The 68309-nt window shown below is 56.3% G+C and overlaps 3 protein-coding genes across 5 annotated transcripts; 2 read left to right on the top strand and 1 right to left on the bottom strand.

Annotated features, from left to right (window-relative positions):
• The first annotated feature begins 14966 nt into the window (after positions 1–14966).
• Positions 14967–36311, top strand: ZSWIM9 (zinc finger SWIM-type containing 9). The gene is made up of 5 exons (XM_077840778.1): positions 14967–15038; positions 15910–16200; positions 16847–18202; positions 31400–31666; positions 33371–36311. Exons 2-5 carry the CDS (start codon positions 15953–15955, stop codon positions 34722–34724), a joined length of 3225 nt encoding a protein of 1074 aa, XP_077696904.1. The 5' UTR covers positions 14967–15038; positions 15910–15952; the 3' UTR covers positions 34725–36311.
• LIG1 (DNA ligase 1) lies at positions 27993–55660 on the top strand. 2 transcript variants are annotated; one of them, XM_077840119.1, is made up of 27 exons: positions 27993–28018; positions 37929–38076; positions 38855–38932; positions 39039–39231; positions 39776–39911; positions 41252–41350; positions 42155–42367; positions 43059–43182; positions 43706–43804; positions 44515–44571; positions 44662–44834; positions 45642–45808; positions 46374–46450; positions 46949–47040; positions 47128–47227; positions 49399–49484; positions 50090–50205; positions 50295–50390; positions 50576–50686; positions 50858–50929; positions 51055–51199; positions 51330–51412; positions 52595–52747; positions 53513–53566; positions 54017–54160; positions 54461–54553; positions 55334–55660. In XM_077840119.1, exons 2-27 carry the CDS (start codon positions 38057–38059, stop codon positions 55412–55414), a joined length of 2862 nt encoding a protein of 953 aa, XP_077696245.1. In that variant the 5' UTR covers positions 27993–28018; positions 37929–38056; the 3' UTR covers positions 55415–55660. The 2 variants fall into 2 exon arrangements, with proteins under 2 accessions (XP_077696245.1, XP_077696244.1); XM_077840118.1 differs by lacking the exon at positions 27993–28018 and adding an exon at positions 36695–37383.
• A 180-nt stretch (positions 55661–55840) lies between these two features.
• Positions 55841–58498, bottom strand: ATF5 (activating transcription factor 5). Of its 2 annotated transcripts, none has more exons than XM_077840123.1 (3): positions 58316–58498; positions 57488–57733; positions 55841–57083 (listed from the first exon to the last, which is right to left on the bottom strand). In XM_077840123.1, the coding sequence occupies exons 2-3, from the start codon at positions 57651–57653 to the stop codon at positions 56368–56370; spliced, it is 882 nt and encodes a 293-aa protein (XP_077696249.1). In that variant the 5' UTR covers positions 57654–57733; positions 58316–58498; the 3' UTR covers positions 55841–56367. The 2 variants fall into 2 exon arrangements, with proteins under 2 accessions (XP_077696249.1, XP_077696248.1); XM_077840122.1 differs by having other exon boundaries at positions 57488–57784; positions 58316–58497.
• Positions 58499–68309: the final 9811 nt, after the last annotated feature.

The following is a 68309-nucleotide window of genomic DNA, read 5'->3' as shown; positions in this document are numbered from 1 at the left end:
TGCCACCCCAAGAGGGAGAGAGCTGCTTAGAAAGTTAGCCCTTTCAATGCACCAACTGTGAATAGGGCTGGTTGGGGCTGTCCTCTGTTGGTCCTTACTGAAGACAGTCAAGACACGATCACTGGCCTCAGGGCAACCACTGCACCACAATGAGGCCCACAATATAGTCACCCTTAGTTGGATCCAAAAGTTTGTGTTATAAAAGTATCTGTAATGTTTTTAAATTTCCAAGGATGATTTACCACTGGCTACGTGAGACCTCCCCTGTCTGTCACCCAACAGGAAGTCCCCCAGGCTAACCCAATTGTCTTCCTACAAGTCACAAACAGGTGCTAAAGGAGAAACATCCCCTGGTTTGGATTCAGTGAACTGGTTCCCTTGCTGGGCTGTGTTAGTTAGCCGATTGACCCCTGTCCATTTGAGGTCCTGGGGTTCTCTATAACCAAGAACTTTAAACAGGTAATGACATGTCTAATGTCAAGTGCCACCGAGCCCACCACTTTGATTCTCTCTCCCCTTCCTCTATGGGTTGTAACCAGCGACACTAACATTCCAGTCAATACACATCATCCCCCCAGGTTTCCCAGTTCTATCCACTTTCCCCTCCTCCAGCCCAGCAAAGCTGTGCTGGACTCACTACAGGGAGCCATGGGGAGAGACAGGGGTCGCTGGTGCCCAAGTCCCAGGCTGGGAATTGTGGAGGTCCTGGGCCTACCCCTGTGGAATGGTGTGGGTCCTTGGGGCCTGGCATACTAACAAGGTCACTCCCAGTAGGCTGGAAGGGGACAGGCCCTGTGACTCTGTTACCGCTCCCTACTGAGCCTCCCCCACGACCCACAGCAGAGGCCCACAAGCGCCACGCTGGGACACTGGGGACCTGAGAAGGTTGTGGAACTCCAACAGCGGGGTGCAGGATAAGCGGGGCCTAGCTACACCATCAATCAGACAGACGTGGTGCTGGGTTCCCCCTGCCCAAAGACTGGGTGCTGGGTCACCCGCTGTGCAGAGACTGGGTGCTGGGTAGGGTGACCAGGTGTCCCGTTTTCTACCAGAACACCCGGTCAAAAAGGGACCCTGGCGGCTCAAACAGGCTGTTAAAAGTCCACTTGGCGGTGCTGTGGAGCTAAGACAGGTAAGTCCCTACCTATCCTGCCACCGCACTGCGCCCCAGAAGTGGCCAACGGGTCCAGCTCCTAGGTGGAAGGGAAGGGCAATGGGAGATGTGGGGGCAGTGCATGCAGGCGAGAGCAGTGCACATAGCCACATTCCCCACCTAGGAGCCAGACCTGCTGGCCGCTTCCAGGGCGCAGCGTGGAGTCAGGACAGGCAGGAAGCCCGCCTTAGCCCTCCCGCTGCGCCGCTGACAGGGAGCCACGGGAGGTAAGCCTATGCCCCAACCCCTGCACCAGCCCTGAGGCCCCCCTCCCCCAAACCTGGAGCCTCCCTGCACCCCAAACTGCTCATCCCTGGCCCCACCCCAGAGCCTGCAACCCCAGCAGGAGCCCTCACCCCAACTCCCTGCCTGGAGCCCCCTCCCCCACCCTGAATCATAGAAGATTAGGGCTGGAAGAGACCTCAGGAGGTCATCTAGTCCAACCCCCTGCTCAGAGCAGGACCAACCCCAACTAAATCCCTCATTTCTGACCCCACCCCAGAGACCATTCCCCCAGTTAGAGCCCTCACCTCATCCCGCACCCCAGCTTCGTGAAAGTGAGTGAGGGTGGGGGAGAGCGAGCCACCGAGGGAGGGGGAACATAGTGAGTGGGGGGCAGGGCCTTGAGGAAGGGGCAGGGCAGGGGCCAGGGCTTTGTGGGGGGGAAGGTGTGTTTGGTTTTGTGTGATTAGAAATTGGCAACCCTAGTGCTGGGATCCCCCCCACTGTCAGGGACTGGGTGCTGGGTTCCTCCCCCACCCCGCTGCACAGAGACTGGGTGTTGGGTCTCCCCCCCACCTGCAAAGAGACTGGGTGTTGGGTCTCCTCCTCCCCCCCCCCACAAAGAGGCTGGGTGCTTGGTTCCCCCCCCCTCCCCGCGCACAAGCTGGGAGCTGGGTTCACCCCGCCCCGCGTTGCGCAGGTTGCGGGTCCCTCCACGGAGATGCGCTGTGCTGCGCAAAGGCGCTGCGATGGGGCGTTGTCGGGGAACAGCGACACCTAGTGGCCGCTGGAGGTATCACAGAATCAGATGTGGCAAACAATAGGGGGTATGAAATGCTAAAAAACAAACAAACAACCAGGGGCAGTGTAGACAATGGTCCCTTCCTCGCTGCCCTTCTCCTCCCAGGCCAGGAGGGAGGCGTCCCCCATGACAGGGGCAACAGGCTACATGTCTGGGCTTCCCTGCCATTTCTGCGTGTGTCTGTCTGTCTAGCTGTGTAACAATAATGGGGTGTTAAGGATCAGAAGGGTGGTGGTGTTAGTCTGTATCTGCAAAAACAACAAGGAGGCCGGTGGCACCTTAAAGACTAAACAGATTTATTTGGGCATAAGCTTTCGTGGGTAAAAAAAAACCTTTACCCACGAAAGCTTATGCTCAAATAAATTGAATAATAATATGGGGCATTTGTAGAGCACACACTACAGGGTGCACTGGGCAGAGCTGGGAGACACACTCGCACACACCAGGCGCAGTGTGCACCGGGCACAGGCAGGCCTGGACAGACACAGCATGCACCAGGCATGGGCAGGGCTGGGCAGACACACATTGTGCAAAGCACTGGTAAGATCTCATCAGGAATCTTGTGTGCAGTTCTGGTCACCCGGCTGCAAAACTGATGGATTTAGATGGGACCAGGTGCAGAGAAGGGGTGCTAGGGTGGGCAGGGGATAGAGGTCGGTCATAGGAGAGGAGCCTGGAAGAGCTTAGCTGGCACAGTACAAGCTGTGCAGGGATCTGATTGCTCTGTTTGAATCCATCGGGGAATCCTGGGGAGGGAGAAGAGCTACTACAGCCAAAGGACAGTGTTGGAACCAGAACAAGTAGGGATAAATTGGCCAGGAGTCACCTTAGGCTAGAAATGAGAAGGTTTTACCCCTTTCAGGAGGGTAGTTCTGGGACAGCCTCCCCCCATAAGGAGGTGGGGGGGGGGGGGGACACCCTGACTGGCTTTCAGGTGGTGTTTGGTAAGTTTACAAGAGGCTGATATGAAGGGTTGGCTGTGATAGCAGGGACTGGCAGGGCTGGATTGTGAGATTCTGAGGCCCTAAGCTATGTCAAATGTAAGAAGCCCCAGATCATAAAAAAATATATATATTTTTATGGTCATTGAATATATGAACACAAAGCTTTATATTGGCATATATACAAAGGCGAATAATAATCTGCATTTTCAGCAGCCGTCTCTGTAACGATGACATCATGACAAAAATAAATTTTAGACAAATTCTTTGAACAAATTTTGTATGTAAGTAAAGTAGAAGTAAACAATACAATATTAAAAAAACAGTAAATACAGTTTACTAGAAAAATTCTCAGGAAATTTCTCTTCTCTGTTGGGGCATCTAAATTGTGGAATTCCTTGTCTGAATACGCACGGAGACTCTTACAGGATATCAGGTGGCAATAGAGGACGCAAGAGGCAATAGAGGATATGGGAGGCAGATAACTCACGAGCTTTAAGCTCAGATATCCATTATATTGATATGAATTATTCCCAGGTAATAAGCAAACCATCAGAAAATTGTATGCAGGTTGTATTTTTCCAATAAATTTGTTTTGTTTTTATAGAAGGTTATGCTGAATTACCTAATATTAGTACTAAAATTAGTAGCAGAATACAGGTTTTAATAAAACCTGTAAAAATTTAATTTTATATTATAAATATTGAGATGTATATATCTATACAAGAAACATATATATATGCCAAAATCCAGTGTTATTTTACCAGACTATTTCCGTGAAAGTTAGTGCTATTTTGTTTATGTTCTCACAGGAAAACAAGAGGATATATAATTTTCTTAAACCATGAATAAGGAAAATTATCCTTCTTTCCATATGAATAAATGGAAAAAACTGATTAATTTTGTTAGGGAAATACAAAGTTTATGCAGACTATATATAAAATATATTTACAAATGTTTATTCTGATTTAATTTTTTGCTACAAAACAATGAATTGTTGGGATTTTTCTTTTACCATACTATAAAAATACCATGATTATGCATATTATATGTGATTTATAAGTCTATATAAAAACCCGCTGTGCAGAAAATCCCAGAAAAGCCCTTTTTTCTAAGCAGATCTCTCTTTTCACATTTGCTTCTTTATCCTCTGTGTCCCCCAGGACCACTAGTTAATCTTGAGTAAACACCTTGGACAGAGTGACAACAAGCTATACCTGCAAAAGAGAAGGAAAGACTTTACCAGTCTTCCCCTCCCCCCACCCCCCGCCCGTGATCTGTAGACAGGCTAGTTTTTCTCAATGTCTATCTTCAAGCAACTATAATTAATATTAGAGGCTTTAATAGCCTATAAATCATATATGCACAGAGTTTGGAATAACTTGCTCAGCAAGTACTCAGAATATTTTGATATATACATATAGCTTTTCACTTCTCTCAAAACCCCCATTTATTCTTTCATCAGCACACTCCGATATTTACTGTGCAGGTTCCCAAAACTGATGGAGGGAAGCCAACACAAATTTATCCTCCTCTAGATCCACTTGACCCAAGTCCGTAAGACGAACACCTGCAAATTCAGTTTTGGGGAGCATGGATAGAGCATGAAGCAGAAAGCGGCATGCCCACTAAAATACACAAATGTACGTATGTACAGATCAAAAGAAGAAAATACATTAAGAGACGAGATTATTGGCAGTGAGATTATTTAAATAAAAGAAAAGGAGTACTTGTGGCACCTTAGAGACTAACCAATTTATTTGAGCTGTAGCTCACGAAAGCTTATGCTCAGATAAATTGGTTAGTCTCTAAGGTGCCACAAGTACTCCTTTTCTTTTTGCAAATACAGACTAACACGGCTGTTACTCTGAAACCTTTATTTAAGTAAGTTATGAAGGCAGAGTCAGAATTTTACCAGAAGCAGCTGGCCAACAAAACTCTGCTTTAGGAGACTGATAGCAGACATACTCATAGAAACACTAATTTTTCTAGTGCAATTATTGGTTTTTCTCAGCTCTGGCCTCCTGCCTGTCAATAATGAACAATTAATAAAGGATAAGGGTATGGACAGTATTTGTGTCACATTTTTGTTCAAATCTCTATATTTAGAGAGAATCTTCTTCCCCATCTCCTTTATTTATCAATCGATTTTGATAAAATTTGAAATGGAGTCAGTTTTTTATTTTTTTAGAGGCCCCTCATATGGCGAGGTCCTAAACTGTAGCTTAGTTATCTTATACCTTAATCCAGCACTGGGGACTGGACTCCATGACCCAGGAGGTCCCGTCCAGACCTGTGTCCCTAGACAGTGACTGACACACTGTGCATCAGCCTTGGAACCCAGACAAGGGAACAGCGTTTTGTGACCAGACCTGCCAGCTATCTGCAATGGGAGCGTGTCAAAGCCCAGCTACAGGTGTTGCCTTGCCCCAAGATGAATGCCCCCCACTCCCTGAGGTGTTTTGGCTTTCCAAGTATTACCCCTCACTGCAGAGATCCACTGGGACATGCAGCGCAGTGACAGCCTCTGTGCTTCCCCCCACATACACACCGTGTCTAGATGAGAAGCTGGCCTAGAACCTTTCACACATTCAGATAGAGGGCTAGCACCCTTTTGGCCTCTCGTGCATGCAGCTGTTTGGGGGCTCACACTAGGAGACAACAAGGATCCTTCTGGCCCTGGAATCAATGAATCGCTGACCTGGCAGGGGCCCTGGGGAAGAAGCTCTCCAGCTGTCTCTTTGGATCAGGAGGCAGCTCAATCACCCTCCTAGCTGACGTCATGGCTATGATACAAACTGTTTCCATGGAGAAATGATGTCAGGAACATTCTTCCAAGGGCTAAAGCAAGGCCCCATTAACTGGGTTAGAACCACACTAAGGTCCCAAGCAGGAGACAGATCCCTGCTGGGAGGGTGAGTATTGACGAGACCCTGCAGGAGCCTTTAGCCACAGCGTGGCTAAACACAGGGGTTTTGCTCCACTGGACCATGGGACGGGAATTCCTGCCAAAAGCGCCATGGCTGAGGAAGAGGAGAGCTCTTGGGGTTTGAGACGCAAGAGAGACTCCAGTATGGGCTGCCCTGGAGCCATGTTTCATCTGCATTCATGTGGATAGCAGCAGCTTGCTGGTAGTGTTCTGGAGTTCAGTGCTGCTTCTTGCACCCTGCTGCACAATCCAGCTCCGATGCAGGTAGATTCCCACAGCCCAGGCTGCGAGATGGAGTGGGTCCGAGTCTGGGTGCTGGATGCAACCCCTCCTTGGGGTGAGATGGTCTGAAGGCAGGGAGCTTCCTGAATACCACTGTTGTCAGGCCCAGGAAGGGCTGCTAATATTAACTAGGAGGGTGATGGAGCTGCCTTCTGACCCAAAGAGACAGCTGACTGGCTTCTTCCCCAGAGCTCCCTCCTGGCCTGGAGAGGCTCCAGGGCAGCAATTCATAGATCCCAGAGCCAGAAGGACTCTTATGACCATCTAGCCTGACCCTACTAAAGCACCCAGTACATATATTCCTGGTCTGGACTTTATTAATGCTTGCACATTATAAACCTGATCAAGTCATGATCACTTGTACCCAAGTTACCATTAGTCGGCTTGTGTTGGGTGTGTTTGTTAGTGTCTGTGTGTAACAGGTGCATGTGTTAGCATGTATGTGTCTCTCTCTCTGTGAGCATGTTAGCACCCAAATCTGACCAGCTCAGGGAAAACAAATATAACTATCGCCTCCCAGTGGGGTGACCCAGAGAGAGACCTATTTACCAGGGAACACAAGTGGTGGAAAGACTGCCTGAGAGCGGGGATGGACAACAGGGTCCATATCGGAGACACACATGCTCAACTGGTGTAAGGGCTTCTTTCTGCCTCCCGCTGCTTCCTCTAATCCACTGAGCCCAGAAGAAAACCCCACTGGACCAAGCTACCGTACATAAGAATGGCCATATTTGGTCAGACCAATGGTCCATCTAGCTCAGTGTCCTGTCTTCCGACAGTGGCCAATGCCAGGTGCCCCAGAGGGAATGAACAGAACAGGTCATCATCAAGTGATCCTGTCACCCACTCCCAGCTTCTGGCAAACAGGCTTAGGAACACTTCAGAGCATGGGGTTCCCTCCCTGACGATCCTGGCTGATAGCCATTGATGCAGCTATTTTCCGTGAACTTATCTAGTTATTTTTTGAACTCTGTTATAGTTTTGGCCTTTGCAGCATCCCCTGGCAACAACTTACATAAGTTGAGTGTGCGCTGTGTGAAGAAATGCTTCCTTGTGTTTGTTTTAAACCTGCTGCCTATTAATTTCATTGAGTGACCCCTACTTCTTATTCACTTTCTTCACACCCGTCAAGATTTTATACACCTCTATCATTTCCCCTCTTAGTCATCTCTTTTCCAAGCTGAAAAGTCCCAGTCATTTTAATCTCTCCTTATACGGAAGTGTTCTATACCCCTAATCATTTCTGTTGCCTGTCTCTGTATCTTTTCCAATTCTAATATATCTTTTCTGAGATGGAGCAACCAGAACTGCATGCAGTATGCAAAGTGTGGGTGTACCATGGATTTATATAGTGGCATTGTGATATTTTCTGTCTTATCTATCCTTTTCCTAATGGTTCCTAACGGTTCCTAACACTCGGTTCGCTTTTTTGACCACTGCTGCACATTGAGCAGATGTTTTTAGAGATCTACCTACAATGACTCCAAGATCTCTTTCTTGAGTAATAACAGCTAATTTAGACCCCATCATTTTGTACGTATAGTTTTTATGGGCAAACAGAATAAAGTCCAGACCAGGAATATATATATACACACTTGGTGATTTAATAATGACTAGTGCTAGGTGCTTTAGAGAGAATGAACTGAACTTGAATGATTATCAAGTGATCCATCCCCTGTCATCCAGTCCCAGCTTCTGACAACAGGGGCTAGGGACACAGAGCATGGACTTGCACACCGGCCAATCTTGGCTAATAGTCATCGATGGACTATCCACCATGATGGGAAATGACTACCTAGGAAGGACTATTGCGGAAAGGAATCTGGGAGTCAAAGTGGACCATAAGCTAAATATGAGTCAACAGTGTAACACTGTTGCAAAAAAGCAAACATCATTCTGGGATGTATTAGCAGGAGTGTTGTAGGCAAGACATGAGGAGTAATTCTTCTGCTCTACTCTGCGCTGATTAGGCCTCAGCTAAAGTCTTGTGTCCAGTTCTGGATGCCACATTTCAGGAAAGATGTGGACAAATTGGAGAAAGTCCAGAGAAGAGCAACAAAAATTATTAAAGGTCTAGAAAACATGACATATGAGGGAAGATTGAAAAAATTGGGTTTGTTTAGTCTGGAAAGGAGAAGACTGAGTGGGGACATGATAACAGTTTTCAAGTACATAAAAAGTTGTTAACAAGGATGAGAGAGAAAAATTATTGTTCTTAACCTCTGAGGCTAGGATAAGAAGCCATGGGCTTAAATTGCAGCAAGGGAGGTTTAGGTTAGACATTAGGAAAAAATTCTTAACTGTTAGAGTGGTTAAGCACTGGATTAAATTGCCTAGGGAGGTTGTGGAATCTCCATCATTGGAGATTTTTTTTTTTTTTTTTTTTTTTTTTTTAAGAGCAGGTTAGACAAACAGCTGTCAGGAATTGCCTAGATCAGGGGTGGACAAACTACAGCCTGCAGGCCATTTCTGGCCTGCCAGCCATTTTAATCCAGTCCTCGAGCTCCTGCTGGGGAGCAGGGTTTGGGACTTGCCCCACTAGGGCACTGCAACTGGGGAGCAGGGTCAGGGGCAGCTCCACACGTCTCCTGGAAGCAGCAGCATGGCTCTCCTCTGGCTCCTATGCGTAGAGGCAGCCAGGGGGCTCTGCTCTGCACGCTGCCCCCGCCGCTCCCATTAGCTGTGCACCACGGCCAATGGGATCTGCAGGGGCTGTGCCTGCGTATGGGGCAGCATGCAGAGCTGTCTGGCCGTGCCTCCATGTAGGAGCCAGAGAAGGGACATGCCGCTGCTTCCGAGAGCCACTTGAGATAAGCGCCGCCTGGAGCCTGTGCCCCCAAGCTTCCCCCTGTGCCCCAATATCCTGATCCGTCCCTCCGAAGGGCTCAGTCCCAGTGCAGAGCACCCTCTTACACCCCAAACTCCTCATCCCCACCCCAGCCTGTACCCCCAACCACAGCCCTCAACCCCTCCTGATCCCCAATCTTTGAGCATTCATGGCCTGCCATACAATTTTTATTCCCAGATGTTGCCCATGGGCCAAAAAGTTCACCCACCACTGGTCTAGATAGTACTTAGCCCTGCCATGAGTGCAGGGGACTGGACTAGGTGACCTCTCAAGGTCCCTTCCAGTCCTATGATTCTATGAACTTATCCGTTCTTTTTTGAACCTCACTTACAGTTTTGGCCTTCACAACATCCCTGGCAAGGAGTTCTACATGTTAACTGTGTGTTATGTGAACAAATACTTCTTTATGTTGGTTTTAAACCTTCTGCATATTAATTTCATTGGGTCACTCCTGATTCATGTGTTACATGAAAGAGTAAATAATTCCTTATTCACTTTCTCCACACCAGTCAAAGTTATAGACCTCTGTAGCCCCAAACACACCTCCCTTCTCCGAGAGGGCAAATGCAACCCCTCACCCTTCAGCTGCCAACTTCCTGCCTTTATAAACCCAGCCCAGTTCACTCCTCCACAGCTGGACTCCTGCATTATTCAGTCCTGGGATTACTTAAGACACCCAATTCCCTGCAACTGTGGCCTGTCTGGTTAGTTGGCCTCTGTAATGGCATGGCACAGACCTCTCATGAGCACCTTCCTCTGGTTAGGTGCGTCTGCAGTCTTTTAAAGCAGCCCCATCCCTGGCATCAGGCTATACCCCAAGAGTTTCCTCCCCAGAGGAAATGGTTTCACCCTCTTGGTCTGTTTTGGCCATAGTGTTCAGCTGGGCCTCCTGACAGTTCAGTGCCCTTCTGCAGGTTTACTGATATCCAATTGTAGGCCCTTCCCCAGTGGCCTATGGGGGAGAATCCAGGCCCACCCAGAGACCCTAAGAATAGCAGCTGCATGCTGCCATGTCCCTTTAGCAAAATCAGCTTCAGGTCCCTGGGCCACTTCTCCTCAACCCCAGCCTTCACCAATGCCTTACTCTTAGCTCAGGGCTCTTCCAAGTTCAGGCCCAGCAGCCAGCTCTTTCTTGCTACACCAGTCCCTACTGGCATTAAGCTCACCAGTCTCCTGCAGTTCCCTTTAGCCAGCCAGGAGCACCATCTTCACTCTTCTAACTCCAGCAAGGAACTGCCTATTGCTGGCTCTGTGTTCCTTTTTATAGGGCCCTCCTGGCCCTGATTGGCTGCTCCCTGCAGCCTCTATGATTGGCTGCTTCCCCTGCAGTTACTCTAGCCCGCTTAGAGGACCTCTCCACTGCTCCTTTCCTGAGACAAGTGTGGCAGGACCTTGAGGCCTTCAGCAGGGGGCCTCTGGGCCTAGCCCACCCTATCACAGCCCCCTTCTTATCCTACATGAACCCCTTCAGGGCAAGTGTGGGGTGAACAAGCCATCACAGGTGGTAGATAATGAAGAGGATACATCACTAATACAGAGCTATCTGGATCACTTGGTAAGTTGAGTGCAAACAAACAATATGCATTTTAATTCAGCTAAATGTACATGTATCCATCTAGGAACACAGAACACAGGCCGTATTTACAGGATGGGGAAGCAGTGACTCTGAAAAAGACTTCATAGAATGAAGATTAGGGTTGGAAGAGACCTCTGGAGACCCCCTGCTTAAAGCAGGACCAACACCAACTAAATCATCCCTGCCAGGCCTTTGTCAAACCGGGCCTTAAAAACCTCTAAGGATGGAGATTCCATCACCTCCCTAGGTAACCCATTCCAGTGCTTCACCACCCTCCTAGTGAAATAGTGTTTCCTAATATCCCACCTAGACCTCCCCCACGGCAACTTGAGACCATTGCTCCTTGTTCTGTCATCTGCCACCACTGAGAACAGCTGAGATCCATCCTCTTTGGAACGCCCCTTCAGGGAGTTGAAGGCTGCTATCAAATCCTGACCCCCGACTCTTCTCTTCTGCAGACTAAATAACCCCAGTTCCTTCAGACTCTCCTCGTAAGTCATGCGTCCCAGGCCCCTAATCATTTTCGTTGCCCTCCGCTGGACTCCCTCCAATTTGTCCACATCCTTTCTGTAGTGGGGGGGGTCCCAAAACTGGATGCAGTACTCCAGATGTGGCCTCACCAGCGGCAAATAGAGGGGAATAATCACTTCCCTCAATCTGCTGGCAATGCTCCTACTAATGCAGCCCAATATGCCGTTAGTCGTCCTGGCGACAAGGGCACACTGTTGACTCATATCCAGCTTCTCATCCACTGTAATCCCCAGGTCCTTTTCTGTGAACTGCTGCTTAGCCAGTCAGTCCTCAGCCTGTAGCGGTGCATGGGATTCTTCCGTCCTAAGTGCAGGACTCTGCACTTGTCCTTGCTGAACCTCATCAGATTTCTTTTGGGCCAATCCTCCAAATTCTCTAGGTCACTCTGGACCCTATCCCTACCCTCCAGTGTATCTATCTCTACCCCAGCCTCATGTCATCTGCGAACTTGCTGAGGGTGCAATTCATCCCATCCTCCAGATTATTAATAAAGATGTTGAACAAAACCGGCCCCAGGACCGACCCATGGGGCACTCTGCTTGATACTGGTTGCCAACTAGACATTGAGCCATTGATCACTACCCGTTGAGACAGCTTTCTATCCACCTTATAGTCCATTCATCCAATCCATACTTTTTTAACTTGCTGGCAAGAATACTGTGGGGGACCCTATCAAAAGCTTTGCTAAAGTCAAGATATATCACATCCACTGCTTTCCCCATATCCACAGAGCCAGTTATCGCATCATAGAAAGCTATCAGGTTGGTCAGGCATGACTTGCCCTTGGTGAATCCATGTTGACTGTTCCTGATAACCTTCCTTTCCTCCAAGTGCTTCAAAATGGATTCCTTGAGAACCTGCTCCATGATTTTTCCAGGGACTGAGGTGAGGCTGACCGGTCTGTAGTTCCCCAGGTTCTCCTTCCCTTTTTTAAAGATGGGCACTATATTTGCCTTTTTCCAATTGTCCGGGACCTCCCCCAATTGCCACATGACCTATCTTGGATAAAATACATCAGAATTATACCATAATCATATTGTAATAATATCACTGTGAAGAATATGGGGTGCAGTGTCACAATGGGCATGTCGGACAGTATCAAAGTGCCAAATAAAGAGGTAAAATAACCTCTCTACACGTACTCAAGATTCCCATTTATGCATCCCAGGATCACATTATCCTTCTTGACCACAGTGTTGCACTAGGAGCTCATGTTCACCACCACTCCCACATCTTTTTCAGTCACTGCTTTCCACCATAGAGTCCCCCCTCCGGTAAGTATGGCCTGCGTTCTTTGTTACTAGATGTGTACCTTTACATTTACCATATGAAAATGCATATTGTTTGCTTGCGCCCAGCTTATGAAGTGTTCCAGATTGCTCTGAACTAGTGCCCAGTCCTCTTCATTATGTACCACTCCCCCAATGTGTGTGTCATCTTCAAACTTCATCAGTGATAACTTCACGTTTTCTTCCAGGTCATTGATAAAAATGCTAAGAAACATTGAGCCAGAAACCTGTGAGACCCCACTAGAAACACTCACTCAATGATTCCCCATTTACAATTATATTTTGAGATCTATCAGTTAGCTGCTTTTTAATCTACTTAATGTGTGCCATGTTAATTTTATATCATTCTAGATTTAAATCAAAATGTGCTGTACCAAGTCAAAGGCCTTAGAGATGTCTAAGTATATTACATCAACACTATTACCTGGATTTGTGCTGGAAATGGCCCAACTTGATTATCATACACATTGTAAGGAGAGTGATCACTTTAGATAAGCTATTACCTCAGGAGAGAGGGGTAGGAGGAGGTATTTTTTCATGCTTTGTGTGTATAAAAAGATCTTCTACACTTTCCACAGTATGCATCTGATGAAGTGAGCTGTAGCTCATGAAAGCTTATGTTCAGATAAATTGGTTAGTCTCTAAGGTGCCACAAGTACTCCTTTTCTTTTTGCGAATACAGACTAACACGGCTGTTACTCTGAAACCTACTATTACCTTTATGAATCACACTTGTAATTGCAACAAAACCGATACCAAGTTAGTTTGACAGGATCTGTTTTCCATCAACCCATATTGACTGGCATCAATTACATTACCGTTGTTTAATTCTTCATTAATCAAATCCCGTATCAACTTCTCCCTTATCTACCCTGGGATCTATCTCAGAATGACAGGCCTATAATTACCTAAGTCATCTCTTTTACCGTTTTTAAATATTGTCACAACATTAGCTTTCTTCCAATCTTCTGGTATTTCCACACTGGTCCAGGACTTACTGAAAACCAACATTAATGGTCCAGGAAGCTCCTCAGCCGGCTCTTTTAAAACTCTTGGATGCCAGTTACCTGGACCTGCTGATTTTAAAATGTCTAACTTTAGTAGTTGCTGTTTAACATCCTCCTGAGATACTAGTGGAATGGAAAGAGTGTTATCATATGATATGACTTCATTATCTGTTTTTATAGCTAGGTTTAGGGAAAGGCTAGAATTAGGGTGAAGGGCAGTTTTCAGATTAGATTTAAGGTTAGTTGTCTAAACTGAATGTATTTCCAATATAAAGTTCACAAAATTGTTTAGTTTATTATTTTAAATAGATTTTGCCTTAAATGGTGAGATTTAGCCACCATTTGCAGATAGTGCACACATACACCCACCATACTCTCTAACACACACCTAGTACACCTAACACGTACACAGTCCCACTAACACTCTCTCACTCCCACTTGACCAGTCCTGGCTTCCTGCCCTTTACATGATCCAGTTCTGATGCTGTCATGCAACTCCCATCTCTTCCCTGGATCTGCTGCTCCTCAGGGTGTGGCAGGGGTGGTGGCGGGGGCAATCAGATCCCCCTGGAGCTAACACTAAGCAATGAACAAGGCTTCACATCCAACCACCCTTGTCTATATTAGGGTGTGAAATGGGTCAGGGCCCACAGTGCCAAACCTAACCTATATCCTCGCGCCCATACCCTGAGGGGTTAGGGCTAGAGTTAGGGATGGGTTATAGTTACGGATATGATTTTGTCACGGTAAAATTAAACAAAATTCCTGGTGCAGTCACAGGAAAACTGTACAAAACCAGGGTCTGGTGACGGCGGGGCTGAAGCGGAGCCCGCCGCCCAGGGCTGAAGCCCGAGAGGGGCTGAAGCTGACGGAAGAAGTCACAGAGATCTGCGACCAGGTCAGCTCCTTAGCTGGGGTTCGGTCTCGGAGGGGTGTTCGAAGGGGGTTCGGATCAGGGTGCGGGCCCGGGCCAGGTGCAGGTTTAAGGCGAGAGCTCGTTCTGGGTTAGCGGGATAAACGAATGGGTTTCCCACAGGAAAAGTCCCAAACCTTCGAGTTGATTAAACAGATTTTTGGGTGGAATGGCCAGATCTGGCCACCGTTTGGTGAGAGCACCCTCACCCCCCAGGCCGCCCACCCACGGACACCCGCCCGGCACACCCACTAGTGCCCGCGTGTGCACAACGCACAGCCCCGGGCACACGCGGACACGGCCCCACAACGCCCCCGCGCCCCCAGTCCTGCCGTCCAGACGCTGCCCCCCACCCGCCCGGTCCGAGCCCCCGGCCCCCGGGCCCGCACGGCCACGGAGAGACGCCCCCGCCCCCGGGCCACGCGCGGTGCACGCTGGGACACCGAGGCATTGTCCTGTCCCGGCTCCCGGCCGCCGCGCGCGCGGTGCATTGTGGGGGAGGAGCCCCGGTGCCCGGGCCCCCGGGACGGGAGGGAGCTCGGCAGGTACCGGGGGCCGGGTCCGTTGCACCGGGAGCGTCGGGGGTTGGGGCCATGGCAAGGGGGGCCGCGTCGGAGGGGCCGGGCCCATTGCCCAAAGGGGGGCCCGGGGAGCGTCGGGGGGGCCGGGCCCGTTGCCCGGAGGGGGGCCCGGGGAGCGTCCTGGGGGGGGGGCCGGGCCCGTTGCCCGGAGGGGGGCCCGGGGAGCGTCCTGGGGGGGGCCGGGCCCGTTGCCCGGAGGGGGGCCCGGGGAGCGTCCTGGGGGGGGGGCCGGGCCCGTTGCCCGGAGGGGGGCCCGGGGAGCGTCCTGGGGGGGGGGGCCGGGCCCGTTGCCCGGAGGGGGGCCCGGGGAGCGTCCTGGGGGGGGGGCCGGGCCCGTTGCCCGGAGGGGGGCCCGGGGAGCGTCCTGGGGGGGGGGGCCGGGCCCGTTGCCCGGAGGGGGGCCCGGGGAGCGTCCTGGGTGGGGGGGGGCCGGGCCCGTTGCCCGGAGGGGGGCCCGGGGAGCGTCGGGGGGGGGGGCCGGGCCCGTTGCCCGGAGGGGGGGCCCGGGGAGCGTCGGGGGGGGGGGGCCGGGCCCGTTGCCCGGAGGGGGGCCCGGGGAGCGTCGGGGGGGGGGGGGCCGGGCCCGTTGCCCGGAGGGGGGCCCGGGGAGCGTCGGGGGGGGGGGGCCGGGCCCGTTGCCCGGTGGGGAGCATCGGGGGGGCCGGGCCCGTTGCCCGTCGGGGGGCTGGTCCCATTGCCCGGAGCGGGGTATGGGGAGTGTCGGGAGGCTGGGACCCGGCAGCAGGAAGGGGCCAGGCAGGGCAGGCTGGTTCGGGGTGGACGGGAGGCTGCATTTCCCCCCTGCCCAGCTGACGCTGTCTTGTGTCCCCTGCAGCAGTGGCAGTGGCTCCCCACGCCCACCCTCTGCCCGCAGGGCCATGGGGGACCTGGGCCTGGGCCAGGAGTTCCACACGTGGCATCAGTTCAGCAGCTTCTTCGACGACTGGTGCGAGAAGCACAAGGTGTTGTTCATCATCGCCAGCCTCAAGCCGCTGATCTCGCTGCGCCAGAACCCGCTGCACTACCAGCCCAGCCTGGCCGCCACCCTGCGCTTCCGCTTCGTCCGCCTCATCTGCAAGCACAGCGGCACCTACGTGGGCCAGAGCACCGTGCAACGCAACCGGCTGTGAGTGGGGCGCCTTAGGGCTCGCTGCGGCGCTGTGCGCCCCAACTAAGTCCATACTCTGCAGCATTTAGGTTCTGCTGGCAGATCTTGCCTGCCACTATCTTGACTCTGCTGTTACATGGCGCTCTGCTCTCCCCCAGTGCGGCTGGGGGCCTGTCATGTTCCCCTGGCTGTGGTGGTGGAGGGGGCCCTGCCTGGGCCTGGGGGAGCTGCCATTAGCCTTGCCAGGGGATTGCTGCGCATTACTGGGTTGCGTTTGGCCTCGCCAGTAGGTCTCCAGGCTGGGCCATGACCAGTGTTAATTGTGCTGGTGATGGGGCTCCCTGGCATGCCCTGGAGGCAGCAGTTTACAGCCTGAGCCCCTCTCCCTGGTTCTGTGCTCTGTGGCACCTGGCAACATCGCCCCATGGGGCCACGGCCCCTCTCCATTTAGTCCCCCCAGGTCAAGGGATGGGTTGGGCACAAGGTGCCAACGTGGGCAGCTTGCCGGAGTGACTTCCACTGCCCACATCATTGGCAACAGCGGGTGATGTCTATCTGCTTCAGGCTCACCCCTTCTGCCAGACCCTAGAGGCTGTCCCTCCCCCCTTTCCCCCCCACCCCCATATGGCTGTCCCATGCTGACCCCTCTGTTTCCCCTCCCCAGCAGCGAGAAGATCGACTGCCCGGCCTCCATCACACTGCGACTGGGCCCCAAGAAGGACCGGCTGGTGGTGATTGAGGCCAGCCTGGAGCACAACCACAAGTTGTCAGAGGTGGAGTTTGCTCACTACTTCAAGCGTCACCAGCTGGAGGCCAGCATGGGGCTGCCCATCCGCATCACCAACAGCGTGTCCAAGCGGTTTCTGGCACCTGACCTGATCTGGAACCTGGAGGACTACAGCAAGGCCAAGGACAAGGGCATGTGCGAGCTGCTGAGCCAGCTGGATGGCCTCTTCAAGAGCGACCCGGGCGCCAAGGTCAAGCTGGTCTTCCAGGAGGACGTGGCCGTGCTCAACAGCATCTTCCTGGCCACATCGCACATGCGGGGGCTGGTGCAGCGCTTCCCCCGCTGCCTCTACATGGACAAGGCGGCCTGCATCAACAGCGAGTTCGAGCTCTACTCGGTGCTCTGCCAGGATGGCAACGGGCGGGGCCGCGAGTGCGCCTACTGCGTGGCCCGCCGGGGCGTGCCCGATCTGGTCATCTTCATTGTGGCCTCCCTGGTGCAGAGCGCGCCTGACATCAAGCTGAAGGTGAAGTGTCTGACTGTGGGGGCGGGCATCACGGATGTGGACGCGGTGGAGGAGGTGCTGCCTTGTGCTCGGGTGCAGATCTGCCGGCTGCAGGTGCTGGAGGCGCTGTACCGCAAGGCGCGCGAGCTGGCCGTGCCCAAGGAGGACAAGGTGCGCAACCTGCTGCACAACATGGCCAACGCCAGCTCGCCTCGCGTCTACAGCCAGTACCTGAGCGACCTGGAGGACGTGGCGCCGCTGCCCTTCCTGCAGTACTACCTGGAGCACTGGCACCATAACAAGGGCACGTGGGCGGAGTGCTGGGCCTTCGAGCGCAACTGCGACTGCCCTTTCCTGGAGCACATGAGCTTCCACCAGCAGAAGCTGCGCTCGGTGCTGAGCCCGCCCCTGGGGCTGGCGGCCTGCGTGCGGGGGCTGCTGGAGCTGCAGGCGCTGCGGGTGGAGATGGCGGCGCTCAATGAAGAGCGGGTGTCGGAGCTGTACCGGGCCGTGTGTCCGCCCGACAGTGCTGCGCTCATCGCTGAGGAGCTTGGCCTGGCCAAGCACGCCAACTACCACGTCAAGGAGGTGCCCGAGGGCTTCTTGCTGGATGGCGGCATCTGCTCCTTCCTGGTGAGCCGTGACCTGGCCGCCTGCTCCTGCTCCATATACGTCTCAAGCCGCCGGCCCTGCCGCCACCTTTTCGCCACCCGCCTCTGGACTGGGCAGCCCCTCTACGACCCCGGCTTGCTGCACGCCTCATCGGGAAGCGAGGGGCAGGACACCTAGCGCCAGAGGCGCAGCCCAGACTGGCACCTCCTAGCCCTGGGGCATGGCATGGCCCCACTCAGCTGCCTCCTAGTGCTGGGGGTGCTGCACAGACTGGCACCTTCTAGCACAGGGGTGCTGCACCCCCCGCCAGCCACTTCCTAGCCCATGGGTGCCACGTGGACCGACAGCCTCCGAGCTGCTCCCACAGCACCGCTCTGGGGGTGGAGAGGAGGAGGTTCCTGTGGGCGGAGGAGAGAACTGTCTGCCCACAGGCCCAGGGTATGGGACTGGGGGGGACGTGTGGGAAGGGCAAGTCCCCACGGCACAAGGCTGGAGGAGCGAGGCCTCAGGACAGTGAGAAGGGGCATGGGTGTGCCTGGGAGGGTCAGGGAATGGGGGGTGGGTCTGGTTGTGGACGTGACTCTTTATAAACTTCCCATCAATAAAATGCCTTTGGGAAAGCGCTGTCTGTGACACGGTCCAGCCAGGGGTGGGGTGGGGGCTCCCTGCCCTGTCCTCAGGGCCCCGCCCCTGCCCAGGGAAACAGACTCCTGGGAGAGAGAGGTTCCCTCTGCAGGGGCAGTGCACCTCAGCTGGGATTGACAGCGACACTGGCCAGGTTTGTGAAAGCTGTCGGGTTTGTTACTCAGCGGCACACAGCACAGGCCATCCTTGGCTCAGAACAGAGAGCTGGAGGTTAAAGCAGAGCCCATTCTGGTCAGCCCAGAGCTCAGCCGAGCTGTAGGGAACCCCATTGTTTCAGCTCTGTCTCCCCCCGTCTGACTGCCTTGGTCAGTTCCCAGGGGAGAGTCCCACTTCGTTCCAGCAGCCAGCCCTTGTCCCCCACCTCCCCAGTCTGTGCCCAGCTTCCCTCTGGGGCGTTGGGTGCTAGGTGTCCCTGTCCTGGGGACTGGGTTTGCCATTGTCTGCACGGACGATTGGCCTTTCAGTGACCCATCTTAGCTCAGGCAGCTGGATGCCTTCCTACCTATGTCTCTTAGGGCATGTCTACACTGCAGTTGGACACCCGCAACTGGCCTGTGCCAGCTGACTCCAGCTACGTGCCTGTTCAATTGTAGTTTAGGCTTCTGGGCTTGGGTGAGCTCTGGGCCCCTCCCACCCTGCAGGGTAATAGAGCCGGTGTGCCGGCCTGAGCACGGAAGTCTGCGCTGCAGTTCAACAGCTGAGTCAGCTGGCAGGGGCCAGACGTGGGGGTGTCGTGTGGACATACTCTTAGGAGGCCCTGAGAGCAAACAATCCCCACCATAATGATGTGACAGAGAGGGGAAACTGAGGCCCATATTGTGGTCAAATATTACAGGACATTCCCACTTTGTCCCAGGGACTTCACCATGGCCCCCTGTCCAGCGAGAGGCCAGCCCCACATTCAGCCTGTGGTGCCAGTGGGGGCAGCCTGACAGCCCTTCAGCATACCCCATGGATGAGCCCTGAGCTCTTGTCATTGCTTTGTCTTGGTCCCAGAATGTCCTGGGGCCTGCAGAGGGAGCAGGAGCAAGGAGTGGGAGCCCTCAGCTGGCCTCACGGGGGACCCTGGGAATATCAGCTCCTCTGTCTGAGGGAGGAGCTGGGTCCCAGTCAAGCAGGAAGGGCAGCAGGGGCGACCCTCCACCCCAGCCTGGTTGCCAGCCCCACCCGCACCCAGGCAAGGGCAGGTGGGTTCTGGTCATGGTTTTGGCCTGCTCCCGTTGAGGGAAGCCCTTGAGGGTGGTGGTACCCAAGGGGAGAGCCCCTGCCCACAGGGCCTGCTCCGTGTGTGGCCAGGGAACGAGAGGAGCCCCATTTGCCAGAGGGGGAATGGGATGGGAGCAGGTCATGGGGTCACTATCACTGTGACCTTGCACCCCTCTCATGCCCAAGATCTGCAAGTACCACTCAATCGTGACCCAAGCCCAACTGACCCAGTGCCTCCCACCCCACTAGATAACCACTCCCATTCCACAGCCAGGAATAGAACCGGGGAGTCCTGGCTCTCTTCCCCCCCCCCCCCCGCCCCATAATTGACAGCAATGAGCGCAAGGCGATCATTGTGCTATAGGGACAATTGATAAAGGGGGACTAGTCACCCCTGGGGGGTGTCCCGCTTTGCTCTGGTCTCGACCCAGGGTTGGGCAATGGCTGTATTGTTGAGCTGGAAGGAAAGATAGGCCCATTGCTGGTGAAGCATACAGGTGAGACAGTGCGGGAGTGGTGAGTAACGCAGGGGACACACAGTACTGCAGGGTGAGCTGCATCGTTGGTACAGTGTGTGCATCCAAACAGCATGCACCTCAACATGGCCAGGGGCAAGGGCACACATCTAGGAACCAAGAGGAGGGGTCGCGTGCCGGATGTGGGGCTTGTGTCCTGGAGAGCAGGGATACTGCAAAGGATGGCAGGGTCCTATTGGAATTGAACTGCCCAAGGCTCCCAGCGTGGGCTGTGTCTAAGAGGGTGAGTGCATGGCTGGGCTGGATCAGCAGGGGGAGGGGATCATGTTAGTGAGACTGGTACTGGGTACAGTGTATATTCATAGTTTCACACAGTTTAAGGCCAAATGGGCTCATCTGTTCTAATCTGCATGGCCCAGGTGTTTCACTGCACACAGATACCCCTGGACCGAGCCCAGGGACTTCAGTCAGATGAAAGCATTTCAGTCCTCAGGGCACTGATTTCTGTGTGTCAGGCAGAGAGGTGAGACCGAGGGCAATGGCAGGGAATTGATCAGGTGAGATCTGCCCAATGGATCCCAGCAGGTAACCCATGCCTCAGGCTGTAGAGGAGGGTGAAACCCCCCCAAAGCCCCTGCCAGTCTGACCTGTTGGGAAATTCCCATCTGATCCCAAATCAGGTGACCCACATATGAGAGCGAGATAGCACCCAGGCAGCTAGACAGAGGATGTCCTCATTGCAAACAAGACAGGGATGAGTGGGAAGGGGTTGGAGAAGAGCTACAAGAAGGGGGAGCTGGGAACCTGCCTGGCAGGTAGAGGCTGAAGGATCTCAGTGGATTCAGCATCTCCGTGCTGCTGGGTACCTGCCCGGGGAGGAGATTTCAGAGAGCAGGGGGCTCTGTGCTCCCCCAGCAAAGGCAAAGCCTGGCTGGAGCTGAAGCTGGATAATCCCAGACTATCAATAAGAGGCCAATGTTTACCAGGGAGAGGAACTGACAGAACAACTGGCCTGGAACATGGGAGATTCTGCATCCCGGGCAGTCAGTACATCAGGACCACATGTATTTGCTGTAGCCCTGTCAGAGGTCAGTAGGCAGGGCTCACTGGTCGGGTTTGCCCAACCTGGGTGATGCAGAAACCAGACTGGGCCCCTTCTGGCCTTATAGTCCATTAACTGAAGACACTCACAGGCTGTGTCTAACACTGCAGACTGTTACACAAGGCATACAACTGCTAAAGTCCACGCACGTTGCACGAGGCATACAACTGCTGAAGTCTGTATATTGCTCGGGCGGGTGCATACTTGGCTGCTTGTGTTGGTGCTCCACATACCCCACAGGAGTGCTTGTGTCGAGGCACAGTGTGGTGCACCACGGGCAGGTATCCCACGGCCATGAGCTGCTGTCCGGCACAATGCCTTTTGGGAAATTTTCACAATCTATTGTGGGACAGGTATGACTTGTGCAGGGATCTGGGAACTAGGGGGTCAAGTTCCCAGCTTGCAACTTTCGCCATCCCATAATGCCATCCATATCCCATCATTTTCCTGTCTTTTTTTAAAAATCCCCAAACCCTTTTGTCACTCTTCTGTCTCTGCCGTCTGTGAGGGAAGCACGGAGCCTGCAGTGCTCTGCACTGTTCTCATGAACATTACAAACCCAGGATGTGCAGTTCTGTATGTGCAGACCGGCAGGAAGAGCCGCAATAATGGGGGACGTGAGATTTCTTCAAGGACACTTTGCTGAGGGACAGCAACAAACAGTTCAGGATTGTCTGTGGCATTCACAGCGGAGCACTGCTTCCAGGCCCGAGAAATGAGCACCGACTGGTGGCATCGCATTGTGATGCAGGTTGGGACGACGAGCAGTGGCTGCAGAGCTTTCAGGTGGGAAAGGCCACGTTCCTGGATCTATGTGCTGAGCGTGCCCCAGCCCCCCCGTGCAGGCACACCAGAAGGCTGCACTGACAATGGAGAAGTGTGTGGAGATCACGCTCTGGACTCTTGCAATGCTGGATTGCTGCCGGTCAGTGGGAATCATTCTGGAGTTGGAAAATCCACTATGGGGGGTGATGGGCCTCAGGGTCCTGCTGCACCCATCCCAGAAAAGGAGCAGTAGAGGAGTCCTCCAAGCAAGGTACCAATTTAAAGACTGCAGACACACCCAACCAGGAAGGAAGGTGGGCGCCACGTCATTACATGGGTCATTGTCATGCGGCGTGTAGGGCTGTTACTTGTCTCCTGCTGCACAGGACTGTGGCTCTCAGCAATGTGCGGGACATAGAGGATGGATTTACAGCAATGGGGTTCCCAAACTGCAGTGGGGTGATAGACAACATGTACATCCCTATTTTGGCAGCAGCCCGCCTTGTCACAGGGGACATCAACAGAAAGGGCTTTTTTATGATTGTGCAAGTGTTGGGTGGATCATCAGTGTAGGCTGGTCAGGGAAGGAGCATGACGCACATGTCTTTAAGAACACAGGACAGTGCAGAAAGCTGCAAGCAGGGACTTTCTTTCCTGACTGGCAGATTACCGTTGGCGATTTTGAAATGCCAATAATGATCCTGGGGGACCAGCCTGTCGGAGAGAGAGAGCCTGAAGTTCTGGGCCAGGTATAAGATTTGAGGCCTGAACCAGAGACTGAGTCAAAGTTAGGTCCTGTGTTAAAGTAGCTGTTTACGAGTTTACTGTATGATCTTGGCAAAAATATCACTAGTGTTGCTAAAATACAGGCCCCCCCTGAGAAGCAACAGATACGAGGTATGTGTGAAAACACACTCCAGACGATTAGTCCAGGGCCATCCTGAGCTAACACCAGACCAGGATGTTTTGTCCCAGGAGCATGATACCAGGGGAGGTAAGAAGCAGATGTCCTGAACCAGGGAGAGTTGTTTGTCTCAGTCCATAAATACTGGGGTGCCTCGCTTTATCTCTTTGTGCGGCCTGTGGGAGAGCAGAAATTCCTCCAACTGACTGAATCGCTCCTTGCCACAGGGCACTCGTGTTAGCATGCCTGTAGCTCCTATGGGGTGCTAGGATTGTGTCTTGAGGGCACTAAACCTGGCCGAGTGCCTTTGTCAAAGAGCAGTGCCGGTAGTCATTCTTGAATAACACCGAGGTCTGTGGAATTAGCTAGGGGGAGTTTATGCTTGCATTGAGAACACTGGCTTTTTTACGGCAAAGACATGGAGCAGCTGTAACAACTCAAAGCAGCCCTGGACTGTGTCACCACAGCAACGACCCTTCAGCCTTCCGCATTTGACAACACAGCCTAGCCCCGGCTCATAAAGCCGTACAGCGGCCGCATCGACAGCGCCAAGGAAGGGTTCAACTTTTTTCCGCTCAGCAGTTGCAGAATGACAGCTGAATGTGCTTTTGGGATAGGGCGCTGGCATTGTTTACTCAGTAAGTTGGATCTCCGTGCAAAAAATACCCCTGTGGCTTACAGCTGCCTGCTGTGTCCTGTGAGGTGAAGGGGGGAAAGCTGCCGGCAGGGTGAAGGGCAGAGCTGGGGTGGCTCTCTGCTGAGCTTGAACAGCCAGACACAAGGGCCAGTACAAGAGCCCAGCATGGAGCTGTGCAGTTGAGGGAGGCTTTGAAAGCACTGTAACGGTTAGCCACAGCAGCGTTCTGTGTGGAGTGTTTTCGGGCCTAGCGCTTTGAGTGCTGCTAGGACCTGCATCATGCTTGCTGGACATATAGAGATGTGGCTAGGTGCCTTTCTGGAGTTGTGAACTCGGCGGCGCTTGCTGCATGTGCCCAAGTCCTGCTTGCTTTGAGGGCCATTCTGCAATAAGTGTCATGAACTAATAAAGAAAACTTGATTTTCCAAAATTAGAACTTTATCGAGTGGGTAAAAAACAGTGCAGAAAATCAATGGGCAAAGAAACCCGCAGGCCATGTTAGACCCATTTTTAACATAACTTAATGGGGTGAAAATGTAAAATTAGAAAGGAAGTAAACATTACTGTCCATTTGAGTGCACATATGCTGCCTGTTGTGGGTACGCATACAGCAGCTGGGGCAAGCCATGGTTTTCCTCCCTGTCCCCCGGTGTGGCATAGTAGGGGTAAGGATGCGGCCTGTGGTGTCCTATGATATGGTGAGGGGTGTGGGGAGCACTGACTGGAGGTCTCCAAGGACTGCAAAGGGTGGAGAGTCAGATTGTTGGATCTGCAGCGTTTGGTTTGTTACCTACCTGAGAAGTCCAATTATGTCCTGGTGCAGTTGCCTCTCCTTGTCTTGCTGGCACTCCTGGGCTGTTCTTCTGTCTGCTCTTTCCTTCTCCAGGCTGTCTGTCAAGTGGGCCATCCAGGGCCTTTATTCACAGTCCAAGGCAGCAGTGGCTGCAGGGTCTCAGTGAATGTGTCCTCCCTAGTCCTCTTCTTCCTTTGCCTCAAGGATGCAATGGCAGCAGCTATGATGAAAACAATCACTGTACCCCTGGATTTACAGTCACAAGGGAACTATATGTTTCCAACCTCCCTTCTCTTACTCCCATAAACCCTTTTAACAAGACATGCCTATCGACACTTGAGCTTTGGAGCGCCTCGGCACAGCACTGCTCTCCAGCCCCAGCCCTAGTGAGTATGGCCTGCTGGGGGGTGGGGGGAGGATTTCCTCTGACATGATGATGTAAAATTTTGGTCCCTATTCCACAGGTATGAGTACAGGGCAATGGCACTGAATACTGGCACTGTTTTCCACAGGTGGTGGTGATCTTAGCTGATCTCTCACTCCTGAGGGTCACAAAGCACAGAGATCTCAGCTGCTGCTGGTGTCCTGAAGCCACCCAGGCCCATATGCCAATAGCCTGTGTACTGCGATGGTGCCAGTCGAACGCATTGCAGAGTGGCATGGGATAGTGTCCTACGGTGGGGGAAGAAACAAGGCAGCCCTCTCTAGAAACCTTTGGGAGAGGATTGCAGAGAATCTGCATGAACCTTTCCTGGAGATCTCTCAGGAGGATCCAAGGGTCATAAAGCATTCCTCATGACCCCGCCTACAACCCAACAGGAGAATGAAAAGCAGATGCCAGCCCAACCTCTGTTTGTTGCACCACTACCTCTTCTCGTGAGAGTAAACAAGGAAACATCAATACATGTGTCAGGTTAACTTGGGGAAGGGCCGGGCACCATCTTTAAACTTGAACACTGTAAGGGAAAATGCATGCATGTGCTTCCCTGCATTCCCCTCCCCTCATCCGTGCTTGACTGGCGGGACTGGCTAGACTGTGGTCCTGGCTTGCAGCTTGGCTGGAGTCCTCTGGTGCGTCTCCCCCTCCTCCTCACTCTTCTCTGTCTCGGGCTCCTCCAAAGTAACCCCAGCATGCTGGTGGGGTCTCCGCCATGGTTCCCTACAGAAGTGGCAGGTGGGCAGCACTAGATTGACAGTTGGCCTCCCTGGTCTTGTGGTATCCCTGGCGAAATTCCTTTGATTTCACATTGCACTGCTGCTGACCCCTGTCGTACCGCTGTGCAATCTGGGTGTAGATGTCCATGTTTCTGCAGCTGTTCCGTAGCTATGTATGCACAGTCTCTTCTCCCCACAGGCCCAGGAGATCCACTATTTCCTGTCTGCTCCAGGCAGGAGTGTGGAGCTGGTGTAATTCACCTCTGGCATGGCTTGTTGTGCACCTGTATGTAACAACGGTGAGCGGAGAAGTGTGCTTGCCAAGCTGGGCTGTCAGGAAAAGGCATTTCAAAACCGGAAGTGGGGAGATGGCTTCCGGTCTCTGTGAGCCCAGGTCCTGGGCAGTGGAGTTCACAGTTGTGAGCAGGGCAGTCACTGTCACAGGGAATTGGACATGGTGGGGCAGCTCCTAGAGGACTGCTGGGGTCAACAAGCGTCATGTAGTGTGTATGTTTGCACTGCATCAGCCTCAGCAGGTCTGCTGCATGCTGTTGGGGGACATGGGTTGGCTACTCACAGTAATGGGGCACACATGTCGGCGGGGGCCACACGTGCAAAAATGGGTTGACGCAAGGCATCTTCTGTCAGCCTAACTTTGTAGTGCAGACCAGGCCTCAGAGGGCACGTGCATTTCCTCACTCCACCCCAGCATTGTGTAGCCTCGGGGTGCCTTCCGTCCAGCCTCAGTGCCCGTATTCCCCCGACAAGGAGAGGTTGCAAGCCAGCTGATCTTTGCCCACAGGTGTTATGCTAGTCTCTAAATCCCAACTCTGTCTTTAGGCCTTTCCCATGGGTCCCTGGCGCTGCGCTCTCAGCATGGCCATACACTTGCTGTGTTGTCACGCCTTACGGCAGTGCCCAGATGGGAACGATACAGAGCTCCTGGTATGGGTCCCGCAACGGGACTGGGGGAACCAGCTTTCTACTCACTAGCTCTGCTCTCCCCTTGGCACTGGGCCAGTGTCACAACTGATCAGCCAGCCCAGTCCATAGATGCTGTCTGCTCTATGCAGGGATGACAATGCCAGGACACACACTGTTACCCCTCTGTGGTGCTGCATCCACACTAGAGTTGGCCTCTGTACCAGACAAGGAGGGCAAAAGCTCTACAGTCCGTGGGCAGAGGCTTCCAACTCCCTAGAGACCCTGCTGCAGCTTTTCCCACCCTGTCATTGCTCCCTAGAGGGTTAGGAGTACTTGTGGCACCTTAGAGACTAACCAATTCATTTGAGGATAAGCTTTCATGAGCTTAGTAACACCCATTGTTTCATGTTCTCTGTATATATAAAATCCCCCTACTGTATTTTCCACTGCATGCATCCGATGAAGTGAGCTGTAGCTCACGAAAGCTTATGCTCTAATAAATTTGTTAGTCTCTAAGGTGCCACAAGTCCTCCTTTTCTTTTTGCGGAAACAGACTAATACGACTGCTACTCTGAAACCTAGAGGGTTTGGAGGCTACACTGCATTGGGGGAGCTGGGCAGAGGGCTGGGGGAGGGCTACAGCAGTGCATTGTGGGAACTGGGGCTGGATGACAGCTTGTAGTGTATCCTGGAGACTGGCAGGGGGCGAGGGCTGCAGTGCCTTGTGGGGCGTTTAAGGCTGTAGTGCATTGTGGGAAGTGGGGGCTGGGTGAGGGCTGCGGAGCATTGTGGGGAGGGTTAGGGGGCTGGGTCGGCAGTGCAGTGGGGGACCCTTGAGGGGAGGGCCGCGGTGCATTGTGGGAAGCGGGGGCTGGGCGAGGGCTGCGGAACACTGTGGGGCGGGTTAGGGGGCTGGGTCGGCAATGCAGGGGGGGACCCTTGAGGGGAGGGCCGCGGTGCATTGTGGGAAGCGGGGGCTGGGCGAGGGCTGCGGAGCACTGTGGGGCGGGTTAGGGGGCTGGGTCGGCAGTGCAGGGGGGGGACCCTTGAGGGGAGGGCTGCAGTGCATTGTGGGAAGCGGGGGCTGGGTGAGGGCTGCGGAGCATTGTGGGGAGGGTTAGGGGGCTGGGTCGGCAGTGCAGGGGGGGACCCTTGAGGGGAGGGCTGCGGTGCATTGTGGGAAGCGGGGGCTGGGCGAGGGCTGCGGAGCATTGTGGGGAGGGTTAGGGGGCTGGGTCTGCAGTGAAGGGGGGGGACCCTTGAGGGGAGGGCCGCGGTGCATTGTGGGAAGCGGGGGCTGGGCGAGGGCTGCGGAGCACTGTGGGGGCTGGGTGCTCTAGTCTCGGCTGTTGCTGCTTGTGGAGCATCCTGGTGCTGCCGGGCTGGTGAGCTGGGCGGGACCCGCAGCGGGCTGCAGCTCGGGGCTGGGGCTGCAGCTCGGGGCTGGCCGGGGCGGGGGTTGACCGGGGCGGGGGGCTGGTGCTCAGGGCTGGACCCACACAGGGCAGAAGCTGATGCTCGGGGCTGTCGGTGGGTCCCTCCTGGTCCGATCCCAGCTCCGTGCAGGGCTCGGGGTGGCAGGGCTGGGCAGAGGCGCTGGGGCTGGTTGCGGGGTTGGGAATCGATGGGGCTGGGCGAGCAGCTCGGGGAGTGCAGCACAAGGGGTGGACAGCTGGGAGCGGGTGTGTGATGGGGTGTGTGAGAGAGAGCTGGCTGAGGAGCTCGCTGGACCGTTCATGTTGATTTTTTAATACGTCCTGGAGCACTGGGATAATTCCAGAAGACTGGAAGAAAGCTGACGTTGTGCCAATATTTAAAAAGGGGGTAACCGGTGTAGGTATAGCCCTGTCAGCCTGACATCAATTCCAGGCAAGATAATGGAGCAGCTGATACAGGACTTGATTAATAAAGAAATAAAGAAGGGTACTATAATTAATGCCAATCATCATGAAAAATTAACTTGATTTTGGTGGATGAGATTACAAGTTTGGTTGATATAGGTAATAAAGTTGATGTAACAGACTTAGACTTCTGTAAGAGGTTTGACTTGGTACCACATGACATTGTGATTAAAAAACTAGAACAGTATAAAATGAACATGGTCCACATTGAATGGATTAAAAACTGCTTGATAGGGCTCAAAGTGTAATTGTAAACGGGGAATGGTCATTGGTTGGGTATGATTCCAGTATGTGCCGCAGGGACCAGTTCTAGGACCTTTGCTGTTTAACATAAAATATCACTCATAAAGTTTGAAGTTGATACAAAAATTGGGGGAGTAGCAAATAATGAAGAGGACAGGTCACTGATACGGAGTGATCTGGTTCGTTTGGTAAACTGGGCACAAGCAAACAATGTGCATTTTAATACAGCTAAATGTAAATGTATACATCTAGCGACAAAGAATGCAGGTCATATTTACATGGTGAACTCTCCGGGGAAGCAGTGACTCTGAAAAAGATTTGGGGATCATGATGGACGGTCAGGTGAATATGAGCTCCCAGTGTGACACTGTAGTTAAAAGAGCTAATGCAATCCTGGGATGCATAAATGGGAGTCTTGAGTAGGAGTAGAGTATTTTACCCCTATATTTTGCACTGGTGTCCAGTTCTGGTCTCCACCATTCAAGAAGGATATTGATCAATTGCGGTGGGTTCAGAGAAGAGCCACAAGAATGATTAAAAGATTGGATAACCTGCCTTATAGTGGGAGACTCAGGGAGCTCAATCTGTTTAGTGTAACAAAGAAGAGGTTAAGGGGGGATGATCACAGACTATGGGTACCTAGATGGGGAACAAATAGCTGATAATGGGCTCTTCAGTCTAGCAGAGGGAGGTCTAACACGATCCAATGGGTGGAAGTTGAAGCTAGACAAATTCAGACCGGAAATAAGGTGTACATTTTAACTGAGAGTAATGAATCATTGGAAGACTTTCCCAAGGGTCATGGTGGATTCTCCATCACTGGCCATTTTTGACTCAAGAGTGGATGTTTTTGTAATAGATCTGCTCTAGGAATTATTTTGGGGAAGGTCTCTGGCCTGTGCTATACAGGAGGTCAGAGTAGATGAACACAGTGGTCCCTTCTGGATTTGGAATCTATGGTGTGGGGAAGGGACTGTGTGTGTGACACAGAGGGGTATGATATGGGAGGGTGTGACACAATAAGGGCTCTGTGTGTGATACAGGGGGTGTGTGACATGGGGATTTGACACTAAAAGGGGGCTGAATTTGTGTGACGGGAGCATACGATTGGGACCCCAGGGTATATGTATATGACTCAGGGTGTATGACAAGGTGTGTGACACAGTGGAGGCTGTGGCTGTGAAACATGAGGGGTGTATGACATGGGAGTGTGACACACAATGGGGCAGTGTGATTGTGACATGGGGGGGATGGGAAGTTCATTACGATGTGCAGTGGCTGTAGGGTACCTGAGAGCACTGTGCCACAGAAACTTCACCCAAGCGGGGAAATGGCGGCCCCTGGCCGATACAGCCTGTGAAATTTGCCAGAGCTGCTAGTCTGTCTGAGGAATCTCATGGGGTGGGGTTAGTTCCAGAAAACCTGAGATGCCACCAGCACAGAACTCAGCCTATGGAAACAATGACAGGTGCCACCCGCCTTTCTATATAACACAGCCCAAGAGTTCAGCTAGTCACCCTCCTCTGCTGGGCCCAATAACTTGTATCTGACTAAAGCAGCTTCCAGAAGAGCATTCAGCCTGGACCTGAATCCAGCGAGCGATGGGGATGCACCCGCAACAATTATTCAACATCCTTTATAAACATGGACACCAGAACAGCATGCAGAAATCCAAGGCCTGCCCCACCAATGCCGTACCCAGAGGGAAAACTGCTTCCTACCTCCCTATCCAGCCAAAGGTCACCTTTGCCCTTGTTGCCACAGCATTGCCTTAGGAGCCCCTGTTGAGGTGTTTGTCCCCTATGAGCCCTAAATCCCTTTCCGGGTCCCTGCTTTCTAGGGGCCAGCCCCTGTGCGGTCAGTGTGACCTGCATCCCTTGTTCCTAGACGCATGACCTCACATCAAGCTGCATTAAACGCACTCTGTTTGAATGGGCCCAGCTGACCAAGCTGTGCAGTTTGCCTGGTCTGGCTGCCCTGGCCTTGTTGCTGATTACTGCTCGCTGGTCTATATGTCAGCCGTCAGTGCTCTTCTCAGCTGGGAGTTTGTATTTTCTGCCTGATCGCTGATGAAAATGCAGACTAGCATCAGGCCGGGAGCTGGTCCCTGCAGAGCCCACTTGATGGGGGTCCCACGGATGACTGTGCTCGGAGAGCTGTCATGTAGCCAGCTGTTAATCTGCTGAATGTGTGTGTTTGTGTGTGTGAGAGAGAGACAGACGATGGGCGTGTGTGATAACAGACTGCTGGTGTGGGGTGCCCCACGGGCTGAGGGGTTTGTGAAGCTGCAGGGGAACATGATCTATACACAGTGGGGGTTCGATACATACCCCAGCTCCCTCCTGCCCCTCTCTCAGTGTCACACCAGAGCTGCCCTGAGGCTGAGGGATGCGGATACTGGGGAGTCACAGCAGTTACTGGGGGGCAGCGCTGGTTGGGCTGAACAGCAAGGGCAGGTGCCCAGAGGACGTGGACTGGGGGGCTGAGTCTGTGCAGCTGTGAGCCCCTTCCTGGTGCCCCTCTGCTCCGTCCCTTGTCAGGAGGCTGGCTGAGGGATGCCTGTTGTGCTGTGGGTCTCCAGCACTGAGCTCTGTACCCTGCCTGTCCCGGTGCTGACCCCAGCTGTCCCCAGCAGGCCCAGCCACCCCGCGGGATGGAGGAGGACGAGCTGCAGGAGAAGGAGTTCTTCTCGTGGGAGGAGTTCAGCGCCTTCTTCGACGCTTGGTGTGAGCGCAGGAAGGTCCTGTTCTTTGTGAAGAACTCGGTGCCGCTCAGCAAGTGCAAGTGGGCAACGGTGCCCCCACGGCCCGACGTGGTGGAGGCCCTCAAGTACAGCTCCGTGCGCCTGGTCTGCAAGGACTTTCGTGGCTCCAGCAAGCCCGACCAGGGGTGAGGACCCACTGTGGGCGGGCCATGGGGGGTGGGCAGTTCGGCAGAGGGGCAGCACACGCAGAAGGGCTGGGGGAGGCACAGGGACACAGCTGGGCAGGACGGTTCAGCGCCAAACTGGGCATGTACTATCTCTCCCGTGGGGCTCCTGTGCATTGTGGTGTCCACCAGAGCCCACCTGCAAAGCAGAGTCTAACTGGGCCAGGGCTTGGAGCCCATATCCTTGCTGTGTGGGTCTCAGTAGGGAGCACTCTCCCCTGACAGTAAGTGCTGGCCCCGATGCCCAGGCCGGCGCTAGGGGGTCTGTGCTGAAGGGAGCTGAGTGGCTGATCTAGATGTAAAATTGTAGTCTTCCTCGCTTGTAGTTAAAACAATCCCATGGAGACTTCCCTTAAGAGCTGGGGTGAGAACCCAGGTATCCTGTTGAAACACTAAGATGGCTACAACCCCCATTTCTGTTCTCTGTCTGACTCCCCTTCCTGATCTCCACTGTTGTGCATTGGTTCTGTGTGACTTTTAAACAGCCCTCATGTCCCACCCCAGAGGCAGTTGCATCACAGTACCGGGCAAGGAATCCCTGTATAAAAACCCTCCACACCCCAGGCACGGGATCCCTCTCTAGCCTTTTCCTATGTCCCATTGGGGCTGAGAGGTGCATGGCTGCTGTCAGTGCATGTTACCCTAGGCAGGAGCGCGGTCTGATGTGGGTGAGGCTGTGATGGGACAAAGCTTACATCCCTCGGCACTGCCAGACTGGCTCAGCCCCAGGCTGCCTAGCTCCATATCCGAGGGTGGCGAATCCCCGCAGTGGGGAGTGCTGGCATAGCCTGCCCCAGGGAACTCCCCCCGGCTCCTGTCAATCTGTGACTGGCTGGGAGGTGGGTCATCTCCCTGCCCCATTTAATCCTGACTAATAATTAACAACAGTCCCCAGCTCTTATCTAGTCCTTTCCCTTGTAGAGCTCACAGCGCTTTACCCACTGTACAGAGGGGAAACTGAGGCACAGAGAAGGGACAGGACTTGCCCAAGGGCATACACCAGGCAGAGCTGAGAACAGAACCCGGCTCTTCTGTGGCCTAGTGCAGAGCTCTATCCAGTAGGCCACACTGCCTCAGTAATGCTGGGTGTTCTTGTTATCCAGACAAAGGCGCAGCTCCATTTTGAGCCCTGCTCGGCCCTGGCCCCACACTTCCTTGTGGTAGTGAGTTCCCCAGGCCTATAGCACTGTGAGGGAAGGATTTCTGCCTGTCTCATTGCCCATGTCCTGGTTCCTGCCTCATGAGAGAGGGGAGCAGAGGTACCTGTTTCCTGTCTCTGTCCCAATCGATGCTGTAGGTCCCTCTGTCCCATCCTTTCCCTGCAGTAACCTGCTTGGGCTCTTCAGCCCCCCAGTTGGGAGCCCCGCCCGCACAATATCTGAGCTCCAGCTGGCATGGCTCTGGGGTCTCCCCAGGAGACCTGCAGTGGAGTGCCCTCACCCCAGGGCAGTGAGCCGGTGAGCCAGGCCCCTACTACTAGAGCTAATGGAGGCTCCATGCACACAGGTATATGCTGGCCAGGCCCCTTTGCAGCCCTGCACTGGTACCCGCCAGGCATGGGGTGAGCATAGGCCCCGCTCTGCCAGCTCCCACAGCTGCCTCCTGGCCCATGGGTGAGGCGTGTGCTGGGGTCCCGGCGTGCTCAGCCTCTCTCTCTGCCCACAGGGGGCAGCAGAAGGGCTGCTGCGCCAGCATTGTGCTGAAGATGAGCCCCAAGAAGGACCGGCTGATCGTCACCGAGTGCCAGCTGGCCCACAACCATGCCTTGTGCCCCATCGAGTTTGCCTACTACTTCAAGAAGGGCTACCTGATGGCCAACTCGTGCCTGCCGGTGCGCACCACCAACAAGATCTCCAAGCAGTTTGTGGGGGGGCCGGACGTGCGGCGCCTGCTCTCCTACTGTAAGAGCCGTGACCATGGGGTGCTGGACGTGCTGACAGTGCTGGACGGGCTCTTCGCCAGTGACCCCAGTGCCAAGGTCAAGCTGGTCTTCATGGAGGACAAGGTCATCGTCCAGACTATCTTCTTCCTGAGCTCGCGCATGATGGCGCTGAGCCGGCGCTTCCCGCTCATGCTGTTCTTCGACCGCATGGTGGGGCTGAACGAGGAGTTTGACCTGTATTCGGTGCTGTGCGTGGACGGGGCGGGGTGCGGCCGCGAGGTGGCCTACTGCCTGACGCAACGGGAGACGCCCGACCTGCTACGCTTCACGCTGGCCTCGCTGGTGCAGAGCGTGCCTGAGGTCAAGCTGCAGGTGCGGTGCATCACGCTGGGCGTGGAGATCGCCCACCTGGAGGCGGTGAAGGAGCTGCTGCCCAACGCCCGTGTGCAGATCTGTCGCTCCCAGGTGCTGGAGACGCTCTTTAGCAAGGCGCAGGAGCTGGGCGCTGCCGAAGACGAGCGCATCTGGCCCCTGCTCTGCCGGCTGGCTGCGGCCAAGTCGCCGGCCGCCTACCAGCAGGCAGTGCAGGAGATGAAGGCCATTCTTCCCCCGCGCTTTGTGCGCTACTTCCGGCGCCATTGGCAGCCGCGCAGCGAGATGTGGGTGCAGTTCTGGGCCTTTGAGACAGCCCGCAATGTCAACGCCTGCGAGCTGCTCAAGCAGCACCAGCGCCGGCTGCTGGCAGCCCTCAGCCCCTCGCCCACCGTAGCCCAGTGCATGCTGGACCTGCTGGCCATGCAGGTGGGCAGCGAGGCCCACGAGCTGGACGAGGGAGAGCTGGCCACGCACTACCGTGCCATCTGCAAGCCGGAGCCGGCTGGCCTGATCGAGGAGGAGCTGGGCTTTGCACGGCACGGCCGCTACCACTTCCAGGAGACAGCCGAGGGCTACCTGCTCCACGACGGCCTGTCTGAGTTCGCTATGGACCAGGCCCTGACGCGCTGCTCCTGCTCCATCTACACCTCCAGCCTGCTGCCCTGCCGCCACCTCTTCGCCACACGTCTGCGCACTGGGTTGGCGCTCTTCGACCCTGGCCTGCTACACAGGAACCGGGCAGCACTTCTGGGCGCATGCTAGGGCCGTGGGGCATGGACCCCAGCTGCTCCGGGTGCTTACTATGTAAGTTAGGGGGACAGGCACTGGTGCAGGGCTGGCTGCACATCTGCAGCTCACACAGCAGGGGAGAAGCCAGCCCATTGCCATGATGGCGGTGCCCCGCGATGACGTCAGGATGGATGGGATACCTGGGTGCTGGTCCTGTTTGACTTGTTTTCACAAAAAAGAGAAAGTGGCGGGTGGTGCTGTCCTGTAGCTGAGAACACCTACAGCCAGTGCCAGGCAGGGACCGCAGTGGGTTGGGTGCCTATCATGGGCCTGATGCTGCTTTCCCATACCTCAGAGCACCTGCAGCCCAGGCCGGGTAGAGATCCCGAGGTGTCTGTGTACTCATGGTGGGCTGGGCACTGCTGGCCCATAGCTGAGAGCACCCTGATCCCGCTGGCAGAGGTGGGTGGGTGGATGTTGCCATGTGGGGTGTGACGCTTTGGGGTGTGTGCACTGGCAGAGGTGGGTGGGAGGATAGTGCCATGCGGGGTGTGATGCTCTGGGGTGTCTGCGCTGGCAGAGGATGGTGAGTGTATGATGCCATGCATGGTGTGACACTTTGGGGTGTCTGCGCTGGCAGAGGTTGGTGGGTGGACAGTGCCACGTGGGCTGTGATGCTCTGGGGTGTCCGTGCTGGCAGTGGCGGGTGGGAGGATGGTGCCATGTGGGCTGTGATGCTCTGGACTGTCTGCGCTGACAGTGGCGGGTGGGAGGATGGTGCCACGTGGGGTGTGATGCTCTGGACTGTCTGCGCTGACAGTGGTGGGTGGGCGGATGGTGCCACGTGGGGTGTGATGCTCGGGAGTGTCTACGCTGGCAGGGGTGGGCGGATGGTGCCATGTGGGGTGTGACACTTCAAGGGTGTCAGTGCTGGCAGTGGTGGGTGGGCGGATGGCGCCACGTGGGGTGTGATGCTCTGGACTGTCTGCACTGACAGTGGTGGGAGGGAGGATGGTGCCATGAGGGGTGTGACGCTCGGGAGTGTCTACGCTGGCAGGGGCGGGCGGATGGTGCCACGTGGGGTGTGACACTTCAAGGGTGTCTGCGCTGGCAGTGGCAGGTGGGAGGATGGTGCCACGCGGGGTGTGACGCTCTGGGGTGTCTGTGCTGGCAGAGGTGCTTGGATGGATGATGCCATGCAGGGTTTGACACTTTAGGGGTGTCTGTGGTGGCAGAAGCGGGTGGGCGGATGATGCCATACGGGGTGTGACGCTCTGGGGTGTCTGCCTGGCAGACACGGGTGGGTGGATGATGCCATGTGGGATGTGACACTCTGGGGTGTCTGCTCTGACAGTGGCAGGTGGGCAGATGGTGCCATGTGGGGTGTGATGCTCTGGGGTGTCTGTGCTGCAGTGGCACGTGGGCGGATGATGCCATATGGGGTATGACGCTCAGGGTGTCTACGCTGGCAAGAGCGGATTGGTGGATGGTGCCATGCGGGGTGTGATGCTCTGGGGTGTCTGTGCTGTCAGAGGTGGGTCTGTGGATGATGCCAGGTAACGCTCTTTGTACAGAGAATACACTTTATTCAATAAACATATATTTTCCTTTTTGACCCTTCCTGGCTTACAGCTCCTCCCTCAATTCCCTTGTGCTCTGATGGCTCTGTGGTTTCCTTCAGGGCCCAGTCTGGGGCTGCCCATCTTGGTGCCCATTGCTGTGGTGCCAGGGCTCTGAGTCAACTGGTGCCATGCCCCCACCTCTCTCCAGCTGCTGGCTCTTGGCACGGGCTCAGCTTTCATTGCTTTAAAAAGTCCGTCTCTAGCAGCCTGGGTGTGTGGAAAAGATCCCAAAGTGCCCATAGCGTAACCAGTGCAGGGACATTTGCCTGGGCAGCTGGAGAGCTTGAACCCCCCTAGCTCAGCTAGGGGAGGTGTGACCTGCCCTGCTCAGCTCCAAGATGTGCTATCTCTGCTGCTCAGTGCCGATGCTGATTTCGATGTCAGGTCTGGCAACTGATTCATGCCATGGGACAGTGGCAGGGTCATGTCTGCGCCTTGTCCTGGCAGTGACAGAGGGCACTGCTCTGCCACCCCCAGGAAGAAGCCAGTAGAGTCCCTGGCACCTTCAGTGCCCACCAAGGGGCTGAGCCTGCAGAGCCACACAGTCCTGGACTGGACCTCTACCCTGGGCAGCGTGTGCAGGTGGCTTGGCCTGGCGCTAGCCCTGGGCAGAGCGGGAGGGGAGCAGCCCTGTGACCCCGGCCCAGCACCGTGGCCAAGGCAGCACCATGGGGACTCCAGGAGCTGGGCAGATGGGCCATGCGGGGGGGAGGGGAGTGCAGGGACGCCATAGGGCACCATGGGGGAGTGCCCCGGGGGCGGGGGCAGAGGTAACAGAGCTAGGCCAGGCTGTAGATTGGGCAGGTGTGAGTTGGACAATGGCAGGAGTGAGGCTATATTTCCCAGCATGCCCCTGGGTATGTTTGGCGAGCCCCGAGCGTCAGATGCTACCAAGACTACATTTCCCAGCGGGCGTAGCGCGTTCGTTTTTGGGTTGCGCGCGCAGCGCACGTCGGCTGTTGTGACGTCAGGAGCTCGGTGGCTGTCGGAACGCGACGGGTTGGATTTTCCCCGCGAAAGGGCGCTGGGAGGCGCGAGCCCCGGGTTGGAATTGGGCGCGAGACCCGCAGGTAGCCGCGCGCGCGCCCTCCCGCGGCCAGTAGAGTGGGGACTGTTGAACATAGACCGTTGGGGGCCAAGGACCGCGCGCAGCCCCTGTGGGGCAGAAATGGCGGGAAAAGGGGCTGCTGCTCACCTGCCCCATCCCCTCTTCCAACGCCCCCTGCGCTTCTCTGCCAACTGCCCCTCCCCTTTCATCCACCCTCCCCTCCAGCCACCTGCCCCTTCCCAGCCGTGCACCCACACCTGGCCCTCAATCCAGCCACCTGCTCCCCCAGCCATCTAACTCCCCCGCTGCCAGGCCAACTCCCAGTCTGGTCCAGGGAATCCAGTCCCTAGCCATGACCCTGGTACTTCCCAGGGGGCAGCTGCCCCCTCTGCTCTGTGCCCTGGACTCTGGCTTGGGGCTGAGCAGTGGGAACTGGGCTCAATGCCTAGGCAGATGGTTTCGCTTTCCTGTCTGTGTTGCAGACTAATGCTTGCCCTGGTCTGCCCCAGGTTCAGTTCTTGGGTCAGCTTGGGGGCCTCTCACCTCTCTCCCCTTTTCTGCCTGCAGCTGGAGCCGCCATGGTGGAGTGGTGCTGAGTGATCCCTGGTGCTTGGCTCACAGGTCCCGGAGCAGCTGACGTGCCAGAAGGGCTTTGCATCTGCCTGGCCTGCAGTGACAGCTCCCCCACACCGCCCATGATGCAGCGCCCCATCACGTGAGTAATACCCCCCGGGGGCCTGGAGCCTCGGCACTCCCTTGCTGCCCCACTAGCGACAGGGGAGAGGTGAAGGAGCAGGGGATGGGGAGAGGCTGGTTGTTCCTTGCCAGCCCCGTACCCTCACCCCTCTATCCCTGTGGCAGCAGAACCCGCCTGTGCCATGACTGTGTTTCCCTGCCCCTCCGCAATGTGTCTCAGCCCACTGGGGAAGGCACAGGCCCTGCCTGCACTGTTTGATGCGTTGCCTTTCGGAGCTGAGGCTGGTCTCTGGGTCTCCTGGCCTGTCTCTCTTGCTGTTAGCCTGTGCTCAGTGCTGTGGGCACGAGTACCTGAGTGACTCAGAGTGCCTGCCTTGCAGGAGGGCCCTGCAGAGAGACTTACCGCCCCACAGAGCTCTGGCCACATGTGCTCCCTTCAAGGATATAACACGGTTTGCAGCTAAGTGAGGCACAGACAAGAGCTGCTTCATTGCATGTGTGGGATGATGCAGTGAGCCCACAGGTGGGGAAATGCAGCAGTTATTCTGGGTATTGCTGGAACACTCCAGGCCCTTCTGTTGGACCTCCATGCAGTTAGAGCGCCTGGGGCTGCCAATGCAGGGCTTTCTCTCATTGGACTGTAGCTTGTTGCCTGGATGACTAAATATATCAAGTGGCTGGTGGGAGCCTTGATGGGCTCCTATGCTGGGACAAAGGGATTTCCTTTCCTCAAGAGACTGTCTAGTCTGCCCATGCAGGGGTGTTAGTCAGGCATTTCTGTCTGTTGCTTTGGCCAGGTCATTTTTCCAGCCCATGAAGGCAGTGAAGGAGGAGGAGAAGATCAGACTGCCAGCAGAAGAGGACTCAGCCAGCCAGTGAGTTACTGCCGGGCTCCGTTATGCACCATGGGGGGCAGTTGGAGCGAGGTCTTGCTGGTGTTGGTTCCGGGGCCATCCTTTCTGATCCACAGCTTTGTTACAGGGTGTCAGAGGCAGCTGTGATACAGAGAAATGGCCTAAGCCTCTGTGTGGACTCCCCAGTGAAATCCGCTGCCAAGAGGCCCCTGCGCCGGGTCTTGGAGAGCGACAGTGACGAGGAGGAGGCCGTGCTGACAGCCCAAGCAGAGGTGGATCCCATACAGGAAAAAAGCTCAGAGAAAGCCAGCAGCAAGGAGGTATCATTTGCGCACCACCCATCTCTCTCCTGGAATCCCCATGGGGCTAGCCTGGGATCCTGCATCCCCCCAGCACCAACTGGAGTGTAGGCTGCCCCATGGTGCCCTTCACTCGGCCTGCACCAGCCCAGTGCCTCCTCCATGCCTTGCCTTAGTGCCCTTCACTCCAGCCAGGTTCTGGGCTCCCTCTTGTACGTGTCCCCTAATGCTAGTCCTGCAGTGTGTCCTGGGCAGAGTGCCTTCTGCTGGTGGGAGAGGTATACACAGTACAGTGTCCTCTGTGCTGCTACAGAGACCTGCCTGTGTGTGCCCCCTCCCTCCACTTGGAGCTCTCCTGAAGGTGGCTGTTTTGCCCCCATATCTCTCACAGGCCTCCTTGGAATCCCCGCCTAAATTTCTTCCAGAAGCCTGCTGGCCCCTCTCTTGGGGCTGAGTGCTGCTCCCACCCCACCTTGCCCAGTGCTAGTGATACAGCCAGGTGGGCTGTGGTTTGTGCTCTATGTCTCTGCCCTGCCTGTAGCACTCTTGGGGGGTTGTCTTTCAGGAGCCTATGCAAACTCCTCAGTCTGATCTTTCTGCGGATAGCCCCTCACCAAGCAGTAGCCACTCCGCTGGAGACAGCCCGGCCCTTTCTGACTCCCCTGCCATTGGCCGTGCTGGCATCCCCAGACGCAGGACGGGTAAGGACCCTGCCCGGATGTGATCATGCCCTCACTCTGTCCTTGGGCACTCTTTCCAAATGGCAGGCCTCTACCTGCACTCTCCCAGAATGGGCCTCCATGGTTCAGCCCACCTGAGCAGGTGTCTTAGGCCCCGTGCAATCAGGCAGAATAATAGTCCGTTATAGATGACTCCCTGGTTCTTTTCCCCAGGGCTCTGGGTAGGACAGCCACAGCCAGTAGGCTGGACCCCATGGGCCTGTGGGACAGGACAAGTGAGCTGGCGCTGGGGCTCTGTCTCAGCTCTCAGCCTGACTCCACACCAGCAGGGAGCCTTGCCTGCATGCACCCTAAATGGCCCATAGGACTTCCCATGTTATTGCCCTGAGCAGCCCCTCTTTTGTGTTTCCTGTCACAGTGCAGGGCAACTGTGCCTGTATTCCTCCTTGTGGTGCAGCAAGGGCACCAACTCTAGGCTCCCAGCTCTCCAGCCATTGCTTTTCTTGGACAGAGACATGCATCTCTCTCCCGCCTGACCAGTGTTTTTCTAGGCTGCAGATGATCCCTGCCTGCCCTGTGTTGTTCTCACCAAATCAGTCTAACCAGTGTCTGTGTTTTGCTTGCTCTTCGAAGGGTATGAACAATGTAATTGCCAGCAGTTAATGTGTTGCGCTCTCCCTGGGCCATGCTTTGTTGAGCTCTCCTCATTAAATCCCATCCATGCTGCTTGTTTGCCTTTTCTCCCTTGGGCCCTGACAGAGACCTGCCCATGTGTGCGTTCACTGCTGGGATCCTGGGCTCCAGGAGATGTTTCTCTGATTGCTGCTCCTCTCCCTTCCTTTTGGCTTTCTGCTGGCTTGGGCTTCTGTCTTTCTGAACTCTTAAGTCTTGGGGAAGGTTGGAGCTGGTCGAACAGTGTAGAGCGAGATGCAGTGTCGGTGCCTCTCTGCAGTACAGCTGTATTATGGCTGCCACATTCCTTCTGCCCACCAAGTCACTCAGGCCTCAGTGTTCACGAGGGGTCTGGTCTGGGGTGCCTAGCTGTGCCCCATTCTCAGAGGGGCTGAGCACCCAAATTCCACTGAAGTCAGCTGGAGAATTGAGGGTCAGACAGGGCACCTAAAGCCAGAGGGGCCTCTGGATGAGTTTGGCCTCATTGGGCGCTGTAGGTTACTATGCTGGCCTGGCATGCTCTCTGTAACCCAGTGCTGCTTCTGCTTCTGCACCGTGGCAATTGTGCACCTCTGGACTCTGCACCCCCTGTTTTTCCCACAACTTGTCCCAGTCCAAAGGCTCGGGGCTGGCTCCAGACATCCCTCCCAGTAGTTTGAAGGAGGCTGACTCTAAACTCTGCTCTTCAGCTCGCAAGCAGATCCCCAAACGCAAAATAGAGCTGCCAACTAGCAGGGAGAACAACAGGGATGAGGAGCCAAGTGCCAAGAGATGCCGGGAAGAGCAAGGTGAGAGTGTGCCAGCAGCTGCTCTGGGAATGCAGAGCCTCTGGCTTCCCTTCCCTGGATATCTCCTGCTGCTTCCCAGAGGGTCCTGCTGCCAGTGACACTCCCAAGGGGATCTGTCTCTTTCGGCTGGGGGCTCATTTGCGTGGCCTTTCCTTGGGGTGCTCAAGACCTGAGTACTCCCCTGACACAGGGGCCTGTATTGCACTACCATACCTGCAACCAGGAGGTGGCAGCAGTGAGCTTGCTGTAGGCATCCTGTGTAGAGCAGTGGCTCCCATCCTTTCCAGACTACTATACCCCTTTCAGGAGTCTGATTTGTCTTGCATACCCCCAAGTTTCACCTCATTTAAAAACTACTTGCTTACAAAATCAGACATAGAAATACAAAAGTGTCTCAGCACACTGTTACTGAAAAATGGCTTACTTCCTCATTTTTACCATATAATTATAAAATCAATTGGAATACAAACATTGTACTTGCATCTCAGTGTATAGTATATAGAGCAGTATAAACAAGTCATTGTATGAAATTTTAGTTTGTACTGACTTTGCTAGTGCTTTTTATATCGCCTGTTGTGAAACTAGACAAATATCTAGATGAGTTGATGTACCCCCTGGAATATCTCTGCATACCCCCAGGGGTATGTGTATCCCTGGTTGAGGACCACTGTTGTAGAACCTATCCTCTGGGACTGGCTCTCACCCTTCATCCCCAGCTGCATGGGTCAGCCAGCTGCCTGAGCAATGGGGTCCCTCCCTGCGCCCTGTGTGTCTGATCGGCTGTGGGCTTCTGTTCTGCTGCAGGCCCAGGAGATGAGGTAGGCAGGGGAGCAAAGGAAGAAGCAGCCATGGACATGCAAGAGGTGAAAGGTCAGCATTCGGAGATAGAACTGGCTGAAGTTAATGGCACTTTGGAGGAGGGGGCTGTGAACAAGGGAGAAGAAGACTGCACTAAAGGGGGAGCCCAGGAGAAGCCTGAGCCACCCAAGCCCAGCAGAGCCATCGCCAGCTTCTTTGGTGAGTGTGGGGGCAGTGTAGCCCCACTGGTTCAGGGACCCCTGGGCTGGGGTGGGGGCTGGGCTTGGGGAGCCGGTTTCCAGCATGAGGCATAATCCATCGCTTGTGTGTGGGGTCAGACTGTCCCCAACTGAGCTCTCCAATCTGGAGCTGCCATGTAGGAAACCGCCTCATGAACATAACAAATGTGGCCAGCAAGGCTCAGTGCCACTGTCCTTGGCACTCTCCAGAGCAGAACTGCGCCCAGGTGGAGGGTCACCTCCCAATAGTGGGGAGAGCAGTCCTGGCCCAGGACAGGCAGACCCAGGGGAGGGGACAGGAAGACATCCTGGCCCCCAGGATGGGTGGATCCGGGGGAGGGGCATGGGAGCTGGGTGGATCCGGAGATGGGTGTGGAGGCCTGCTAAACCCAGGGTTGTGAGTTCAATCCTTGAGGGGGCCATTTAGGGATCTGGAGCAAAAATTGGGGATTGGTCCTGCTTTGAGCAGGGGGTTGGACTAGATGATCTCCTGTAGTCCCTTCCAACCCTGATGATCTATGAGCAGGAGCTGATGTGTGCAGATCCCGGGGAGGGGGACTTAGCGTTAAAGGCAGTGGGGTTCCCCTGTGGGTATCTCTCCTGCAGGCAGGTGGGCCTGCTCTCCTCCAATGAATAATGTGCTGTGTGTTGGCCCTTTAAATCCCACATAGCCCCCAAGAAGGTGGCAGTGGCAAGGGCAGGGAAGGCAGATGAACATGCAGCAGTGGAGATACCACCTGCCCCAACTGGCTCAGCCACAGTGAGCAGCAATGGGAGTGATGGCACAACTGGCAGGTAGGGAGCTGTGGGCATGGAGCATCTCCTGTGCCTGGTGCTATGCCCCACCCTCGCAGTGGGGGAACAAACACACTGTAGGGCAGAACCTGTGTGGGGTGGCACTCCTCTATCAGGGGCGGTAGCCTTCCCCTCGCCCTCGCCCCTCTCCCAGGCAAGCATGGCCCTTTTTGGGGGTGGCAGGAGGCAGCGTCAGCTTAAGTCCTCCCCCTCGCCCTCCTGCGAGGTACAATTCCTGCAAGGGCTGCACATCCCATCCAACACGCCCCTGGGCTGCACCCAGGCCTACGTGCACACACAACTTCCTGTGACACTGCAGCTTCCCCCATGGGGGGCATTGGTGCAGGGGGTGCTGTCTCATCCATTCTATAATGGTGCCTGTTGCTACCTGTGCTGGGATCCCCTCGTTGGGGGTGCTAGTGCAAGTGAATTGTTGGGAGACTCCCAGAAACACTAGTGCGGTGGGGCCTTTGTACTGGGCTTGGTGGCTTCCTATCTCTCTTTGGCTTTGTGATCCCTCCAGTTTCTCCAAGCTAGTTGTGCCACTGGACCCTATGGAGTACAATCCTTCGAAGAGCAGCTACCACCCCATCCAGGATGCCTGCTGGGGGCATGGTCAGAGGTGAGGGGGCCATGAAGAGGCAGTGCTCCCTTATGAAGCCTGCAAGCCCTGCCCCATCTGGGGGTGGGGGGGAAGGAGGGGTGTAATGGGAGGTGCACACCAGGGTGCTTCCCCTGCTATCAGGGCTCTCGTCATACCACAGAGCTGTCACCATTCTCCTTTGTGGCACATCTGGTCCCAGCAGAGCAGCAGGGTGCTCTGCACTGGCAGTGGGGGAAAGCACCTGGCTGGGCCTAAAAAGCTTCCTGAGGAGTGACGGGGCAGGGGGGCTTGGAAATGGGGAAGCATGAGGGCTTGGGCTGCCCTGGGGATTCATGTGTGAGATTCCCTAGTGCAGACAGAGCTGCGGTGTGAGCCTTGGATGTGGAGCCTTGGGTCTGTTGGCCTGGCCCAAGGCTCTGAGTTTCAGTGGTATGCTTGCAGCTGAAGATACAGCAAGTTCCTTGGGATGTGCACAGGGGGGCTGCAGGACTAGGTGATGGGCCTAGGAACATGCAGTGAGCTGGCAGGAGTGCAGGCAATAGAACCCAGGAGTCCTGACTCCCAGCTGTCCCTGGTCCAACCACTACAACCCATTCCCCTGCCGTGATCAGGAATAGAACCCATAAGTCGTGGCTCCCGCCATGCTGCTCTCCCCACTAGCCTGTGGTTGCAGGGAGAGGAAATGTGTTGGGGTGGTGGTTCTGACAGATCTGTGTCTGTCTCTGCAGGGTCCCCTACCTGGCTGTGGCTCGGACCTTTGAGCGGATCGAGGAGGTGTCTGCCCGGTAAGGCCCCGTTGTGCTGCTTGCGCCTGGACTGCTAGGTTGCATTAGCGGTGGCTGATGCCCTTCCCTCATTATGTGTGTGTGTTCCAGGCTGAAGAACATTGAGACCCTGAGCAACCTCTTCCGCTCGGTGATCGCCCTGTCGCCATCCGACATTCTGCCCTGCATCTACCTCTGCCTGAACCGCCTGGGCCCTGCCTACAAGGGGCTGGAGCTGGGCATTGGCGAGACCATCCTCATGAAGGCTGTCGCACAGGCAACGGGTAGGGACCAGGCAGGAGGTCCCTGGCTGTGCTATGGCCTTCATCCCTGCTGACTCTGGGTGTCAGGTGTGCGGCTCCTGGGCAGTGGGACCCTGGCCATGCTGCCGCTTTCCATCCACTTATAGGTGTGGTGGCGCTGGCATAGGGTGTGCCCCCTTTGAGTTACCAAAGTAGCCGATAGCATCCGAGGGCCAAGGCTGTCTCCCTGTGACCATTCCCCCTTCCCAGAGTGCATGACTGCAGGTGCTGGGCTCAGTCTCCCGTTGGGGTATTAGGGCTGAGCTGCCCAGATTTTCCCAGCATGCCCTGGTACATGCACAGGCAGCACTGTGGTTGCAGGTGAACTGACTTGAGAGTTGGAAGGGATGCTGGTGTGTGTAACAGGTTTGGGGGTGTCACAGCCTGGGTGAGAAATCCATGCTGTATTTGCAATCTGGACAGGCCAAGCTGCCATCCCAAATGGGGGTTTGGCCCCAAAAGACTGGGCCCCAAGAGGCTGCTCCCATCTCCTAGAACTGCCTGCCTGGCCTGGGTCTGGCCGTTGCCTGCTTTGGGCCCACCCAGAGGGGAATAGCCTTCAGCCCCAGCAGTGGGGGGGATCTGGGCCCTAAGCCTCACAGTGCAACAGCTGATGTGCCCCTCCCTGGTGCCTGGGCACCCCGACTTGCACTGAGCAGCAGGCCCACTTGTTTGGGGAATGGCAAAGGGGTGGGGGAAGCTCGTCAGGCCACCCATGTGCTGGGGGCGTTGTGGTGTGCTGGATAAGCTGCCAGCTTGGGAACCTCCCTCCCTCCCTGTCGCCTGCAGGCCGCCAGCTGGATCAGATCAAAGCCGAGGCCCAGGAGAAGGGGGATCTGGGCTTGGTAGCAGAGAGCAGCCGCAGCAACCAGCGCACCATGTTTACGCCGCCCAAGCTGAGTGCTGCTGGGGTTTTCAGCAAGCTACAGGAGATTGCCAGGATGACAGGCAGTGCTGTGAGTGGGATGGATCTGCTCGCATAGGTGGAGCTGGTGGGCTTGGCCCTGTCTGACCTAGCTCCATGTCCCTCTGACAGGGCTGTAAGCAGCTTGGCCCTGGGCATGCAGAGCACTCAAGCTTTTCGCAGCTACTGGCTGCCTAGAGGGGTTGGCCCCCAAGAGGGGTGGAGAAGTGCCTCTGGCTCTGGGGCTGGCATGGCCACCTCTTGGCTGGCTCCTCAGGATGACAGGGCTTTCTGCGCCATTGCTCCCATGCTAGGGTGTTGGCCTGCAGCCCCTGTAATAAACATGGAAGGGGTGGTGCAAGGAGGGGGGAGTTTACATTTGTGATGCAGCCCTTCGCCAAGGGCCTAAGCTACTGCATGGGGCCAGGTTGGCCTGGGGAGGAGGGCCTGGGGGCACAAGCAATGGGAGTGGAGACCATGTGGGAGAAGAAGACAAGGCAGGGGGTGCAGGGGTGCAGCAGTCAGCCAGGCTGGTGGATGCTGCAGCCCCTTCCTGGCCCAGTGTATGTTTAGCCCAGGCTTGGCTCAGCTGGGCTGTCTGTCCTCCCCCCACACAGTCCATGAACAAGAAGATCGACATCATCAAAGGGCTGTTTGTGGCCTGCCGGCACTCGGAAGCTCGCTACATCACTCGGTGAGACATGCTATCCCTCCTGCATCCCAAGGCCTGGTGAGGCCTGTGTCAGTATCACCATGCTGCTGCTCCAGCTGGAGCCACTCTCCCGCTCCGCCATGACTCTGCCAGAACCTTCCAGTCCAGCCCTGAGCTCCTCATAGCTCTGCTGTTGCCTCTCGAGCCTGATCTACAGCATGCTGCTACCCCAGCCCTGTGCTCCGCCCACCTGCAGGTCTGCCGGTGCCCCTCAATCCTGACCTGCAGCCCCCTGCTGTCCCAGCCCTGGGGCCCCCCCGCCCCCTAGCTCTTTCTGTGCTCCTCAATCCTGACCTGCAGCCTCCTGCTGTCCCAGCCCTCGGCTTTGCACTCCCAGCCCACCTCTACTGGGGCCCTCAATCCCCATCCACAGCCCACTGCTATCCCAGCTCTGGGCTCCCCTCTACCAGGTCAGCCAATGCCCCTCAATCCTGACCCACAGCCTTATGATTTGTCTCTGTCTTCCCTTGTGTATTCCAGGTCCCTGGGCGGGAAGCTTCGGATTGGGCTGGCAGAGCAGTCAGCGCTGTCAGCCATTGCCCATGCCGTGTCTCTTACTCCCCCGGCACAAGGCAAGTCCATGGGGCAGGGTGCTGTGGGGCCATGTGCCCTGGTGGAAGTTGTATGTGAATGGGAAGTGATGTGTACTTCTCTTGCAGGGTTTCCCCCAGAGGTACTAGATGCTGGCCAGGGCAAGTCTGCAGAGGCACGCAAAACCTGGCTGGAGGAGCAGACCCAGATCCTCAAGCAGACCTTCTGGTGAGTGCTGCCTTTGCCCATACCAGGGTGGGGGCAGAGCCACAGCCACACAGATTTCCTTATGCTAGGACAGCTGTCAGAGCATGACCAGCAGGATCCCCAGCCTTCCATCTCCATCTGCAGGACTCCCCAGAGGTGGGGATAGGGGCTGGCCATCGTGCCCTGGGAATGGCATGCAGGATGGGCTGGGGTCCTGGCTCTCTGGGGGCTCTGCTGCTCTTAGGGGTAGGTCAGCATGGCCTTGCTTGGAGAGCTAGTTTGTATCTCCAGCACTGTTGGTGTGGGGGCTGTAGCAGGGCAATGTCCTCCTGCCCTTGCAGCGCTACGTAAGATCTGTTGTCTTGGGGCTCATGCTGAGGATCAGTCCCCCCTTCTCCCCAAAATCGGCAATACATGCTGCCACTCCGCCCTGATCCCTGCCAGCTGGTTTCCCCAGGGCAGAGGCAGTGGCAAAGAGCAGCATTCTTCCATCTCTGTATTGCCTTGGGCTGACAAATCCCTTTGAATCCTTCCTGGAAGCTGGGCTCCTCCTGGGGTAGTGCTGGCTGGCGGATGACAGGCATGGGATCCACACACATCCTTGGCTGGTAGGATCTGTTCCAGGGAGTGCCAGCTTGTGTCCGAATTCCCTCCAGAAGCACTAAGTGCACCGTCTCCTCTGGCTTTCAGTGCTGAGGGCTGCGTGGCTGCACATGGGGCTCTCTCTGGGGATGGGTTGCATCCTGCTGCATCGTGCTCCCAGCTCCTTTTAGTATATTTTTAGCTCCTGTGTAATTTGCAGCTCATGCACCCCTTTGATCATCTGTATGTGCAAACTGCTCTCTCCAGTGGCTTTCACCATCTCCCAGTGGGTCTGTCCTTGTGAGGGGAGACCAGTGCTGCTTTGCCAAACGGGCTCATTGTGAGCCTGCTATACAAAACGCACCTTGTTGTGGACTTGAATCCACTCACTGTTAAGAGGTTACACTCTGCTCCAATGCTGCTGTGCGTTCATTCTCCCGTGTTACCAACTGGAACCTCATTTCATCCATTCAGAGAAACCCCACGGTGAGCCCTGCTCCGTAGCCTCCTCCCCTGGGAGCTTCTCTTCTGCACCTGCCTTGCAGTGTAGTTTGTGTTTGTTACCTGGCTGCTTTGAGTGGCATGCAGTACTTCTGCAAAGTGCTTCCTTGGTTTGCTGACTGACCTCTCTGGATGCCTTTGCATTGGGGGTAGTTGCTTCCACGAACAAACCTGGTCTCTGCTGTTCACTTTCTCTTGTTTTCTCTTTCTCTGTGCAGAATTACCTGCACTCGAGCTTGCTACCTGGCTGTTAGGGGAGCACAGATAAATTGGTCCCCAGCTAGCCTGATTCCCAGTAGTTAGCTTTCTCACTTTGCTCTACAGCACAGAGCCTGGCAGCTGGGTCCTACTGGAGAAAACAAGCCTCTCCCGAGTGACAGTCCCACCTGCATCCCAGTGTTGTGTGATGTGTGAATGGATGTGTGTGGCGGTTTCCATCCTCCTTCTGGAAGGCAGTGTCAATGTCCTGCTGACTGGGGACTTGCCCCAGGGGGGGAAGTGCACACTGTCTGTAACCCCAAGGAAATAACTGAACAGCTCCAGCTGATGCTGGCTCTAGGGAAGGGGTTCTCAAACTGGGGTTGGGACCCCTCAGGGGGTTGTGAGGTTATTATATGGGGGGTCACAAGCTGTCAGCTTCCGCCCCAAACCCGCTTTGTCTCCAGCACTTATAATGTGTTAAATGTACAAAAATGTGTTTTTAATTTATAAGGGGGGTTGCACTCAGAGGCTTGCTATGTGAAAGGGGTAACTGATAAAAAAAGTTTGAGAACCACTGCTCTAGGGTGCATTCTCTGTGATGCTCCAGGAGAGAGAGCTACAAAGCAGGGAGTCTTCAGAGATGCATGAGCCTGGTGGCCTATCTCAGAAGGGCTGCCCTGGGCTGTCGCAATTCAGCACTGTCTCACAGTGGTGCCCAAGGGCAGCGGTGGGTGAGATAAGGGAAGTTGTCTCAGAAGCACCATCTCCATGCCATCCAGAGAACTCTGTTGACCCCAGCTCCGGTGGACTGGGGCTGTGTGAGGTCCTGGTGCTTCCCCATGGGACAGAGTGCGGGGAGTGAGCGCACCGGAGACTGGCAGGAGGCCTCCTCTATGTTTGTGTTTCAGTGAGTTGCCTAGCTATGACATCATAGTGCCCATCCTGCTGGAGCACGGAGTGGAGAGCCTGCCACAGCACTGCAAGATCACCCCAGGTACCGTCAGCTCCCTGGCACCAGAGCCCCCCACCTAGCACCTCCTGCACCTGCATAGCCTTCTGCACTATGGCATAGCCCCGCTCTTCCCATCTGCGCCCCTCCTTGTGTGTAACGGGCCTGTTTTGATTGTACTCTGCGGCAGGGACAGTTGCTATGATAGTGTGCAGTGCCCATTTGGATTGGGGAGGGACTGGATCAGAGTCAGTGTGTGCTCTGGGGCAGCACACGGTTGGCATGTTGGGGGTGAGTCAGACTGCTGTGGGGCAGTGCCCAGTGTTGTGCTGTGGGGGAGCAGGACAGACAGACTGTGCTGTGGGGCAGGGCCTGGCGTGATGTGTGTGTGCGGGGCCAACCTGGCATGGGGGTCGGGGGTTAAGCAGACTGCTGTGGGGCAGTGCCCAGTGCTGTGGTGATTGTCTTCAGGGCCCACCTGGAATGGGGAGAGAGGGGGCGGGGTCAGATACTGTGTTGTGGGGCAGTGCCCATCCTGTGATGTGTGTGCAGTACCTGGTGCAGGGGGTCCGGCTCCTGGCCACGGCCCCTGGATGCTGCTATCATCCACATGCTGAGGATCCTGATGCCCCAGTGCGTGGCCTCCCTAGGGATCCCGCTGAAGCCCATGCTGGCCCAGCCCACCAAGGGCATTGGGGAGGTGCTGAAGCGCTTTGAGGAGGCTGCCTTCACCTGCGAGTACAAGTATGACGGGGAGCGAGCCCAGGTAACAATGCCACACCCGGAAACCAGGGGGGGACCCCCCCACCCCCTGCAGCCTCCACTGTTTCTCATTGTGCTCCTTCCCCTGCCCAGATCCACATCCTGGAGAATGGTGATGTGCACATCTACAGCCGCAACCAGGAGGACAACACCTCCAAATACCCTGACATCATCAGCCGCATCCCCAAGGTAAGGAAGTTGGGACATAGAGTGCTGGGGGGTGCGAACAGGCAGGAACACTTAAGGGGAGGGTGCTCCCCTGAGCAGCAGGAAACGGAAGGAGGTGGGGCAGGGATACAGGCTGGGGGCTGCAGTGCTATTGGCACCATGAGCCAGCCCTCTGTCCTTTCACGCATTGACACCCCCCTGTGCAGGTGAAGAAGGGCAGTGTGCGGTCGTGTATCCTGGATGCTGAGGCCGTGGCCTGGGACCCTGAGAAGAGGCAGATTCAACCCTTCCAGGTCCTGACCACGCGGAAGCGCAAGGTGAGGGGGCAGTTCCTGTGAAGAGGGGTGTGGGGCTGGTCCCTGGGTGGGCAGGTGAAGCGGGGAGGAGAGTGGGGCTGGTGGTACAGAGTGGGTTGGGTGGGGAAGAGAGCAGGGCTTATGGGGTGGACAAAGCAGGGCAGTAACCCCTGCTGCTGGTTGTCTCCTCAGGATGTGGAAGCTGCTGAGATCAAAGTGCAGGTGTGTCTGTATGCCTTCGACATTCTGTACCTCAATGGGGAGGTGAGTTCCTACCTGTGCTCCCTAACCCCATTGGCCTCACTGCAACCCCCCACATGCTATCTGCCCCATCCCTTACATCCCCTCACTTGCCTGTGACCGAGCACGGTGCCCTTCTGTCCCTGCAGTCCCTAGTGAAGGAGCCATTTTCCAGGCGCCGTCAGCTGCTGCACGAGTCTTTTGTGGAGACGGAGGGGGAGTTCTTGTTTGCCACCTCCATGGACACCTCCAGCCTGGACGAGATCTCTGAATTTCTTGACCAGTCCATCAAAGGTGAGCTGGAGGGGGTGGGGATGCACTGCCCTGCCTGTTAGGGAGAATGGATTAAGCACTGGCAATGGGTGAGGGGAGATGGGGCACTCCACTCTGCCTTTCAGGCCTTGGTAACCAGCCTCTCTCGCAGACTCCTGCGAGGGCCTCATGGTCAAGTCCCTGGAGGTGGATGCCACGTACGAGATCGCCAAGAGATCCCACAAGTGGCTGAAGGTGAGAAAGCCCTTGCTGCTGGAGTGGGGACCATATGTCCTACTTCGCTGGCGGTCAAGTCAGTGGCACACAGCACACGAAGTTCTTAGTGTCACACAGAAAGAGGAAGGCTCAAGCAGAGCCCATTCTGGTCAGCCCTGAGCCCAGCAGCCCAGCTGTGGTGAATGATCTGAAACCGATCTTTTCAGGCTCTCTTTTCCATAGTAAGTTCCCAGGAGAGAGCAAGAGAAACTTCTTCTTCCAGAGCCCACAGTTATCCCTGCTGGTCACCTCCTAGTCTCCTGCTGATCTTGTCAATCCAGGAGTCGCTAGAACTGAGCCTCTCCTGTCCTTTCACGCATTGACACACCTCCTCCACTCTGTGCAGGTGAAGGCGGCCTCATTAGGCTGATGCGGTTAAGGCAGGTCAGTTTCTCAGCCAGTGGCACACAAGGGAGTGATGTGGCCAACATCATATCTGACCACCATAGGCAACCCTAACCCAATGGATCAGGTACCCATTTTGCAGCTGGGTGAACTGGAGGTGGCCTTTCAGTGTGAGATTGAGCGCAACTCAAACCTTCAGGTTTATAGTTGAGCACCTTAACCACTCAGCCACCACCCCTCTATTGCTACCCCACTGGGGTTTCTGGCACTGGGAGGAGACATGCTGTTCCAGATGTGGAGGGGGGTCCAGGAAGCTCTGGTAGTAGGAAGGCTATCCCACAGTGGGGAGTGGGGGGGCCCGTTGCTCTGACTTGGCAGTGGGGAGAGGAATCGGAGTGGGTTGGAGGCAGCTAACCATACTCTGGGCTCCTGGATGCTGCCTGGTGCCAAGGCACATCCATCTAGGACAATGGCGGCAGGGCGGGGAGCCCCAGCTCTGGGGACACAGGTTGGCATCAACTGAGAGATCCACATCCTGCCTCCTTCAATTGCACTTGCTCCAGCCAGAGTTCCCTCTCCCATGACATGAGGACAGCAAACTATCATTGCATGGAAGTGGCTTTGCATTACGCTGCTGTCCTGGGGCTGCATGGTCGCTGTTGACCCCTGGAGGAGAGAGGCCTCGTGTTCCATTCCCCACCCCTCTGAACCAGCCAGTCCTCCCCACCTGTGGCTGGATTGGAGCAGGCAGCCCTTTGAGGAGAAAGGACCTATGTCCCGCATACACTGTTGCTGAGGCTGGCTCTGCTGTTGCAGCTGAAGAAGGATTACCTGGAAGGTGTTGGTGACACTCTGGACTTGGTGGTGATTGGTGCCTACCTGGGTAAGGGCAAGCGAGTAGGCATGTATGGCGGCTTCCTGCTGGCCTGCTATGATGAGGAGAGTGAAGAGTACCAGAGCATCTGCAAGGTAGGGAGCATGGGCTCTTCCCACAGGGCTGGGAGCCTTCAGGCTGGCACAGCCACAGGGGCCCCTGGGAGATGGGCTCCCTTACAATCCCAGGCTCCCATGCTGTTCTGTGCCCCATGGATGGGGCTGTGATTTGGGATTACACTAAGCACTCTTGGTGAGAAAGCAGAGCAGCACTGCCCTCTCTAGTGCCCCCTTCTGGGCTGCTGCCTGTGGGCAGGAGCAGGGGAAGGAAAGCAGCTCCCTTCCTGGGTTAGGGGGATGTTAATAAGTGAGGGTAGTTGGGGGATGGCTGTTGGGTGCAGTGTTAGTGTGTCAGGCCCATTTGAGGGCAGTGGAACAGGCCAGAGGGAAGAGAATGGTTTTCATGGCAGGGGGAACCCCAGTGGGCCAAGAGTGGGAGGAGGTGGGTATGCCAGGGAGAGTAAGGGTGAGCATGAGCATGCTGGGGCATGGAGGTGAGCAGGCTGGGGGGTGGGGATGAGTGGTGGGGTTGTGCAGGAGGTGCAAGTGAGCATGCTGAGGGGGAATGTGAGTATGGGGTCGTGCAGGGGGGCAATGGCAGAGATAAGCAGGCTTGGGGGAGGAGGGTCGTGCACAGGGGCAGTGGCGAGCAGCCTTGGCGGAGGGGGATCGTGTGTGGTGGGGTGGCAGGGGTGAGCAGGGCAGGGGGGCGCCACGATCGGGGTGAGTAGGGGTGGTGGTGGGAGTGAGCAGGCCAGGTTGTTGGGGAGGGCTGTTTTAACGCCCTGCTCTCTCCACCAGATTGGGACTGGCTTCACAGAGGAGATCCTGGAGAAGCATTACAGCTTCCTGAAGGTAGGAGGCTTTGCCCAGACCTAGCTTGCAAGGCTGTTCACAGGGAGCTCCCCCATTGCTAGCTCAGCCCAGCTGCTGGGTGCTCTTGAGGGGCATGAGCATTGCCCTCTTGGGCCCTGGCTCCCTGCCCTGAGCCTGCTTCTCAGAACCCCCTGCTGGTCGCTAGAGGTAACCCTCAAGCTCTGGGAAGATCTTTAACCCCTCTGCATGCAGTGAGAGACTTGTCCAGAGGCACTCAACCAATCAGTGGCAGAGCCTTTGGTGGAACCCAGTTCTGGCTCCCAGCCCCCTGCTGTAACCATCAGACCCCACTCCCTTCCCAGAGTCTTGGCTCCCAGGGCATAAGGTCTCTTACAGTTGTATAGCAGCTGTTCTGGAGTGTGCTTGGAGTTAGATGCACACCTCCGGAGAACAGCTGGGCCTGTAACCCTTCCCTTCTGACTGTGGCAGGACCATGTGCTAGAGAAGCCACGGCCCTATTACCGCTGGGATAGCAGCACTGAGCCCAACCACTGGCTGGCAGCTGTGCAGGTGTGGGAAGTGAAGTGCGCTGACCTGTCCATCTCTCCTGTGCACAAGGCAGCTATAGGTCTGGTGAGTCTGGGGCAGGGTCTGCAGTGAGAGGAGGGAGAGGCTGGAGCAGGACCTACAACCAGCCTGCAGTATGGGACCAGCCTCAGGCCTTCCCTAATGGACCACCTCGGGCTGCTGTCTATGCATTGGGAGGAGTGGAACCCCTCATAATTAATCCTGGGCTGCTGGCCCAGTCAGTCTCAGCACCACTGTAACCCTGGGCTCTACCCTGTCCCTTAGAGCTTGGGAACACCCTCCCAACCTTCCCCCAGGTGCCCAGCTGGCCCCATCCATGTCTCATAGGCCCTTTCTGGCCCCCAGGTGGATGAGGAAAAGGGCATCTCCCTGCGCTTTCCCCGGTTCCTGCGCGTGCGTGATGACAAGAAGCCTGAGGAAGCCACCACCAGTTCCCAGGTAGCACATGGGGCAAGGGTAGGAACAAGTGGCTTAAGTCTGCAGAGCGCCTTCCTCTCTTCTCAGCTGGACTTGGGGCTACTGCTCTGTTGGGAACTTGTGCTAGAGGCCTATGCCCAGGGCAGCCCTAGACTGGCATGCACATGGCACAGAGGAGGGCGTCCACCTTTCCTTCACAGGCAGTGCCTGGGAGTGACCTCCAGGACAAAGGCTGGGCCCAGCAGAAATTGCTCACTGTGTAGTGTTGACTGACACTGTGCTAGGGGTGCTGTGCTACAAGGAGCAGGGTAGCAGGAAAGTAGGGGACATGAGCCCCTCAGTGTTGGCCATAATGCCCCAGCATGGCACCAAGGGGCTCTTTCCAAGATGCTAAGCTGATGTCCCCACAGCACTTTAGCTCAGTCAGGGTGTTGATCCCAGCATACTGGCTAAATCCCTCCTAGCGCCAGGCCCCTGTGCCAGGGGTGAGCTAACCTCACTGCAAGCATGGGGTTGTCCCTCCCAACAGCAGCCCACATTGCTCAGTTTGGTATGGGCCTATAGGTTGTTACTGCCCTTGTCTCTGGGGCAGCAGGACCTGGCTGAGCTTCTCCAGTGAGTTGATGGGCACAGTTCTAGATGAGCATCTTCCTGTATGTAGGGGCAGGAATGGAGATGAAGCCTCTCTGAGTTAGGCCTGCCTCCTTTTCCAGCACAGCTCCAATGGGGCTTCTCCGAGCCATGTGGTTGGCACTGTATGGGACAGAGTTGGCAGCTTCCATCCCTTTCTCTTGGCTGCAGGTAGCTGAGCTCTACAAGCAGCAGCAGCAGATTCAGAACCAGCAGCCTGTGGAGAAGGCTGAGGAGGAGGACTTCTACTAGTGCTGGTGTGGGGAGCTCAGGAGGGGGTAGGAGACACCAGTGGCTGCCAGGGCAAGGATGGTGAGTGCCCTAGGCTCCCTGCTGCCTCCTCTGTGCTTGGCGCTAAGGCCCAGAGCTCTTGTTGTCCTTCCCTAGGTGCACTGAGCCCCTGGAGGGAAGGGAAGGGAAATGCTGGCCTAAGGCAGCGGCATCTGTTCAGTTGTAATGAGCATTGTTGTGTACAATAAACCTTAAATCTCCTTCTTAGCACCCAGCCTTTGTGTGCAGGGAAAGCCAGGTGTGGACATTGTCAGCCCTGTGATGCAATGGGGAACTCTGCTTCTAGCAGAGATGGCAGAAGTGGGATAGGGAAGTCTGCTCCCTTGAGGCTGAGTGCAGGGGGAGCCCCAGCCCCCAGGGAAGAAGGGGTGCTCTCACATACACTGCTCAGCCTGAAGGCAGGAACAGCCTTTATTGGCTTTTATACTCTATAAAAGATGCTACAAAAAAGTCTATACAAATGTTTTTGTACATAACTCTGCCTGTCTCATGCACTCTCACTGTACCCCTCCAGCACCCTCCCACACCTTTCTTACACATCCCTTCTCTGCCACAGCAGCACCCTGCTCCTGCCATTGTTCGGCTCCAGCCCCACTCCCCCAACATCCCTCTCTCGAGGCAGGGCAGGCTGGCACAGGCAATGCTGGTGCTTGGAGAGCTGACATGCCTGGCAGCCTGGTTCCCCCTCCCAGGTCAGTGTCACCCAGACTTCCCCACATGTCTAGACACTGCTTCCCTAACCCAGACAGAGCATTGTCTAGCTCACTATCCCCTGAACCCCCCCTCTACTGCATTAGGGCGTATTGTGCGCCAGGCCTGAAGCTCTGCATCTGCCAGAGCGCCCCCGCCCCCCCCCCCGCCTTGCATGTCATGCTCTAGACCTGGGGTGGAGTTTGGGCTAGCTGGCCCTTGCCCTAGCTGGCACGGAGCCTCTGGCTCCGAGCCTTGTAGACCTCAATGAGCAGGTCCTTGACATACTGGATCTCTCGCTCAATGGAGTCTGCCTTCTCCTTGAGCTCACGGTTCCTGGCCTCCAGGCCCTGGCACTCATCATCCAGTGCCTCATACTCAGCCCGCTTCCGCTGGCGGTACCGCAGTGCTGCTGTCTTGTTCTGGTCCCGCTTCTTTTGCTTACGGTCCCCCTTTTGCTGGGGCAGGGCTGGCCCACAGGGGGCTGCTGGCTGCTCCAAGGGGCTTGGCCTGCTGCGCTTGGCTGCTGGGCTACTGGCACACTCCTCCTGCAGGCCCTGGCCAGGGCACTCCCCAGGCACCCCTGCCCCATACAGGCTGAGGAGCTCCAGGCATCCCGAATCCAGGGTCTGCAGTGGCATGGGGTTATCAGAGCTGAAGGGTGGGAAGGACCCTGCTGGCCCACTCCCATCCCCGAAGGGGAAGTGGAAGGCAGGCTGGTGCGAAGGTGGTGTGCTTGGGGCTACCTGGTCCAGGCCCAGTCCGGGGGACAGTGACTCCTCCAGGAAGTAGTCCTCCATCTGCTCCAGCTCTTTCTTCAGGAGGGAGGCCATGGCCTCCAGGTCGGGCAGTGGGGGTGAGGGCAGCGATGGGTCCCCTGACTCCATCAGGAGAGAGGAGAAGTCCACCCTCTCCGTCATCCAGTCTGAGAAGCCATCGCCTGTGTGGAGAGAGCAGGCTCAGAGGCTGCATTGGGGAGCCCTGTCAGGAAGCGCGCAGCACAGAGTATGCTGCTCCCATGAAGGGAGCCGGATGCAGCTGCCCTGGAGAAGGGAGGGCGAGGTAGGCAGGTACCAGGCCTAGCCAAACCCCCTAAGGCTTTACAGCTTGCCTTCTGCTGTCCTGGCCGCAGCCTAACCTAGGAGCCAGGTGCCCCATGGGCATTGAGACACCTGAGCAGACATCCTAACCCCTCAGCAACACCATCTCCATCAGTGGGGAAGGGCTGGGATCTCCCAGCCTGGCAATGTCCTAATGAGGCAAACTCACTGGAGGCAGCACAACCAGTATCCCCCATCTTCTCCCCCCCCACCCCTGTACTTCCCACTCCTGCCAGTACTGTACCTGCCAGCATCATTGCCTCTGTGCCATGGGCATAGCGCCCATCCGTGGCCCCTGGCATGGGCTCATAGTGGCCAGGGATCTTGAGGAACTCAGCCCTCCAGGAGAGGGCACTAGCTGGGAGCAGAGTCTTCTCCAGGTCCAGGGTCAGCGCTGCCAGCATTGACATGGTGGGGCAGGTGCGGGTTCACGCAGGCCACAGCACAATAGGGCAAGGGGCCAGAGCGTGGCGGGCGGGGGCCGCGATTCCTGCTGGCAAGAATGGTGGCAGGTAAGGAGATGGGGGCAGAGCAGGAAGACCTGTTGGGGGGACAAGAGAGGGTGAGCAAGGCCCCTGGCATAGGGGAGGGCACCCCTACACCCATGGCAGGGCTCAGTCCCCCCCCTTCTGCACAGCAGCACCCCATAACAGCGAAAGGACAACCCTGTCCAGCTTCCCTCCACTCATCAAACCACATCGCCCTGCCCGGGGGCTCAGCTCCCGTCCCTTCGCGCAGGCTCAAGTCCCCGGCAGTGCTAGGAGACGGCGGGCCAGCCCGCCCCGTCCGCTCTACCCGTGTGGGGAGGAGCGAGCCCACGGGGAGACACCTCCAGGCTGCAGCGTGATCCCGGCAGCGCCCCCGCCTTGGGAGCCAGCCAGCCCCGACCCCCGGAGACACCCCGGGTGCATTGCCCGTGCAACAGTGCGCGCCCCCGGGGGTCCCGGCCCCACCCGCGCCCACCGCGGGGCTGTAGGCGGGCACGCGGCTCCCCCCCCCGGGGTCCCGCGCGATGGGCCCTGCTGTCCCCGCCTAGGGAGCCCCCCATTCCCAGCCGGGGCGCCGCACTCACTCCATGGCGGCGGCGGCGGGGCGGCGCGGCGCGGCGCTCGCTGGTCCGGGGTCGGGCAGCGCTAGAGAGCCATGGCGCGCGGCGCTCGGGTCCCGGGTCTGCGTGTGCGGAGAGAGGCGGAGTGAGGGGGCGGTGAAGAGGGACCGCTATCTATAGCGCCTACCCCCCCCCGTGCCGCCTTACAGCCCGTGTTCCTCCGCCCCGCCAGCGGGGCCGTGCGTCCACCAGTCCCCACCCCCCAACCCGGCCCGCCCCCCCGCTGTGCCTCAGGGCTGCGCGGCTCCGGCTCCCCGTCCCCTTCTGCGGCGCCCCCGAGGCAGGAGCCAGGGGCCTATTTTGCGGGAGGGGCGCAGGACCTGGGGGGGCCCGATTGCAGCAGGGTTGCATCAGCTGTGGGGAGAAGGAGGGGGGCAGAGCTCGCCGATGATTGGCTGCAGTGCGCCGGGAGCGGGGTAGTGATTGGCTGCAGGGAAAGCTGGGCGGCCCCCTCCTCCTTCTCAACTTAAGTGGTAGGTGTTGTCAGACGTCACCTGGGACAAAGTGTCTGTCTGGTTCCCCAACACCCCTTCCCCCAGTGGCCAGCTCTTAGCATCCCCAGCTCCCCCGAGCACCCCCCAAACCTCATCTCCCTGAGCATCCAGTTTGCTGCAGCTCCTCCCCCACCAGCACCTCTCCGGGGCACCCTGTGCTCCCCATACAGCCGCCATAGCATCCAGCTCCCACACCCCCAGAACCACTCCCCACTCACCCCCAACCCCCATGATGAGCACACTGTACCCCCCAAACTCCAGCACCCACGGTCTGCCCTCTCTGACTCAGGAGGGTTCTGAGCTGAGGCCAGTGTCAGCTCTGTGCTGCCATGGCCCCAATCCCAGTGGGGAGCAGGGCCTGCCAGCCAGTCTTGGGCAACCCTGCCCTGCAGCACTGCCAGGAGCTACCCTGCTCTGTGCTCCTGGCCAGTCGGGTGCGGGGCTGGGGGAGACACGATGAGGCGCATCCAGCACTGGAGCCCCCATACGGGCCATAGGCTGGGTGTGTGGCTGGGGGCCTCCCTCAGGTCCTGGGCTGCTGAGATGGGCACACGGCACTCAGCAGCCTGTGACCTGAACCAGGGCATTGTGTCTCCAGGCAAATACCAGGCTCAGGGGATAGGGCTGGGGCTTGCCTGCACGTCCCACCCCACCCTGGGCTGATTCTGGTCTGTGGACTCTCATGTGTCCAGGGGAACAAAAGTCCAGCTGAGCCTGCTGTGTGATTAGAGACAGGGGCATGGATTAGTGCGAAACATTCTCCTCAGCCCACCCCAGCAGTGTGGGAGAGCGCAATGGGTAAGCAATGAGGCATGGGATCAGGGCATCAACAAGTGTGTCGGAAACTAGACCTAATTGGCGGGCAAAATACCTGCCCTGCCTTGGGGGTCCGCAGGAAAAGACTTTGGGGGGATCAAAATGGTGAAGTGTGGTCTGCGAGGAGGGAGTTTCCCATCCAGGCTGCCCCCCACCCATCTCCTGGGACCCCAGGATCCAACATGGCACATTGGCACATGGCACATCCAACATTGCATCTTCATCATCCTGACATGTCCTGACTGTGCCCCCACTAACATCTCCGCTGGCGTGCCGCCGGCGAAATCCTTACCCCCACTCAGGAGGTGAAAGTTGGGTGCCTGCTGACACCCTCTGTCCATCCTGTGTCACTTTTCTTCCCCGCTCCCTTCCTGCTTAATGAGCATCTCTGTCCTTTCCAAGCTGGGTGCTGAGCGCCCTGCCTGAGGGGCAGTTCCAGCAAGGGTCTACCCCACCTGGCGCTGGTACAAGTTTGCCAGTTCTCCAAGTGGCTGATCCACCTGGGCCAGGCTGGGTCCCTGGGGCAGGAAGGCTGCACATGAGAGCCAGCCCTGGAGACAGCCTCTGCATTGGCTTTTCTCCCCACTGTGCATTTGTCTTGTTTTATCTTCTAGGAAGCGGGATCGCACATTAACAGCAGCGACGCCCCCAGCCCAGCTCACTGCGTCTCTTCTCCCCGAAAGGGCGGTTAGTTCCATCTTTGGTATAACCCTTGCGGGTGGGGGTCCCTAGGAAAACTCTCTCCTGCTAACGGGAGGGGAAACAGGGGCTGTGGGCACCCTGACAGCCCGACAGGTGCTGTGCTTCCCTTCCCTTCTGCGCTGTATCCTCAGGAACAGGTTAAGCAGGTTGTCAGTGCCCGTTTTTGCCGGAGGACCAGGCAGGCCAAGGGGAGGGATAGCTCAGTGGTTTGAGCATTGGCCTGCTAAATCCTTGAGGGGGCCATTCAGGGATCTCGGGCAAAAATTGGGGATCAGTCCTGCTTTGAGCAGGGGGTTGGACTAGATGACCTGCTGAGGTCCCTTCCAGCCCTGATATTCTATGATTCTATGATTCTCTGTGCTCTCACCCCATTTATTCCAATGAAACTAACCCCCTCCACCTCATGCTCCCCCCCCCCAGCCCCCAAAGACCCATGCAGGGAATGGGGGGAGGTCGTGGAGGAGCAGAGCAGCCCGGGCCATGCTGCCACCTGCCCAGTCTGGCTTTGACCGGCTTCCCTGGCCCCAGGCTGGCACCGCGGCCCTTGTCCCCTGGCTCTTTCTACCATGGATCAATAGCCCAGAGGTCGCTGTGTGGCGCCAGCACAGGAGGGAGCAGGGACAGCCATCCCTCCCCCGACTTTCCCCCCCAAGCTCCTATCTAACCTCCTGCCCTGCATCCCGCCCCGCCTGACTAAGCCTGGTGGTGCCCAGCCCAGAGCGCGGTGCCCACTGGAGTGGGGGGCAGCCCTGCCAGTGATGGGGGCGGGGGGCAGCTGTTACTGCAGGTGTTGGGGAAGTTAGGCGGTGCAGGGTTGGGCTAGGGGGGTTGACACTGCCTCCCCATGAGCTGCAGAGTCCGGCTGTGCCTCTTAGGCCGTGGAGCAGGTATGTGGAGGTCTCTTTGCCCCTGTGTCCAGGGCCACCTCTGGGTTTGGTGACCCCCTCTTCCCTTGCCGGGCCCAGCCTGGTCCCTGTGGGAGGAGACAGGCTGGTATCCCTTAGGGATGGGGTGAGGGGGCTGAACTGGAGCTGCAGGGCCAGCCCCACCCCACAGCCGGCCCTACTTCCCTCACACCAGGACATGCGGGAGACGGGTGGGTGCTCACTGGCCCTGGTGTGGAGCCCAGCCAGACTAGACATGGCCCTTGGGGAGCCCTGCCAACCCCAGGCCACTGTCCTGGGGAACATCCAGGAGGGGGAGCATCTGCTGACATGGCTGGGGTCTGGGCACTGGGAGAGATGTCCCTGCCTGGCTAAGGCCTGCTTAGGGCTGGGGCAGAGCCAGGGTGGAGCTGGGACAGGGCCAGGTCACTGCTGGGGGCCAGGGCAGAGCCAAGTCATTGCTGGGGGCCAGGGCAGGGCTGGGGTTACAGATCCGCAGGATCGGTGCTACGCCCCCAACTTTGGAAAAGTCTCTCGGAGAAACCCTTTAGTGTGCCAGACCCCCAAGGGGTCTCGCTCTTCTCCAGGGCAGGCCACGGGTCCTCACCATCTCCTAGACTGAACCTCTGGGTTCCAGCCTCCTGCTCTACCCCAGTGCGTCCAACAGCGACAGCCTTCACCACCCTGCAGGGATCCATGCACCTCAGCCAGGATTGACAATGACACCCAGTGGCGTTTTCAAAGCGGTCGGGTTTGTTGGCACACAGCACAGGGCATCCTTGGGCAGCGCAGAGAGAGGAAGGGTCAAGCAGAGCCCATTCTGGTCAGACTCGAGCCCAGGCGAGCTGGGATAAATGCCATTTTCAGGCTCAGTCTCTTCCTTTGTCAGTTCCCAGGAGAGGGCAGGAGAAGCTTCTTCCAGAGCCCACACTTATCCCTGCTGGTCACCTCCTCGTCTCCTGCTGGGGTCTGTGTCCCGCTCCCTGCTGAGAGCGTTGAGCCTGGAGTCACTGGAGCTGGCATCATCTCTCTGGCCCTGGGCTCATCTGAGTCAGTTTCAGCCGTTCCTTAAGGACTCTTGGTTCCACCCAGACAGGGAGGTGACTGACACACATGGACACGCAGCCCCTCTCCCCACCCCCTGACACTGTACTGTCTGGGGGTACACTGGCTAGCCATGCAAAGTACAGGGGAAACTGAGGCACACACTGGACTCATAAAAATACTACAGAAAATTCCCACTTCATCACAGCTGGGTCATTGCTAGATGTGGGGCTGGGGCAAGGGCAGGGATGACTGCCAGCCATAGAGCAGAGCTCAGGAGGGTAACTGTGGAGGGGTGAGTTCCTGCCCTCCCAGACACAACCCTGGCCAGCCAGGCACTGCCAATCCCCTACCTGCAAGGCTGCGCCAGCCTGGCTGGCAGGAGAAACTAATGGTTCAACCAGGCCCCAGGGGAGAATATGGCCCTGGCTCTAGACCCCTCCAGGCCCCCCCCCCACATACACACTCTGGTCCCTGCTGAGCAAGACACCTGTCCCTAGGGTGTATTGTGTTGCCAAATAGCAGCACCGTATCCACAGCAACCTGCTGGTATCCAAGTGTGAGCTCTGGGTGGGGCAGGTTGCCATGGAGACCTCCATAGGGGGGTTGAGAGCTAACAGGAGCCTGCTCCCCACCCTTCCCTACCAGGTGCCATGGGCCAGCACATCAGGGGCCTGGAGACATCACAAAGAGGAACCCAGTGACTGCCCCAGCATGCACCAGGCTCACAGCATCCTCACCCCCACATGGGGGTGGGTGTGGGCTAGTGGATTAGAGCTGGGGATCTGGGAGCCAGGATGACTGGGTTCTATTCCCAGCCCTGGGAAGGAGTGGGGTCTAGTAGTTAGAGCTGGGAGGGGCTGAGAGCCGGACACCTGGGTTCTCTCCCTGGCTGTGGCACTCTAGCTGAGCTGCTGTCCCGTTAGACTGTGAATCTGGTGGGCAGGGGCTGTCTCTTGTGTATCCATCCTGCCTGGCCCAGCAGCAGCACAGATGAGACCTTCTTCATGGGAATGAAGCCCCCTGTCTTGCCCCCTCCCTCCTTAGCTCTAGGGGGATATCTGCCCCTCCACCCCCTTCAATGCGGGGCCATCCCCACACCCCCAATATGGGCACAGTGGAGGGATAAATCGAGCAATGGCTCGATCCCAGCTGGCCATAACAGGACCCACCCGCTTGCCCCCCGCCTGGCCTGCGGCAGGGCGGTATCTGGGAGTGGCTCGAAGCACCCGCTCCTGGATCCCTGCAGTGGGGTGAAGATGCCAGCTGGCGTCACGCTGGCTCAGGACGGAGCTGGGTACTGCGGCCCCATGGCGCCGAGAGAGCCCCACAGCTTCCTCTGCTGGCCGAGCATTCGGGGCATGTGCTGTTGCTGGGGGGCAGACGCACACTCCCCATCCCCCTGCCCTCCCTCCTGCCAGGCACCAGGTGGGTGAGGGGTGTTGGTCACATGCAAGCACAGGCGATGGGTCGGGGGTGGGGTATTTATGGCCCTTCCCCCAGAGGCCCGTCTCACTTGTTACATCTGGCGGGGCTCACTGCAGGCCCTGCCTGTGCGGAGGGAGGTTACGTGTTGGCCAGCCATTCCCATCGCTCCCGGGACTCCGGCCCCATTGCTTCACAGTCCCCCGGGGTTAAACTCGGGCCAGCAGCAATGGAGCTGCCCTGCCCCCACCGATGCCCACCCCTCTGCTGAGCTGTGCCATGTCCCATTGGTACCGTAGCCGTAGCAACCGCCACAGTCTCCACAGCAACCCCCACCTGGTTTCCATGGAGGCAGCATTGCCTGGGAGGGTTTAGGGACAAAAGACAAGTTGGCAGGGGAGCCTGGGGAGGGAGCAGCAGAGCCCAGCTCTGCACCCCCAACAGCCCAGCCTGCCAAATGAGATCGCTCCGGCAGGGACCCCAGACCACCGCCCGGCTCCACCGCGATCGCCCCCTCATCTGCCAGGCAAGAGTGGTGCTGGGTGCCACTTCTGCAGTGTCATGGTCTGGGCCCGGGGGAGCCATTTGTGATGGTTAGGGGCCCTGTCACCATCTGCCACCCCTGTGAAATCTCTCTTTTAATTCTGGACACAAATAAAAGCAGATTTTTCCCACTTAGAACATTTATTACTGTAACAAGGTGACGCTGTCCGGGATCCATGGGGCTGGGCTATGGCCCGTAACCAACCAGCCCCTTGGGGATGACCCCTGGAGTGTGCCAGACCATGCCATGGGTCAGGCCTGCTCCCTCCAGGACTCCCAGACTGGGCCTTCGGGTGTTCTCCCTCTGTGTGCAGCCCAACGAGATATCTGCAGATATCCTGAGCCCCTCCATGGCGTAAGGTAACTACTGATCAGTGCCCGCAGCACGGAATCTGACCGTGCTTAGGTGAGGTTAGCTGAGGTGAGGGTTCCTGGTGGTGGAAGCCAGGGTGTTGCCATGTCCTGCTCCCTGAGCTCCACACTCCCCCCCCCCATCCCAACAGAGCCGCTGCGTGTGCACCTGTGATTCCTGCTCTTATCAGGGGCTCCTGTCCCCTCCAGGCCCCAGCCTCTGCTGCCAGCCACACAGCGTTCACATGGTCAGAGTCAGTCCTTGGCTCAGCAGGGCTCTCGCTGCCTCTCTGGATCCTCCCTTGGTACATGCTGATCCCAGCCAGCTCCTGCTGGCTCATCGCTGCTGCTGCGGCCAGTCGTGCCCTCATCCTGTCACACCAGCCCCCTGCCCCAGGAGAAGCATGGCTTTGGCACAAGGCGGGAATCCTTTGTCTCTCTGGGTCCCACGCCCTCCCCCAATGGAAAAGCACCAGGTTTAAGATGGATTTCAGTACCAGGTGACATGGTCACAGGTCACTGTAAGACCCCAAGCCTTCATTCCTTCCAGCCTGACTCACAGGAAGGCCTGCCTGCAAACAGAGCGATCCACAGTCGATTGTCCTGGCTGATGGGAGCCATCAAGGTTCCAAACCACCACTCCCAGCCCTTCTGCACAATCCCCAACCTGGCCTGTTGGTCACCAGTATCACAGCGGATTCCCGCTTCCCTCACGGGGTAACGAGGGCAACATTCTGGGCACATTTCAAAAACCAGCATCCAGTTCTCATCCTGAAACCAGATTTAACCCTTCGTTATTCTTCACCCGTCCAACCAGCGCCTACCGAGGGGCTCAGGAACGTCTGCTGAAGCCACTGCCCTCACCTGCTGTCGTCCTCAGCTATAACCCGACAATTAGTGGGTTAATGAGCACCAGTGCCAGTTCTCACCCACAGGGCAGGCCCCTGCTTACAGCTGCTTCTTCGGGGAGCGGGTTGGTTTGTTTCTTTGGATCCACAAAGGGACTTAGGTGCTGTGATGTTCTGTATCACCCCCCTGCCCCAACTTTTGGGCATCGAGAACGTTAGCAGACCAACGATGGGATCCAGGCAGCCTGCACTGGGGGGGCCCGGGTCCCGGCACAACGGATGGGGTGAGACAGACACTCGCGGATGGGACCCCAAAAGCCAGCACACCAGGTAGGGAACTGCCTATGCCAGCCAATGGACAATGCTGAGCCAAGGGGATGTGTGCGAAGCCCTGCCCCACGCATGGAGTTAGACACCTAAGAAGGCACCCAGCTCTGCTTGTGGCCCATGAGCGGGAACCCCTCTCTGGAGCCAGGTAGCTGAGATGGGGGTGTCTTGTGTGAATGAGTGGGGCGCCTGCCTCGTTCCACGCAAAAGGGGCTGAGACAGAGGCTCCCCTTCTTTACCCCAGAGCACTCAGCTGGGCTGTGGGAGACCCCAGTTCAACTCCCCTCCCCCACCTGCAGGGCAGCCCGTATCCGAGCAGAGGTCTCCCACGCCTCAAGACAAAGCCCTGTCTGCTGGGTGAGGGCATATTCAGGGGCCTCCTTCACTCCTGCCCATTGAAGCTGCTCCATTTTGGATTACGAAGGAATGAGTCTGTGGGCCGTACCAGCCCATTCCTACACGCCACCCCACTGTCATGGGGAAGGCGCCTGTACATACAGCTCAGAGCACTTCCGTGGGTCAGACCTGTCTAACAGGGATCAGGCACAAACCAACGCGGGTGGGGAGCGCGGCTCTTCGAAGCTTGGGCTCATTAAAACAGATCTTTGATTGACGATGGCCAATGAGAGACTGACATTGCTTGCTAATTTATTGTTTGAACGTGCCATTGGCCAGTCTTTGGCTCTCTCTGATGCTGTGACTCACTTCACAAGGGCAAAAGCGAGAAGAGACCTCGTGAACTGAAGGATGAGGGTTAACATTCTAACACTGTCACCGACTGGAACATTGTGTAATACGGGTCCACCCAGTGTTGGTGCACAGTTCAATTCATAATGTTAGCACATTTCAGTTGTTCTTAAAATTAAAGGTTTCAGAGTAACAGCCGTGTTAGTCTGTATTCGCAAAAAGAAAAGGAGGACTTGTGGCACCTTAGAGACTAACCAATTTATTTGAGCATAAGCTTTCGTGAGCTACAGCTCACTTCATCGGATGCATACTGTGGAAAGTGTACAAGATCTTTTTATACACACAAAGCATGAAAAAATACCTCCTCCCACCCCACTCTCCTGCTGGTAATAGTTTATCTAAAGTGATCACTCTCCTTACAATGTGTATGATAATCAAGTTGGGCTATTTCCAGCACAAATCCAGGTTTTCTCACCCCCCCCCCACAAACCCATTCTCCTGCTGGTAATAGCTTATCTAAAGTGACCACTCTCCTTACAATGTGTGTGATAATCAAGGTGGGCCATTTCCAGCACAAATCCAGGGTTTAACAAGAAAGTCTGGGGGCGGGTAGGAAAAAACAAGGGGAAATAGGTTACCTTGCATAATGACTTAGCCACTCCCAGTCTCTATTCAAGCCTAAGTTAATTGTATCCAATTTGCAAATGAATTCCAATTCAACAGTTTCTCGCTGGAGTCTGGATTTGAAGTTTTTTTGTTGTAATATTACAACTTTCATGTCTGTAATTGCGTGACCAGAGAGATTGAAGTGTTCTCCGACTGGTTTATGAATGTTATAATTCTTGACATCTGATTTGTGTCCATTTATTCTTTTACGTAGAGACTGTCCAGTTTGACCAATGTACATGGCAGGGGGCATTGCTGGCACATGATGGCATATATCACATTGGTGAATGTGCAGGTGAACGAGCCTCTGATAGTGTGGCTGATGTGATTAGGCCCTGTGATGGTGTCCCCTGAATAGATATGTGGGCACAGTTGGCAACGGGCTTTGTTGCAAGGATAGGTTCCTGGGTTAGTGGTTCTGTTGTATGGTATGTGGTTGCTGGTGAGTATTTGCTTCAGGTTGGGGGGCTGTCTGTAGGCAAGGACTAGAACACTTCAATGCTTTTACTTCAATGCAGCTTTTAAACTGAGGTCTAGGGGAAAGCCAACAGGTGCGAAGGAGCACGTGGTTCGGACAGAGACCTCCCTTCAGGGAGGATCTATTAATGGAGATTCTCTGTCCTCATAAGGAGGAGAGGAGGGAAGATGACAAAGTACAGGTAGCAGTGGTGGATTTAGAGTTGGTGGGGCCCTGTGCTCAGCTTCATTTTTGGGGCCCCCCCTTGGGACCCAGCCAAGAAAAAGCACATTCTCTCTGATCTTCCCCCATCCCTGTTCTTCCTTCTTTTTTTCTTCATCCTCCTCCTATATTGTAAGTAATAGGAAGTAAATGAAAATACCGTGAGGTACCTTGATTGTTTTTGTAGTCTAACTTTTTTTTTCCCCACAGACCACTTGAAAATCACTACGGGTCGAGGCAGACCACTTAATGATCTTTCCAAATATTGTTTGTACCGTTAGCTAACTAGTGTAAAGGGCTTTGGAGAAGAGTGCTTTATATATATAATTAAAAAAAACCCTCCAAACATTGGGGTGCGGGGTCTGCCCAGGACTTGGAGAGAGAGTGTGTGTGTGGGGGGCCTCAGGGCTGGGAGTGCAGGGCCTAGGAGGGAGTTAGGGTGTAGGAGTGGGCGGGGGTTTGGGGTCTGGCTAGGAGTTAGGGTGCAGGAGG

The sequence above is a fragment of the Eretmochelys imbricata genome, chromosome 23 (assembly GCF_965152235.1).
Source record: "Eretmochelys imbricata isolate rEreImb1 chromosome 23, rEreImb1.hap1, whole genome shotgun sequence".
NCBI classification, from domain to species: domain Eukaryota; kingdom Metazoa; phylum Chordata; order Testudines; family Cheloniidae; genus Eretmochelys; species Eretmochelys imbricata.
This window is presented reverse-complemented; position numbering and strand designations above follow the sequence as displayed.

Bases quoted from the DNA above. Each gene is read 5' to 3' on its own strand.
- LIG1 (XM_077840119.1), top strand. From the start codon at position 38,057: ATGATGCAGCGCCCCATCAC. The intron at 50,930-51,054 runs GTGAGTTCCTAC...CTGTCCCTGCAG, and splicing joins TTCTGTACCTCAATGGGGAG to TCCCTAGTGAAGGAGCCATT. The intron at 54,554-55,333 runs GTAGCACATGGG...TCTTGGCTGCAG, and splicing joins AAGCCACCACCAGTTCCCAG to GTAGCTGAGCTCTACAAGCA.
- ZSWIM9 (XM_077840778.1), top strand. From the start codon at position 15,953: ATGGGGGACCTGGGCCTGGGCCAGGAGTTCCACACGTGGCATCAGTTC. The intron at 18,203-31,399 runs GCGCCAGAGGCG...TGCTGACCCCAG, and splicing joins AGCGAGGGGCAGGACACCTA to CTGTCCCCAGCAGGCCCAGC. The intron at 31,667-33,370 runs GTGAGGACCCAC...CTCTGCCCACAG, and splicing joins TCCAGCAAGCCCGACCAGGG to GGGGCAGCAGAAGGGCTGCT.
- ATF5 (XM_077840123.1), bottom strand. From the start codon at position 57,653: ATGTCAATGCTGGCAGCGCTGACCCTGGACCTGGAGAAGACTCTGCTC. The intron at 57,084-57,487 runs GTACAGTACTGG...CTCTCCACACAG, and splicing joins AGAGGCAATGATGCTGGCAG to GCGATGGCTTCTCAGACTGG.